The 72,089-nt window shown below is 33.2% G+C and overlaps 1 long non-coding RNA gene across 1 annotated transcript; it reads left to right on the top strand.

Annotated features, from left to right (window-relative positions):
- Positions 1–36,686: 36,686 nt before the first annotated feature.
- On the top strand, positions 36,687–47,394 carry LOC138338278 (uncharacterized). The gene is made up of 2 exons (XR_011211709.1): positions 36,687–36,886; positions 46,851–47,394. It is a non-coding gene; the product is annotated as an uncharacterized lncRNA (long non-coding RNA).
- Positions 47,395–72,089: the final 24,695 nt, after the last annotated feature.

The following is a 72,089-nucleotide window of genomic DNA, read 5'->3' as shown; positions in this document are numbered from 1 at the left end:
GCCTTACCCATAATGCAGTCACAACAATATCTAAATTTGGATTTTTTTGGATTCACAATTGAGGGATTTCTATGAGGACTCCATAAATAGAAATATATGGATGAATAAGATTCACATAAATTTTATTAAGACGTAAGACCAGCTTTATCCAATGGGGAATTTATTCCTAGAAGTTGCCTCCTATTTCTCTTCTTCTTCAATGGTGTTCTTTAGAGAGTTTTAGGAAGGAAATGGTTTTGATTTGGAGTATAGAGTCTAAATGGATATTTATTGCTTAAATATACTTTAAATACCTAAAAATTGTAAAAGTAACCTCCCATGAATTATTTGGAACATGGGGTGAATTTCCTTATTCATCCCTCAACTTGGCAGCGTTACAGGCAAAGTCAAGTCCAATCAACGGTTGCAAGTGACGGACCATTGATGGAATGAAGGAGCCATCTTGCAGGTCTGTTGTTAATGACAGAGGCTACACCATTTTGTCAGATCATCTCCCATGACTATGTGTGGAGCAACGCCCACAATCGACAAGGCGTAGCCTATTTGACGGGGCATGGTGTAGGGTCGTGGTTTGGGACTGCCTTGGGTAGTTTCATGCAAAAGTTTTGGTACACCTCAAGGACCCTTGGGGTGGTCCTTGGGAAGTCTTTCCTGGATATTTAAACCCTAAAAACTTTCATATATATGTTATGAACCTCTCCTATAAATTTTAACCTGAAACAACACATAAAACATGCAAAGGCACGCTAGAACAAACTAGTACGCTTAGAGGCTAACTTTAGAACTTCTTGGTTGTTTTTGGACGTTTTACTTCCAAACACCTCAAACTAACATCCAATGCAGTAATTCACCCATTTTACACCATATTAGATCATGACAACACACATGTTATGCTCTAATTTCAGCTAATTCTATTTGGGGTCCTTACAGCATGAATAGTGTCCCATTCAACCATCAATACTCAAGTATCACCTTAGGGTCAGCAAGGAGATCACAAGCATTGTTTTTTCTTGATCAATATGACAAGTATAGTCAACAACATGCATACTAAGTGAGACCTTCATCATGTAGACACAATGAGACCAACATTATGCATACCATCATAAGAATTATGTCAACACCATAATGTCATGCATAAGATACATATACCTATACATATATATACATATACATATGCATATACATATACATATACATATACATATATGTATACATATACATATGCATATATAACTCCTTTCTAGAATTCCCCTCAAGAGATACTTTTGCAATGTATAGGTAAATCTCATTCCCTCACCTACACTAAGTAACATCCCTTAGGTAGTCCTAGTTATTATTCATCTTCTAACTTCCAATGTTCATTTTACTTTAAGAAACCTTGCCTTAACCGATTTTAGACCATGTGAGCTAAACATGGAATTTGATATCAACTCCTCACATTGAAAGGAGGTCATGCTTCTTGCTAAAGTAGGACATCAGCATCATCATAGCGTCTAGGTGGATCCACTTTCTAGGTTCCCATGGGAAATATAGTTGAGGAACTAGGAGGTTGTTACTAGAAACCATCTTTATGTTATATATCATTATAGTTTACATCTCATGAGAACATAGGGTGAACCTACATTTCTTTTGGGAAAGGACACCACATTGGTTTGAGCCTAACTTCTTTTTGGGAAGGGACACCTCTCATTGTAAAATTCCCTCGGTGCTAAGCTAACTTTCGCTTTTTGAAAAGCCTTTAATTCTTTATTAAACATTAATTCATAAGATAGGCTTTAGGATATTAACTCCTTATATAAAATGTACATAGCTCATAGGTTATATGATGAAATGTCCTTTCATTAAAACGTACATCATGTGAGAATGTCCTTTCACATAATCATAACATCCATAACTTAGTCTAGTATAGAGTACAATTGAGGAAAGCAATCAAGAGACTCTCATTCACTAGATTATCATTAATATCCTTTATTCATACATTCATATGTGTGTATGTGTACATATATGAGACAACCTTTCGCATAAACATATTTAGACGACACACGTTCATACTTCCTTAGTCATATACTTTACATGCATAATAAGTCATAATGGTGCATATGAGAATTATCCTTTAAATTGACACCATTTTCTTATAATACTCATAGTTATGCATGATGTGTGTGTATGTACACATTGGTCATCATGATCACATAAAAGCAACAAATTATTACATCACATATTCACTATCCCTCAAGTCATGAACAATTCACATTTAGAGCATTGAGGAACTATAGACCACACACCGACATTATATCATTAGAGACACGGACACATTCAATCATTTGAAAAGAAGACTCCTAAGATGCATAAGATAACACATTCATATCATAGGCAAGGGTCATTCTATAATAGTATTCATCACAATCAAACATGTAGACCATACCTTACCTTAACATGATCATTCACATCTTATAATAAATACACCTAGTCATGATTCGAGAATCAAAGATTTCACAAAACCTTAATAATCATGATAATTATCATATCAATCAACTTTGAATCTATTCTCTTCAAGGCCATGATCACAACATGTATAGATAGACAAGAAGTAAACACCGCTACCATAAGTTGACCAAACAATACAATGTCAATACCAAATACTATAGACAAGAACTTATGTCAACTTACCAATTCTCCAAGCAATGATCAATCATATATCAATCCTCAACAATTCATAATAAATAACTAAAAATAGTAATAGCATTCAACAATACATGACATTCTAATAATAATTCTATTAACACCAAATCAAGATCATAAGACCCACATTATATGTTAAATTGAGAGATTAAGGAAATCATGGGTTGTTAAAGGAATTACGTTGATAATCATCATAAAAACCTTAATTAAACATTAATTCATGATTACTATGTCTTTGAAAACCTTTTGACAATGAACCCATGGTTAGATTGAAAATTGGGAATTTTAATGAACGAATCACATTGGAAAATCTTTGATAGAACACCTTAGATGAAACGATAACTAGGGATCAAGGGTTAACATACCATAATATAAGAAAATACCATGAGAAGGACACACTTGAAAATTCATCTTCTAGCTTGAGCTTGCGTTTGGCCTCCAATGAAGTTTTGAGAAAATTTTGAAGAGAAGAGGGTTTTGGATTTTTGATTTCTCATTGGGTAATTGGGCATGATATTTCAATGGGGGTAAATATGACATAAAAGTAGTTTATAAAAAAAACACAAAGTATCCAAAATACCCCCCGCATAAATTGAACCTTTTAAATAAGTCAAACTTAACTTTTATTTTCGAAATTATCATCAGGGAACAAGTCCGCATCACTGAGATGTTCCCATGAGATTTCTTGAATTAAATATTGGGAGAGTAGATACCTCTATGTATCCGCGATGCTGACCAAACATTTGGCCCTTGGATAACCTAGTCCGTGACGCGGACATATCTCACTCATGAACAACTTCTTGCTTCCTTGGGAAGCTTGTTGGCCAAAGGTTGGCTCCTCCTCAAGGATCCCTAGGTTGGTCCTTGGGGATTCGTAACAGGATGTTTTGACCCTAAACATGTTTTTTAAGACAATAATATCACCTCACTGTTTTGAGATTCCAAACAACACATAAAACAAGGGAAATATACGAGGACACACTAGCACACAAAAAGACTAGTATCTGGATGTCTTTGTCGTCCTTTGACGTTTGACCTCAAACCTCTTCAAACAAACTATTATAAGTTGTTTCTCTCCTTATAAACAAGTAATTAATTCATACAACTCATTTGAGGGTCTATTTTATCCTATTTCATTTTGAGGGTTGTTACATGAATGATCAATTTACAAATGTTAGTACATGATGCTATGTGACTTTTATTTTGATTGCTTTTTGTTTATTGAGATAGGTTGAAAGTCATCCACCATATCCGTTGTAAACTACGTGATATTTGGTTTTGTTATCTTGTCTATACTTTTCGTAACCTTTTCATGATTAGGTTCATCAAATGACCTTGATTTTTTTAAATCTCAGTCCGCCTCGGAAGCCTTATAATTTAGTTGTTTATTAAATTATGTAGGGTAATACATAATGCCTCAGATATATTTCATACTTATTAAGTTTATATAACAATTTAATGCATTATCTTTTATCCATTTTTTATTTTAAAATTAGTTCATTGAATAACTAATTCCAACTTAATATAACATAGCAGGTAAGTGAATCCATTAAAATATAAAACATTTCATTTGTTTTCTCCTCTATTATACGATAGTGGTATGTATCTACCATTTAAGCATTTTCCTTGTTCTTAGTCTTCTTGAGTTCATAATTGTTGTACTCACCTTAAGCTTGATTTATTTATTTGGTAATCACCATTTGGTACTATTTCATTTGTTTGGGGTTAGATATTGTCCAGTATCACTTACATTGATAAAATAAGCCTCAAATGATTTTGTATTATCTATTTAGGGTTGTGATTGGCAGAAGTATTTGTTCTCTAGTTACTAACGTATCTGCCTCTTTCTTTACTGCTTGTGACCTCTATGATCTTCATTTTTCTTTTAGTTTTGATAGAATAAAATTTTACTTGAAACTTTAAATTTTAATGTGTAAGTTATCTTGAGAAGGCATTGCTTTCAAGATGGATTAGCCTTGCAAGTGATTCAGCCGCCAATAATCCATTTACTTGAGTTTATATGGGTTGAGTGAATTAAAAAAACGAGGTTACACGATAACATAAAACTATAATCATTGCAAGAAGTAGAGTTTCTTTAGTAAATCTTTGAAAAGACTCCTATTTTATTTTTTTTTGTGTTCTTCTAGTTGAGTTGGTGTTCTGGGTAAAGAAATTTTGAGCTTTTTTTTTACTATCTTGAATCTTTGAAAGTTCTATTTGTACTTTGTTTTTGTCACTCATTGTGTCCTTTCAATTTCTATACCTATAAAAGTTATATTTTTAGTTGTATGAATGTTGTATTTTGTTGAAGGAGGACTCTAGTGATTTTGAGTTATAGTTGTGTACTTTTTTCCCTTTTGTTTTACTACTTTGAAATGTTATGTTTGTTGTGAGATATGGTTTTGATTTTTATTGCTTAAACTGATTCTCATTGTTAAAGCTATCCCTTTTGGATTTCTTGAAAGGTTAAAGACCTTTCTGTATTTTTGTGTTGTCACTTGTGCTAGTTAAGCTTTTTCTGGTGTTGCAATAGAGCTATTTAGATTTTTATGCTTGTGATAAGTTTTGTTTGCATCCTTCCAAGATATTTTAGCCCTGCTTGAGTATATACAGGTACAGTTAGTTATGTATTGTAGTCATGAAATGCATAATGGGTTATACGGGTTATATCATAGAGGGGTCGGGGCATTGGGTTATGTAAATTGTAAAGTGTAGCCCACACCTAGAGATATAAAATTTTCATGTATAAATTATGTATGAAATACTTCAACTTAATATTTCATCATATAAATAGTAATTTACAAAAATTAGGAAACCTAGCCAGTTGCCTATTCAATATGATTTGCATATATATATATATATATATATATATATATATATGGATTGGTTGGCTTACAATGAATACTCTCCAATTATTTACTTCCATAACATTATTTTTATGAATTGATTTTACTTACTTGAATTTAAGCATATTAAAAACATGATTTATTTCACTTACTTATAATTTTGTTTTGAATGTGCAGGAAAATGTCGATAATTGAATTTGAATTGCAACCAAAAGTAAATTCGATCTATCGTACTGAACGATAAAGAATTTTTGTACTATTGTCATATCTGTTGGATGCATTTGGTTTTGTGAAATTTAGTGATTGTACTGAACTTTAAAAAATCACTTTCTAAGTATTGGTTGTACAAGACATGTGTCTCAAATTTTGTTTGAATATATGACTTCGATTTAATTATTATTTAATTTTGTGTTTCGGTCACATGTATATTAAATTATGTGATTATTGAATAGATACAAATAAAAATTATTATTCTTAAGAATAAAAGATATTATGGCTGCAAAATTCTAGACAACATTGTCAGACTTCGAAAGTGTTGTTGTAGGATTTCCAATGTCTTCGCGTACATAAGAAAAGTCACATTGTAGTATTTATAGAAGAAATCAATGAATTGTATACCTTATGTTTTGCAGCGAAAAATTGGCAAAATTGTTTTCTTTGAAGAATTTCTAACCCAAACTTGAAACTCAAGGAAACAAGTTCAAAGGTTCAAAAATTAAATATCTTTTGGATAGTGTCTTCTTATTAGAAAAAAAGTTGTGTTCAGAGTGTTCACTTTTTCTAAGTTTTTTCTTTTTCTGTTTTATGAGCATAAGATTTCTTAATTTAAAAATATTGGTTTGTGTACGTTGGAGCAGTTACATAGTAACTGATCCCACCCCTATTCTTAATTAAGACTTTTATCCTTTTTCTACATATAAATTTTGGATCAGGTCGATCTACATGGGCGATCCATGACCCAAAAACTTACATCTCCCACTTTGCACATGGTGGACAAGACCCAAACCAACACAACATTAACTAGACACAAAATACGTATAATAAATAGTTCATGTGACCTATGAGCATCAAGAGTCTACCCTTAAGGTTCTACAAGCCCCACATAGGAATCCAATAACATGTGGAAGGAATTCACTACTTATATAGCAAAAATATTACTCACAATACCCTAGACTTCATTCACTACTTCAATAGTTATTTATTTGATCTCTCATTCTCTGAAGGATATTAACTCGAGTTCATATTTGACATTATACACATAATCACACTCAATACAAATATGGTTATTATTCATTTATTTGTCTTTCCTTTCTACTTGAATCTATCTTCTCTAATTAACTGTTTTCTTAGACATGCACTGCATTGACGAATCATTCATGGCTATTAGTAACATACTAATTTTGCAACATCGATTGAAACTTCAAGAAACAACAAAAGTTCAATGTGTATTTCATTAAAAAGGCAATTTAACTTTTCTAGGTCTCACACAATGAAGAAGCAGAGAATATTCATTGACCCATTGATCACTCGACACACGTGGTATGAAATATATTTTATGATGTTTTCACCTTATAGTGGTGCATGTACCTCATCCTTCCAATTATCCAACATCGTATATACCCCTATCTAAACACAAGATGTTTAACCCTAGTTTCTGTTTTTCAGTAATTCTTAAACTCATCTACTTAGAGAAACATATGTATGGATCATAAAAAAAAGTCATAATATGGTGGTGAAACTCATCTCTTAATGTTTCTCGACGTAAGAGGTGATTGCTTGTGTGAGAGAGTAAATCCTGCGACTTGTTCGACACGCTTTATTTCTCATAAAATATCACATGCATATTACATTTGAAAATAAATTCAATAATTTTATATAAAATAGAATATTATAACAATCAAGTTGTAACAACCCTAAAAATGGATATACTAAGTAATACTTAATGTGTCTAGAATGCCTACGTTTAGACCAGGTTCACACCGATTGATGCGCGTAGAACCAGACCTCAGAACCTCTGCAACAGCCAATCCAACTAACTTGGTGAGTTATTTAATCTAGTAAATGTTGGTTCCATCCAAGTAGGGCACCCGAATATGAAAATTTACCTGGAAGAGTCTTTACCCGACTTAAAAAGGGTAAATCTTAAGTTTGGATGGTCTAAGGGGTAGAATGTTTTTTCCAGGATAGGGGTAGTATTGTAATTACCCTAAATATTTAACTAATTAATTAATTAATTAATATGTTGGAGGGGCAATTTGGGGGGAGATGTCCGAAATTGGCCTTTAAGTGAAATCTTGCTCCATCCAGGTTCGAACCTAGGTGGGAGAAATGATTTCATTTGACTTATTTAATTTGTGAATTAATTCAATAACTTAATATTTAATTGCTGATTTAATAAATCAGATTTTTGTTATTAATTATTATTATTATTTAATATATTTTATTTGACTGTGTCTTGCCTAAAAGTCCTAGTTCTAAGGAAACACTACCTCACATCTCTCTCTCTCTCTCTTTCATGTATGTATCTCTCTCGTCAAAACACTCTCTCAGGACTCCACATACTCTCAGGATAAAAAAAATATAATTATTCACACTTGAATAACTTACACGCCAAAAATACAAAACAACAAGCTAATTCGAAAATGTAAAGCAAAAAAGGAAATTTTTCGACGGGTAAGGTGTGAAGATCCGTTGGTGGACGTTGGTTTAGTGGTGGATTTGGCAGGACTTTGAAGGTGTTGAAAGCTAAAAACAGGTATGGGATTCCTTCCTCTTGGTCCTTTTCCTAGAGACTCTTAAGTCTCAAACGAATCTACTCCAAAAACTAGGGTCGTTCCCCATTACATGTTCCCTGTCACCAGCTCCTATCAATGATCTTAGGTTGGTATGTTTGCTAGTAGAATTTAGGGATATTGTGCTTGTGATGATGATTTCGTTTTGAGTATGTGTTCATGATTATGTGATTATGTTTTTGTGTCTTTCAAAAAAGTATGAATGTAGACATGTGTGTATGTGTGCAAGGTTGTGACCATGATTTTGAATCTCTATTTGAGCATGTTAATAGCATAGAATCACTCGTATTTTATGTGCAATTAGATGTTCCTAAATCGTGATATTCACATGGTTGAAATGTTATCAATTCTAGTTGAAACAAATGATCAAATCATTCCTCTAACTTGGCTTAAGAACCCTAACGAACGACTAAGAAAGAGGTCAAATGACCTATAAAGTGCTGCATAAAAACGTGGAATAAATTTCCAGAACCTGGAAATAGGCTGTAGATAGTTTCTGGAAATTTTGGACGTCAAAGAAAAAAAAATATATATATATATATAAATAGGTGAGGTTTGCAGGGATCGAACCCAAGACCTCACTAAGGCATACCATAATAAATAAACAAAAAGGGGTGTGCAAGGCAGGGCTCGTACTGGGGCTGGGTTCGGCGAAATTCGCAAGAAAAAATGGGAATTAATAAAATGTTGTCGTGGGGTTTCGAACCTACACATGGAAGACCCCAAGCTATTATAAATAATAAGAATAAAAAGAAATAAAAGGGGTTGTGGGGAATCGATCCCACTAACCCTTGGTCAATAGCGAAAATGAGAGCACAGGAGAGGGTAAAAAATTATTAAAAAAATATGTGGTCGAGGGGAATCAATCCCACGCCCCTAAGGAACTGCAGAAAAATAAAATTTGAAGAAAGGCAATGAAAGAAAATAATTTACTTGAGTAATGGGGATCGAACCTGGATCCCCAAGTCGAGTGACACGATGGTTAAAAATTTAGGAATGGCTAAGTGTTGTTCAAGGGATTCAAACCGGGATCCCTTGCCCAAACTTCCGTATTGACACATAAGTCTCACGTGATTAATCATTCAATGAATGTTTCCTATGGGAATCAAATTGATATTTTGGCATACTTACAAGATGCAGAAGTCTTGTATCACATAATCTTGAGCAATATAAATAATTTAAATGAATTATGAATGAAGCTTCATGACTTGTGTGTGTGGACTCATAAGTCCAACATACGTTACAAAGTGAACTTAAGATATTAGGTGAGGAATGATGAGACTCCAAAAGGGTAAAGTAAGAGTGTGAAACACACTAAAAGGCCAATTGCATTGGCATGTGATTATGAAGAGCAATATGCTAAAGCAAATGAATGTGGTGACAACGTGATAAGATGCTATTGTGAAATATAAGAGCAATCTCAAAGGATCCTAAGGAAATGTTACCAAAACGTACTCACCTAGAGAGTGTAAAGTTAATGAAGAGACCAGTTAATATGAACACTCTAATGAAAGTATTGAAGTTAATGCATATTTAATACAAATGATGAGATGAGAAATTATCTAATAAGTTATGATGTCCTCATACTAGAAGCCAACTTCCATGATGTATGAGTTGAATGTAATAGAACTTTGTACTGATCACCGATAGGCTAGCTATGAGTGATGATGCCTTCCTTCGGAAAGAGCGGAGGTTCACGCAAATCTCATGAGATGAGAATGTACGGCATACTGGGTATGGGTCTACTTATATCTCCTAGTCTTTTATTCCCTATATTCGCTAGCATTTTTTTGTTCGCCCCGGCCGGTGATTCCACCTCTTTTCGGTTAAACACAGGATTTCATGATGCTCACATGATCTATGTCGGTTAAGTTTAAAGTTTCCAAAGATATAATGAGGTCATCCTCAAATAATACACATAATGAAATGAATGATACCAAAGGTGTTACGGTAGGTTAATCAAGAGGTGAGCTAGAATAAGTAATGACACTAGGTTATTCTTGGTCATTGCACAGCAAACTCGATGAGAGTCTTAAACTACATCCTAGGTATGACTAGTGTTTGCAATAGTATATGACATAATGAATATGAATTACGTATGAATGAATGAAGCAGACTCTGTGTTTGCTCAAGAAGGCTCCTTGATTGAGGTCCCATATGTAAGCCCTCATTTTGGGAAGTCCTATTGTCAAGTCCATGATTCCAAGGTCTCATGGCATATAAAAAATGATATGAACTATGTGATATGATATGTGCAGTATGTTATGTGATGTTTGCAAAATGATAAGTATGATGATGCATGTTACACTCATGGCATGACTTTCCTAATCCGAATTCGGCAAGTCCACTAACTTGACTTTCCATAATTCATGTCGTTAGGATAGAGATCTTCTAAATCATGCATGTACTTGGTGTGATCTTTCATATACCAATACTTATTACAATTGTTTACTAATACCATACAACTCTATACTTTTAGGTGCAGGCACAGGCGGACGCTAGAGCTTACGATACGACGATGCAGGTATCCATACATAGAGCATCCGTTCGGACTTGGTAGGTCCTCATGCTTTTGAGGACGCTTGCCCATTATATTCTAGCTTAGATATAGATTTGAGTTACTGGAGTATGCTCCACTAGCCTTTCTTTCTCATTTTATTTTAGACATTGTATTGGTGCCATCTTGGCAAGTATACACTTAATGCAGTATTGAACTATTTCTTTCATTTGATGATCTTAATATTAGATGGTTGGTTGTGAACGCTTATGAGTTTAAGTAGAATGTCTTATATGATTGTTAAGTAACAAAAAGTTCAAATTTTTCGCTAAAAATTAACCTATATGAAGTAACGATGATGTATGTAGTCTTGTCTGCAACCTCTGAGAGGTCAACGACGCCGGTCTAGTCGGGATCTAGACTCCAGTCGTGACACAAGTAATTTTATAATACTGAAATATCATCATATTCTTCGTAAATATAGAGACTTGACGTGTTCTTAAAACAAGTCTCTTGAGATGACCTTCGTAAATGGATCAACAATCATTTCACCTTGCAAAGTTATTTCTCCACTTGCCACTACGTCTCTCACTAAGTTATACTTGATGTCAATATATTTTTTATTGTGTGATACTTAGGATTCTTTGTATATGTGATAGCAGCTTAACTATCACAATATAGAATCATAGGACCCTTAGAATTCATTGCAATACTCAAATTCTCAAAGAATCTCTTTAACTAAATAGCTTCTTGTACCGCAGATGCACAAGCCACAAATTCACATTACATAGTTGGAAGAGTTGTGCAAGTTTGTTTCTTACTTTTCCATGTAATAGCATCACCATTTAGTAAGAAATCATAACCGGATGTTAATTTTCTATCATCCAAAACACCATCCCAATAAACATTTGTATAAGCTTTTATGAATAAATCAGATCCACTATAACACATCGTTCCCTTCAGATATCGGAGTATTCTCATTAATTTTTTCCAATAATCTTTTTCAGGATTTGATTGATACCTGCTAACTAGACTTACAACATGATAAATGTCTGGGCGAGTACATATCATAGCATACATCAAACTCCCAATAGCACTTAAATATGGAACTCGAGACATGTCTTCTTTTTCTTTTTCAATCTTTGGACACATTTCAAGGCTTTGAGTTTCACCCTTTTCTACAAGAGTATATATGGATTTGCAACTATTCATTCGAAAATGTTCCTATATATTCTTTATATAAGTTTCTTGAGATAAACTCAAAACTTTCTTGGAACGATCTCTTTAGATCTTAACACCCAATATATAGTCTGTTTCGCCATATCTTTCATATGAAACGGTTTTCAATGTCATGACTGACAATTTTCACGCACTACAAATTATTTCCAGCTAATAAAATATCATCTACATAATGAGAAAGAATTATAAAATTAACATTGGAATTTTTCACATACGTGCAATGGTCTTCATCAATCATGGTGAAATCAAATGACATCACCTCCTTATGAAATCTGAGATACCACTGTCTTGAAGACTGCTTTAGGCCATAAGTGAATCTTCTCAATTTTTATATACTTTCTTTTCTTTACCTTTAATAATGAGACATACTGGTTTTTTCATGTAGAATTTCTTGTTTAATTCTCCATTGAGAAAAGTGGTCCTCACATTCATTTGGTGTAATTCTAGATGTAAACGTGCAACAATATCTAAAAGTAATCATATAGAAGTAAACTGTTCAACTGGTGCAAAGGTTTCCTCGTAGTCTATTCCGACTTCTTGAGTAAACCATTTTGCCACCAATCGTACTTCGCATCTTTCTATTGACCCATATAATTTACGTCTAACTTTAAGAATCCATTTATTTCCAATAGCTTTACATTTCAAAGGAATGTCAACTAGGTCCCAAACTTTGTTTGTTTTCATGTACTCTGATTCTTCTTTCATCGCTTTTAACCATTCTTTCCTTTCAGGTCTTGATAAGGCCTCAATTATAGAGTTAGGTTCATTCTATTCTGTGGGAGATACCAGAAAAAGATTATCGTCAATCTCATAAGATCATTTAGGTAGACCTTTTCTTGTACTCTTACGTATTTAAAGTTCAGATTCCTCTATATGATTTTGAGATTCATAACTCTCACTCGAATAAGGAAGCAGTTCTTGATCTATTGAATTATCAAGAATGTTTGACAACGTTATCTAATCTTCTGAATTCAACATTTCGTACAGAGACTCAATTTAACCAATTTTTCCCTTTTTGGAAAATTATTTTCCAAAAATCTTACATCTTGTGATACAATTTCAGTAATACTTCTATCCTCCAGTTCAACGATGAACACATATTCTCTAGAGCATTCAGAGTACCATATAAAGATATATTTCTTTCCTTCTGGACTTACTTTACCGAACTCGCCAAAATGATCTTTAATATATACCACACAACCCCACGGTCATAGATCATTCAGGTATATTTTATGATCAGTTCAAAGTTCATATAGAGTGAAAGACATTGACTTAGAAGATATTTTTTTCAATATCTAAGCCACAGTCAATAATGCATTTCCCCAAAAAGAGATACACAAATTTTCCTGAACCATAATTGATCTTGTGATGTATTATAATGTTCTACTCCATTATTCAACTACAACATTTTCTTGAGGTGTATAAGGAGTAGTTAAATATCTTATTATACCATTTTCAGCACATAACTCTTCAAATTGTTTTGACATATATTCACATCCTCGATCGGTTCTTAATTGATTTTCAACTTCATTCAAGTATCTTTTAGAGGACTCAAGTGCTTCAGATATATGAAAAATTAAATAGACATAATCAAAACACGTGAAATCATCAATAAATGTAATGAAATATGTAGCACCAAACCTTGCCCTTACATTCATTGGGCCAAAAATATCAGAATGATTTAATTGAAAAGGGAATTCAGATCTCTTAGCGTCTCCAAATATTTTATGCATAGTCTTTCAAGCAAGACAATTTTCACAAGTTGACATTTCAATTTTGGTGAGAATCTAAATTCCCTTCTTTTGCTAATCTATTTATTCAATTTTTTCCCTATCTGACCTAATCTTGCATGCCATGTAATAACATCAATATCATTGTTACTAGAATAACATGCCATTACACAACGGTCAACATAATAGTCATAAATCAAAGCATTACAATCTAAAACAATAACATGATCATAACTTGGTATAAAACCATAAGACATTATCTAGAGTTATTCTAACACCAGTACGATTAAAAAAATAAATCAAAACCAACGTCTAAAAGAACAGACAGAAATGCTAAGTTTTATGGAATATATAGGACGTCAAGGAACGGTCACCACGCAAGTCAACTTAGCAAGTGTCTAAGCCTTTGACTTCAAGCCTATCATTATTTTCTACATAAATACACTGTGATTTAAATGAAATTTGATGAAACTCCACATATGCCTTTCTATCCTGACTCAAATTGTCAGTGAATCCTGAGTCTTCAATCAAAATAAAATAAGATTCAATTAGTAAAAAAGTGCTAGAAACATATGTAGTACTTAGAGATGCGTTTAGAAATGTTACCTTTTTAGACTTGGTACATTCACAAGCAAACTCTTTGTCTTTCTCATTTCTTTTTCAATTTTTCTTGCGCTTGAATTCTAAAAGTTTTGTACCACTTGAATATACCACCAAGGCATTTGAATAAGCTTTAGCAGTACCAAGGTGCACATCTTCAAGTTCAATATGAGTCAAGTTTACTTACAAATATTTCCAATTATTGGGAATAGACCGAATCACTGCTTGAACTTGTTGTTCATCTTAAAGAACATGCCCAGCGCTCTTGAGTTGAGCTATCATGTTCGATATTACCCTAAGATGTTGTTTGATATTCTAATCATGACGCTTTTTGTAAGTTTCAAATTTAATAGTCGACTGTCGAAGGCGGATTACAATTGTACCCCCCATATATTCTTCACAGATGTGCCCACATAGTATTAGCAGTAGGGAATTCCCCATATTTATGTATGAGGTCATCAATTACAGAACAAACAATTATTCCACGTGCAGTGGAGTTAGACTTTTTCAAACCTTTGTAAACTTCAAGATCCCTTATTTGTCGTGAAGTATTACCCTTTTCTTATTGATTCAAGAAAAAATTATATCTTATAAAAAAAATTTCTCTTCCAGTACATAACATATTTTACGACACTAGATGTCGTAATTATCACTATTATATTTTTTTACCTTTGTTTAAGTCAGCAATGATACTTTTTTATGTCAAGTTTGTTATTGACATATAATTAGGAAAGAAGTTTAATCAATTATGCATGTGACATACACATTCAAGCAAATCAACTCTAATAAAGATTTCATATCTAATATAAAGCCGAAAACACACGTAACCATCTAATCATCATCTACAAACTAAATATTTAACAAAAAATCGGAACTAACTTCTTAATGTGTATTCTAATATTTTGAAGACTTTAATAACAATGATTCTTATGTGTAATACATAATTTGATAAAAACAATAAACTACATAATTCTTTTCTTAAAAAACTAATCGGCTACCAAATTTTACAAGTAATTAAAAGATTGAAATCCTCCCACAAGTCTTCAAGACAACTAATGTATACCCTTAAAGGTTGACTGGGCCAAATATTATGATAAACATCAGTCAATATACTACCACAAGGTTCACGGAGAGCGTCTATTAAATAAGATAAGTCTCTCAAATATAAAATTTCCTTATAATATGTCAGTTCCACCCATTTTATTTCAAAAAAGTGAAGAAAACGTGCTGACATATTATGTGACATCTTCAATGACTCAAACTCTTTAACTTTTTTCTCTTTTCTATTAGAATGACCTTATGGTTATTTGACAGATTCTGTGTCTCCATTAGGACACCAATCTGTATGATTTCTCCCCCTTGAAAACATGTCTTACGCAACTTACTCTCCTACCTTATTCCTTTTCTTGACTTTAAGAACTCCATTTGGATAAGTTTGAGCATGTTCCCGCTAACCCATATCTGAAATGGTAACAAAATGAAAATATAGTTAATATTATAAAATGCGATAACATACGTCACAAACTTTCGTAAAAGGCAAGGAATTGTTTAAGGAACATAACGATTAAACTAATTTCTCGAGACTTATTTAAATTGCACATATTAAAATTATGATCTAGTCAAAATAAGTGATCATTATTCTTCATTAAATAAAGAAGATAACTCATGACCTTTAAAAAAAATCAAAGTGAACCACAATGTAATTGGACCATTTGAAAAAATTTATGTTAAATTAATTACTAAAATATATACTTTGTTAACATAAAAAAATACTTTAAAACTGTCTATTTTTCATTAAAAATAGTACTTTATTATTCAAAAGAAAATAGTATAAATATTTTGTTTTTAAAATTGGACCATTTTATTTTTTCTCTTTTTAATAATTAATAAAAAAGGACAAAAGAAATTCTCTTTTCTTTTTCTATTTGTATAGTGGGACCATCTTTTTTTTTCTTCTTAATATTTATAGGAAAAGACAATAAAACAAGAAAGAAAAAAAATAGATGTGCCAATTTTTTTTTAAAAAAAGGTGTGGACCATTCATTTTTCCTTTTAATTCTTAATAAAAAAAATATGGATTACCCTTAAACTCTCTTCTATTTTTATAATTTATTAACATAGAAAAAAAAGTTGACTTTTTCAAACCCCTATACAACTTAAAGTCTTTTTCCTTTTATACCTATAAAATAACTCTTTTTAAATATTACTCATTTTCTCCAGTTACTTCTATGGATCGAAAAACAAATAGAAAACTAACAAACAAAACTTTAATAGAATTTCATTAAAGAGCCTAAGGCAGAAAAAATACCCTGGTCAGTAATGTTTTCTTTTTCCTTAATGGAAAAAATAAACATATTTATTGTCATATTTCAGATTTCTCGATGTATTAAACCAAAGAATTTCAATCATTATTCAATCAAGGAACAATTAAATCATGCTTAGATACCATTTGTATGATTTATATAAAAAATCGACGAATTGTGTACTTTATGTTTTGCACCGAAAACTCAAAGAAATTCTTAGCGTTGAAAAATTGCTCCAAACCAAACTTGAATCTAAAGGAAGCAAGTTAAAAGGTTCACAAACTAAATATCTTTTCAGTAGTGTCTTCTTCTTTGAAAAAAAGTTGTGTTCAGAGTGTGCACTTTCTCACTGTTATTTCTTCTTCTGTTTTCTCAGCGTACGATTTCTTTATTTAAAAATGTAGTTTGTGTATGTTGGAGAAGTTACATAGTTTCTATTTTCACCTCTATTTTTAGATTAAGACTTATCTCCTTTTTACCGATAAATTTTTTATTAGATCAGTTGGGGTCGAACTACCTGGGCGGTCCATGACCCAAAAACTTACATACACTTTCAATGTGTTATTCTACATGAGATATAAAAGGCCATGCTTTTTAAGTGTGATCAATAACAATGCAAAGATAACACTTTTAAGTGTAGTATGATTTACAAATAAAGTATTGCTAATAAATCACTATAAAGTGTGTCATTGTACCTCTTTGGACACGCTTTATAAGTGAAGTTGTGATGGAGACATTTAAAAAGTGTTGTCTAATGTCAAAGGTTACACTTCTTTCGAGCACCCCCTAAATAGTGTTGCTTAAAATTCAAACGTGAAGCCTTTTATCAAAGGTTTTATTTTCTACTAGTTTATGCTACACTTTACTGGTGTGACTAAAAGCCTAAAATGTTATAATGTAATGTTAGTGAATTTACTATTTTTTTGAAAATATAACGTGTTAGGATCAAATCCACACACACATACTTAATGAATGAAGAACACAAGAACTTTCGAGAGAGAGAGACAGAGAGATGAGAGATCTAGAGAGAGAAAAAAAGAAACCAATATTTTGTGGTAACACCCCGTGGGTAAACTTCTACGACACTGGGGTATATATTATTGATTTAGAGTATATTTAGTTACAAAGAATAAATGGAGAATACATATTACAACCTAATATTAATATATGACAGTACATCAAATATTAATCACACTCCACAACCTAACGATTCTCCCACTTGGAGACTGCTTCTTTAATCCAAAAATACATTCTCAAAAAAATCTCTTCATCATCAACTTCTTTAGCGCACCGCAACATCTGTAGCAACAACTACAGAAAACCAACCGAGGTTTTAAATAACCCCTGTTTCCTAACAACAAAACATTTTGACAACATGTGTGCCGGGTTCTTCGCACCCTCTATCTTCTCCAAGCACATATCACCATCCTCCACTACCCTACGAGTGAAATGGTACCGCCTTCTGATGTGCTTTGTCTTCGAATGATAGACTGGATTTTTCACCAACTGTATGGCACTCAAGCTATCTAAGTAAAAGATCTTCTCACTCTGCTTATTGCCCAATTCCTCCAGATAATCGTCCAGCCATATCATCTCTTTCCCAGCTTCAGCTATTGCCACATACTCAGCTTTAGTAGATGAAAGAGAAACACACTTCTGAAGCCTGGACATCCAACTCACTACTGTTCCACCTATGGTGTAAAAGTACCCCGATGTACTCTTGCTCGAGTCCACATTCCCTCCAAGATCAGCATCCACAAAAACCTTTAAAGTCACCTTGCCTTTTCCAAAACAAAGTGAAGTACTGGATGTACCTCTCATATATCTCAGAAGCCACTTCACAGCTTCCCAATTCTCTTTCCCCGGGTTCACCATGTACCTACTAACAACTCCCACTGCATGTGCTATATCAGGTCTAGTGCAGACCATAGCATACATCAAACTCCCAACTACTGAAGCATATGGAACAAGTGCCATATGCTCACGCTCCTCGGCTGTCTTGGGTTACTGCTCCTTTGACAATTTAAAGTGATTTGCCAATGGAGTAGTCCTGGGTTTAGCATCATTAACCCTGAATCTTCTCAACACCTTCTCAATGTACAACTCCTGATATAGATTTAAAGTGTCAGCAGATCTATCCCGAGAAATCCTCATCCCCGAAATCTTCTTCGCTAGATCCAAATCTTTCATCTCAAATGCTGCAGACAACCTTGTCTTCGGATTATTAATCTCCCTCATACTAGATCCTGCAATCAACATATCATCCACATACAAGAGTAGAAAAACATATGAATCAGTGTATTTCTTGAAGTAACAACACGGATCCTTTTTAGCTTTGCAGAATCCACTCTTGGTCATGAACGAGTCAAACTTCTTGTACCACTTCATTGGTGCTTGCTTTAGTCCATACAAGCTCCTGGTGAGCTTGCACACCATTTGTTCCTTACCTGGAACCACAAATCCTTCCGGTTTCTGCATATAGATCTCTTTGTCCAAATCTCCATGTAAAAATGATGTTTTTACATCCATTTAATCTAGATGCAGATTCTCCAATGCAACAATACTCAACAGAATTCTAATAAAGGTTAACTTCAAAATAGAACAAAATATTTCATCATAATCAATATATTTACTTTGTTAATATCCTTTAACCACTAAACGAGCCTTGAACCTTCTTTTGCTATCTGGTTCAGTCTTGATTATGAACACCCACTTGTTCAGCAAAGCTCTCTTCCCTGCAGGTAACTCAGTCAACACCCATGTGTCATTCTTCTTAATTGACCTCATCTCACCATCCATGGCTTGCTCCCACTTGATAGAATCTTCAACCTATAGGGCCTCATCAAAAGACATTGTTTCCCCCTCATCAGTCAGTAATAGATAGTGTAATAAAGGTGAATACCTATCTGGTTCCCTGATGGTTCTAGATTATCTCCTTACCACTTGCTCAAGTGTAACTTGCTCTACTTCAACATCTCGGGGTTACTCTTCTCCAACTCAACCTCAACTCCATTTGCTTTGAAATCACTAGAACTTTTTTCTCTCTGTCCTTGTACAGGATAGAATCATCAAATGTCACGTCACAATGTTTAAGGATCTTTCTGTTCTTGTCATCCCAAAACTTTTAACCAAACAAATCAGTACCATAGCCTATGAAGTAACACTTCACAGCCTTGGAAATCAAGCTTGTCTCTCTTTTCTAGATCAACATGAACATAAGCAGTGCAACCAAAAGTCCTCAAGTGTGAGTACTTCAGTTCTTTTCATGTCCACACCTCCTCTGGAATCTTGAACCCTAAAGGAACTGATGGTCCGTTGTTGATAAAGTAGTCAGTTGTGCTCACAACATCCGCCCAAAATGATTTGGACATCCCACAGTGTATCCTCATACTCCTTGTACGCTCATTCAATATTTTGTTCATCCTCTCAACAATTCCATTTGTCCTTGCCTTACCAGGAACTGTTCTCATCAATCTGATACCCTCAGTTGCACAGAATGCCTTGAACTCTGATTTTGTCATAATCTCCTCCATTATTCAGACCTTAGGCACTTGATTTTCAATCCATTTTGATTCTTAACTTCAGCTTTCCACTTCTTGAAAGTTGCAAACACATTTGACTTATGCTTCAAGAAGTAAACTCATACCTTCGTGTTGGAATCATCAATGAAGGTAACATAGAATCTTGATCCTCTTAGTGATGATACTGGAGATGGTCCCCAAACATCTGTACGGACCATTTCCAACCGCACTTTCTTTGTCTCTTTAGGAGTCTTTGTGAAGCTTACTTTTTTTTGTTTGCCCATAACACAGCTCTCACAAAAATCCATATTAACAGACTTCAGGCCTTCGAATACTCCTTTTGAAACTAGCATCTTCATTCCTTTAGCACCCATGTGTCCAAGTCTGTTGTGCCACAGACATAAATCGAAAGCACCTTCAACAACAGCGGCCATGTTAATACACCCTGAAGTGGTTTACAAGGTTCCGAATTTGGTGCCATGAGCTACTACCATAAAACATTTCACAATCTTCCACGAACCTTTCCCAAACTCTGCTGCATATCCCGTGCTATCCAACTGACCAACAGAGATCAGATTTTTCTTGAGCCCATGAATATATTTGACATACTCTAATGTCCTCTGCTTTCCCGAGGGGGTCTTTATGCAAACATCCCCCTTTCCTTCAATCTCTAAGGACTTATTGTCAGCAACATACACCTTTCCAAAATTTCCAGATTTGAAATTTCAGAACAACTCCTTGCTTGGAGACGAATGGAAAGATGCACCAGAATCCAAAATCCATGATTCAACCGGGTTGTTCACACTAAGGATTAGAGCATCACCAATGTCCTCTACTGAATTTACAGAATCATTATCATCTCCAGATTTCTGATTCTGTTTCTTATTTGGCTTTGTACAGCTCGTCCGAAAGTGCCCTTTATCTCCACAGTTCCAACAAGTCATATTTTATCTGTTCGGACATTTTCCTCATATCTTTGATTTTGATTGACCATGTTGATTTTGGCCTTTCATCTTACTTCTTCCCCTTCGGTCAATGCTGAGAGCAATGCCTGATGAATCTCCCACTTCTCGTTTGCGAATACTTTTGCTAAGGACAACATTACAGATTTCATCAAAATTCAGTTTATCAGGTCCACGGGAACTGCTAATCGCAGCAAGATTAGTATCCCAAGACTTGGGCAGAGATGACATCAAAATCAACACCTTAATTTCATCTTTGAAATTAATATCCACATAGTTGAATTGACTCACAATCATATTGAACTCATTTATATGATCAGAAACAGATCCATTCTCAGACATATGTAAATTGAACAATATACACATCAAATATATCATGCTCATTGCCGATGGTTTTTCATACATGTTTGACAGTGCCTTCAACAGATCGGACGTAGTCTTCTTTTTCACGATGTTGAACACCACGTTTCTTGACAAAGTAAACCGGATCAACCCTAGAGCGTGGCGATCCTTGAGCTTCCACTTCTCCTCCTTCATGGATTCAACCTTCACCCCGGTCAACGGTTCGTGAAGATCTTTATGGTACAGATAATCTTTGATCTGCATCTTCCAAAAATTGAAATCGAATCCATCAAATTTCTCGATTCAAAGCTTCTAACTATCCATCTTCAATGATCATGTTAAATCTCCGTAGCTCTAATACCAGTTGTTAGGATCGAATACCACATATACACCCTTGATGAATGAAGAACACAAGAACTTTCGAGAGAGATAGATGAGAGATCTAGAGAGAAAGGGAGAAACCAATATTTCGTGGTAACACCCCGTGGGTAAACTTTCACGGCGGAGGGGTATATATTATTTATTCAGAGTATATTTAGTTACAAAGAATAAATGGAAAATAAATAGTACAGATATAGATGACTATACATCAAATATTAATTAGGCTCCACAACCTAACATAACGTAGAGAGAAATTTTCTCAAATTTTTCTTTTAGAAAACCTCATTCGATTTTGTTTGTACTATTTGTGGTTTAAATATAGATGACATATCATTGTATAAGTCTAATCACAAAATCTAAATATTAAAAGATATTGAATAATTCTAACGAAGTTATTAATATTCTTCTTCTTTATATCAATCAACTAAATAGGGTCATACCCTATGAATTGTCAAGTTTTATTATTGTTTACTTTGTAATTTCATATTTTTAATCTAAATAGTTAGAGCTTAATAAAAATAAATATTAATTTCTTTATACATAAAAATGTCAATTATAAGTAGGAAGATTTAGGCAAGTACTAATAGCTCTCACCATTCCTGATAGATAAATCTTTTCTACATAATCACTAATAAATCTTAGTGCACTAACTTTGTTTTTCTATCACTCGGTTTACACACAATTAATTCAAATTAAATGCTATAAATATAGTTTGATTTGATTATACCTCATGATGAATTTTTGTTATTTCGTCTCTCTCTTGGTGAATTTCGCTCGCCACTCTTGTTCTCATTGGCAGTGTCCCTTGCCTCTCACACGTTTATACAAACACAAATATATAAAGTGTGTTTATATTTGTATAAAGCAATGAAAAATTATATGTGTATATATATATATATGTATATATATTCATTCCTTTCTCTCCCCACTTCTAGATCTCGCTCATTGATATATCGTGGTTTCACGGTATTATTAATACTTTTTCCTTAAGTTTAGTGTGTCCTAAAGCCTTTTTGTGCTAATTTTTATATAAGTTTCTCTTTGTTTTGCATGAAATCTGTCCAAAGTTGAATGCGGAGATTTCGAGCGAAGAATTCTAGAAAAGACCACCTACGGAGCTTATGATGGTCCGTCGTGGCTATGACGGTCCGTCCTGCAGGTTCGTCGTGAAGTTCAGAGAAGTGATCCCAATACCCAGATTCCAAGAGTTGAAGTGTTTTGGAACGAGACCCTCGACGGACCGTTGTTCCTATGACAGTCCGTCATACTTTCCGTCGAGGGGAATGAAGATAGAAGAAGAAGAAATTGTACAAGTATGGGACGATGGAGTCCATGACGGTCTGTCGTGACCACAACAGTCTGTCGCGTGGTCCGTCGACCCAGCCGCGTTTTTGGCAGATTTCTAGCAATTAGAATCCTTGTTGAATTAGGTTTTTGTTTTTTTTATAAATAGTTCAAAAAACCTCATTTTTGAGGTTAGACTCTGTGAGGTTAGACTCCGTATTGTTAGACTCTATGAGATTAGACACCAGATAGTTAGACTCCGTATTATTAGACTTTGTGTATTATTGTTAAATTTTGAGATTCTTGCAAGTGATCTTTGGAGATTAATCAAGCAAACTTTGGATTTTATTCTTTCTCATTGAAGTAAGTACATGAATTCGTATTTAATATATTTGAATATTGTGTTTATGGCTATGAGTAACTAAACTCCATAACTAGGGTTGTGGGAACCATAGGCAAATAATGAGATAAACCCTAACTAAAATAACAATTCTAGATTAGTGTCTTGCATGTTTTAATAATTCTTTTGCTTAAAATTATTTTTAACAGAAGGCCAACGTTAGAACTCGCCTTAATGCTACTTGACGGACCAAGGAGGTAGATAATAGGAAAAGAATTATTAACATAGATTTAGTGTATACTATCTAATAGGCTAGTATTGATTGGTACGAGGTAATAACTTAGTCAAATATTGAATACGATGCTTAATATGAGGTAAGGATAAGGGTTAGATAGCAACACACGTAGCCGGACAAAGGTGCAGAGTGAGATTTTATAGATGCCGGACCAAGGATTTAGAAATACATAACTTATCACTTTGCATGAAAGATACTAGGAAAGAATTGTTATAGTTAGAATTATCAAGTTATGAACCTGTGTGGAACACGTAAACCCTAGTTACTTTGATTAACTGATTAAAAACCCAACACTCAAAGCTGTTAAGTGTCTCTTTCAAGTTCGTTATTTATTTTCACTCATTTAGAAATAGAAACCCCCCGTTATTGTTTTTACTTTCCTTAGGAAGCCATTAACCAAACAATAGTAATAACAAGTTGAAGTTAAGTATAGACTATTTTCCTCGTGGGAACGATCCCAACCTCACTAGTTGGGTTATTTACTTGACACGACCGCTTTAATTCTTATTTGTGAAGTAAGTTTGAGCGTATCACTCATCACTCTCACTCACCTGTCTCACTTTATACAAACACAAGTGTGTACATTGCGTTTGTGTTTGTATAAAATGAGAGAAAATGTATATACAAATAAAAATGCATATATTTTCATCCTATATTTTTATGATTATACAAATTCAATCTTCCCCTGCCAGTTTTCTTTTGTTTTTCTCTCTTTCTCTCTTTATACAAACAAAGATTATACAATTGTTCTTTGTATATGTATAACAAAACAGAAACAGATTATACTACTGTTTTCTTTTGTATATGTATAGAGAAATAAACATATTTATGTTTGTTATGGAACACAATTATGCAAAATATATTTATAGCATACAAATATAATTTGTATATTTGTTATATGTGAAAGTTGCTCATTTGTTAAATTCACTTCTTTTGAGACTCTCTTTTTGCAACTTAACATTTTTTTACTTATGAATTCAAAATAAATTAATTATAAGGACAAAACGAGAATTAATTAATTAATTATATCTTAATTTTATAAATTGACAATTAAGTTTAAACAACAATTATTATAATGTTGATAACTAACCTAGAATAGAAAAAATAATATCAAAATAATTTAACTCAAAACTCATATAAATTGATCACAAAAAAATTGAAATTCACTACATTTAAAAAAAAGTAATTTTCACACATAGCAAACATAAAAATCATATTTGTATGCAATAGTTATACTTTCACAATTGCTCTCCATAGCAAACATAAATATGTATATTTCGCTACACATATACAAAAAAAATTGTATAATTTGTTATATATATACAAAGAATCCAGTTATATAATTCTCTATATATATACTAAAGAAAGAAGTTGTATACAAAAAATCAATTGTATAATTTGTGCATGTATAAAACAAGAAAGAAAGAAAGACAAAAGAAAATGGTATAGTGTATATTTGTATTGTATAATTATAAGTCTATAGGACGAACATATATGTATTTGCATGGTATATACAATTTTTCTCGCTTTATACAAACGGAAACACAATTTATAAATTTATTTTATGTTTGTATAAAAGCAGGAGGAAGAGTGGCGATCGAGAGTTTGAGGGAGTGAGGCGACTGACAAACAGTTTGCTACAGGACAAAATTAAATCAAAGTGCGGTTATAGTATTTAATTTGAATTATTTGTTTGCCATTAATACAATTTTCTATTAAAAACCCCATAATCTCAGTAGATCAGATAAATAAATTTCCGAAAGATTTGGTTGAGGAATATATTAATTAGAGAGACAAAAACATTGAATAAAATAGAAAAAATAAATATTTTGAAGAAGAGTAAAAAAAAAGAAACTTTCACATATAGCTACTTAAAAATAATTAATTACTCTCCATAGCTATAGTTTGATAATTACAATTTTTAGCTATATGTTATATGGAGGACAGAGGCGAGAGAGACTGGGAGGGAGAGGAGAGAGGAGAGAGAGAGATGGGGAAAATAGTGGGAGAAAGGTGAATTGTATATGTATATTAGTTAGAGAGAGTGGGAGAGGGAGGAGACAGGCAAACGAGTCTGAAAGAGGAAAGAGAGAGTCGAGCAAGATTGAGAGAGGGAGGAGAGAGGCGAGCGAGAGAGTGGTAGAGAGATGAATTATATGTGGTAATAATTGTATATTATATATATACATTTTATATAGGGCAAGAGAGATTGGGAGAGGGAGGAGAGAGGCGAGCGAGATTGGGAGAGGAAGGAGAAACGTGAGAGAGAGGTTAGAGAGTGGGAGAAAGGTTATATGTATATAGGTTAAATAGTTGTATAATATGCATATGTATTTGTATATTCTGGCGAATTATACATATACAAACATGACTTATTATACAAATTCGAAGTCAGGCCACGTAATAATATATAATGTTAGTTGCAAGTGGTAATTATAACAAACTATAACTATGATGAGTAATTAAACGAAAAAGGGCCTAAAATACCCTTTAAGTATTGGAAATGGTACAAAATTACCCTGCATCTACTTATTGGCTCCAAAATACACTTCTCATCCACCATTGGTCTAAAATACCTTTGACATCCACCTTTTGGTTTAAAATTGACCATTTATTTAACGTTTTTATATTTAAACTATTTAAATATTTTTTTAATTACGTGACGCTCAACTATTTGTTATATTTTAACTTATTAGTATAATTTATAAATCAATCCACTACCCACCCATTACTAATTAAACTCCTCCAAATTAATAAACTCATCACATTATTAATGCAACAACAGAAAAGCTACTGCCAGTTGAGTGTTTATAAAAATTTGAGGGGAAAATATCTATAGATTAAAATTATCATACATTCAAGTGTCTAAATAAAAATTATCGATAAACTTAAAAGTCTGACTATGTTCATCTTAATTATTTTTACGTCTCAATTATGTGATGTTACTTCATAGGTAACTTTTTTTTAAAATAATATATTAAAGGTTTTAAAACAAATCATAAATATTTATAAAATTTTATTTCAAAAAAGTGCATGAGTTAATTCGGGATGTATTACTTCTTTATCTTTAATCATAAATTTCTAATTCAATTTTGAAAGAGAACCCTATTGAAAGTATCCTCCTAAATAAGCGACTCAACCTAAATATAATTGAGGCTTTGATTTAGACTCGAATAGTTTTGAATGTCTCTTTCGGGAATCTATAATTTCATCGTGTTTTAGTAGGGTTTATGACGAGTTTGATATTATAATTGGACTATTAATTGGGTGGGGTTTAGTTAGTAGTGAGTGGGTAGTGGGTTGGTTTATAAATTATATTAATAAATTAAATTATAACCAATAATTGAACGTCAAGTATTTTAAAAAATATTTAAATAGTTTAATTTCAAAATAATTAAAGAAGTGGTCAATTTTAAACCAAAGGTGGATGACAAGGATATTTTGAAGCCAATAGGTGGAAGAAAAGGGCATCTTGGAGCCAATAGGTGAATGAAAGATAATTTTATACAATTTTCAATACTTTAAAAATATTTTAGGCCCTTTTTCGATTATTAAATACTATAAATTTGCTTTATTACCTAATTTTCCCAAAAAAAAAATAATGAGGGATTAAGATGTCCCTTTGTGGTTTTTTCAGCTCAACAAATGGGTCTCTTTTGGTTCCATTTATCAATCAAATAATGTTTCACATCAGTGTGATTTGACGTGCCTCACAAGTAATCAAATTTTTCAGTTTAGTTGTTATGTCTTGTTGTGTGCAGGTTGCATATAGTCTTTGATGTGCCTCACAAGTAATAAATTTTTTCAATTTAATTGCCATGTCTTGTTTTGTGCAGGTTGGATAGAGTTTTTTTGTTGTGGTTATATAAGACTATTAGTTAAATTTTTAATAGTCAGAATTCTTTAAATGTAATATAACATTTTTCAAAATATTTTATTTCATATATACTACTTTTCATCGAGTATTAATAATTTTCTAAATATTTTTAAAAAATTTCATTACTTTGTGATACAATTTTATGTATATTACTTTCACTATGAGGATTGCACAAAATTTAAATGATAAGATTTTAAAAAAAATAAAAAATACAACACATAGATTAATAGTTTAATTACAAGACAATACATAACATAATAATTTTAAAGCGCACAATAATAATTTTATAATTCGATAGATCATTCCTAGATTTAACAATAATTGTAAAAGGAATTAATGTATGATTTTGAAAAGTTATGATTGTGATTGTTATTGTTATTACGGTTGCACTTGTTGATTTATTTTCTCAATTATTCGAAGTTGTTCTTTAGAAACATAGAACAAAATATAATTTAATATTAAATAAAAATTTCAAAAAAAATAAATATAATATTACATGAAAATTATATAGGATGGTTATTTAGAAAAAGAAATAAAAATTTATATCATGAAATAACAAAACAAAAATTAAATAAAAATAATAATAAAATATTGAGGATAGAGAAAAAATGTCACGACCCAAAACCGGGCCGCGACTGGCACCCACACTTACCCTCCTATGTGAGCGAACCAACCAATCTAAACCTTAACATTTCAATATAATATCAACAGAAAGTAATGCGGAAGACTTAACTCATTAATAAAAACCAATTCAATAACTTCTAAAAACTCAACAACTATTATTATCCCCAAAATCTGGAAGTCATCACCACAAGAACATCTATGATCAAATTACTAAACTAAGAGTATTCTAAGAAACTAAACATAAATAGAAAGCTAGTCCATGCCGGAACTTCAAGGCATCAAGACATGAAGAAGAAGATCCAGTCCAAGCTAGAAGCATTAGCTCACCCTGATATCCGGAGTAATGAAGACTGGCTAGAGTTACTGTTGAGTCGAAGATGACGGCACGTTTGCTGCACTCCACAAATAAACAAGAAGAAAACATAAAGGTAGGGGTCAGTACAAAACACGGGTACTGAGCAGATATCATCGGCCAACTCAAAATAGGAATCAATATATACCAAGTAATATCATAAAATCAACTATGATACTCCACATGTAGCAACAGCAAGTACTATATCATTAACAATTACCGTCAAGTTCACACATGAGGACTCAAGCCTCAATATCATACTCATTTGGGAATTATGTTCATTAGATTGAGTGTATTAACATCTTTCAAGATTCATTATCTTTATTTCTCTTGTGTCGGTACGTGACACTCCGCTCCCTCATATTCATTAATCCTCTTCTGTCGGTACGTGACACTCCGATCCCCTACTACTATGTGTCGGAACGTGACACTCCGATCCCCTAAATCTACGTGTCGGTTCGTGACACCCGATCCCCTAAATCTACGTGTCGGTTCGTGACACCCGATCCCCTAAATCTACGTGTCAGTTCGTGACACCCGATCCCCTAAATCTACGTGTCAGTTCGTGACACCCGATTCCCTAAATCTACGTGTCGATTCGTGACACCCGATCCCCTAAATCTACGTGTCGGTTCGTGACACTCGATCCCCTAAATCTACGTGTCGGTTCATGACACCCGATCCCCTAATCTCCTTCTATCCATTCATCAAGCCTTCTTTCTTACCAAGGCATCATCAATCTCATTATTTTAGTTCATCACGCCTTCTTTTATACCAAGGCCTCATCATTAACAAAGAGATTAGGGTTTTACAAGATTTGGGATTCAATAACTTCATCATGCTTATATAATCGCAATAATATAATTACATTCATGCAAGCATACAATTAAGCACATAACAGGGTTTACAATATTATCAATACATATTATTCGCTATTAAGAGTTTACTACGAATATCGTAAGAGAAACCATAACCTACCTCCACCGAAGATTCGTGATCAAGCAAGTGATTTCCCAAGCTTTGTGTTTTTTCCTCTCGTTCAATCCTCTTTCTCGTTCGACTTTCTCTCTTTTTCTCTTGTTCTTTCTATTTTCTTTATTCAAACCCTCTTTCTTTTACCCTAATTAGTATATAATTAAGAATAAAAGATGGCAATAATAACCCACTAATTAACTTAAGGTTACCTCTTTTAACCCCCAAGTAATTAGACTTATTAACATTAACCCACTAACTTTATAGTTAAAGCAGGAATAGTCAAAAACGTCCCTTAAAACGTATCAAGAAATCCGACCCAGACTGGGATTACGCAGCCTGCGACGGCCCATCGTGCCTGCGACGGTCCATCCTGTAGGTCGTCGCAAGGTTCAGAGACTGGATTTCCACTGAAGACTCTGTGACGGTCCGTCACGCCTGTGACGGTCCGTCCTGCCATTCCGTCACGAAGTTCAGAGAGTCGACTTTCAGTACCCAATTTCAGATTTTCTATGTGTTTTGAAACGAGACCCTGCGACGGTTCGTCGTGCCCATGACGGTCCGTCGTGGGGTCCGTCGCCTCAGCCTGTTTTTCCAGAAATAAAATCTGCTGCTCAAAACGACTAAACAGGTCGTTACAAAAAAATTCTTTTTTAGAAAGTAATATAGAGAATTTGGTTAAAGTTGATTCTCTGAAAAAATAAAAAATTGAATCTTTGGAGATTAAAAATAGAGCGTAAAATTTGAGATGCCGTAAGTTGTTTGGAAAGTTAAATGCCTTTATTGGTCTCACCTTTGAAGTTGTCTCTGTTTGCTGAAAAATTATATATATACTCCTATTAGATACAATGTTCTATTGCAAAAGATTATGATATTTCAACGTATGAATTAGGAGTACTTCCAATTTTTATTCATCTACTTTGCTAAGTTGTTAATAATTTAATGGTGAAATAGTAGATAACAATATACAATAATGAATGATAACATCTGGTTTTGCATGTGCACCTGAATTATATATTTTGGCACATTTGAACATGCATAGTGTCTATACTCTATACCATGGGTTGAACTCTTTGAAAAAGTTAATAAGTTTTATATATTAAACATCGGTTTGATCATGAGATATGAAATTATAATTTAAAATTATGATATGAAATTGAAATTTTATTTGAACATGAAATTTGGACTTTTTATTTTATATGTTTTCTCATCATTTATATTGAGATAATTTTAATAGTTCCACGTCTTATGAGATTTCAGTGTTTAGAAGAAAATATACAATATAAAAAGTTCAAACTACATATCTAAACAAAACATCAACCTCACCTCATGATTTAATATTATAATTTTATATCATAATTTCATATTGCATGATCAAACAGGACTAAATGAAATCTATGTATATACATTTCTTCAACCTTTTAGCCCAGATCAAATCATGCATATACCAAATAAAGAAGAAAGAAGTTATCAGTCCAGGATATATATATATATATATATATATATATATATATATAGAAAGAGAGAAATGTTGCTCAATTGAACTAAAAAGTAAAATATATATATATATATATATATATATAGAAAGAGAGAAATGTTGCTCAATTGAACTAAAAAGTAAAATATACCCTTTCTACAAAAGACAAACCTATTTTTATATAATATATTGCTGAAGAATCTAACTTTTTATTGAGGCAAAGGACACTTTTTTGTATTATCTTTTTCCCATTTGTAGACAATACAAGAAATTCGATTGTAGCCCTAGCTGTCGGTCATCAAACTATACTCTACATATCTGTGCAAATGTTTCCCATAATAAAATTTATTCTAGTGATATAAATCCTAGTTACATCTATACAATATTTTCAATTTGATTCAAATTTATGAGTCTTTTCATAGATTAAATATATTATCGTTATTATTTACTATCAATATAACGTATCATTGTAAAACTGTAAAATATTTAGAGTCTGTTTGAAAAGTCATCATGTAAATTAAATTAGTGCAATTACTACAGTAGCAATTATCAATCTAGTAATTATGTTGACATGTTTATTTGTCACAATGTAATTTCAAATGTATTGTTAAGTAAATAAGTGTAATTACTACAGTAGCAGTTATCAATCTTGAAATTACGTTGACATGTTTGTTTGTCACTATGTAATTACAAATGTATTGTTTGGTTGAACAATTCCAATCATAAGGTTATAGTCAATTTAAAAATAAAAGTTTATTATCTAAAATTTAAAATTTACACTAGACATATAATAAATTTTATAAATGATATTCAATTAAATATTTTGGATGTATATTATCTTTTGAAAATATATTGATCAGCTAACACATGTTACTAACTAATATTGTTAAAAATAATCACTTTATGTTTTTCAAATTATTAATTATTAATTAAATTAATAACAAAAACTTAAAGTACTAAAATTCTATGAACATCATATAATACATGTTTACAAAAAGATTAATATTATAACTATAATGTCATAAATTATGAAAATAGTCGACAAAAAGATAATCTATCAAATCTAACTAAAAATAAAGAACTTTTAGTGTGAATGTAACACCCCGTGTAGTCGGTTTGGGCACTAGAAATTTTTATGTTAGAAAATACTTTATGATAGATTTAAGTGAGTGTTTTGGACTATTCATAATTATAATTATGAAATTAGTGGGGTAGTTTTACTAATTTATTTAGTTAATGGTTAAGAAATAATATTATAATTAATAGGGGGTCACTTTCACCACTCTTATAATTAGTTATATAATATTCAGGAGGAAATATTCGGTAGAAGAAAAATAAGGGTTTAGCCAAGAGAAACCATATCTGCAGCAGTCATGAAGCGGTTGTTCCATCAGGTAATCAAATTTAGCATTGGATTTGGAATGTATTAGCATGATTGTGTTAATTATTTTTAGTATAATATTTGAATTGGAAAAGAGGGATATTCAATAAATGCTAGAAAAATTAGTGAAGTCGTATTGGATTGTACAGAAACTGCTTGGGAGTAGTATTATTATTACTATTGTTATGTTCTTGATTGGAAGGAAAAGGTGTGTGTGTGTGTGTGTGTGTGTGTATATATATATATATATATATATATATATATATATATATATATATATATAAATTAGTACTATGTTGTTGTGAAGAGGGATCGGGTGTACATTTTAATATATGTCTTAGTGTAATGTTTGGTAGAATTGGCTTAAAGTTGGCGGATGAGTGGCAAGTGAAAGTTATATATAGAAAATTTAATTAGTTCATGGAGGATTAAATTGTTACCGTCATATGTTTACTATATTAAAATAAATTTCGTATGTTATGTATTATCACGTTCTTTGCCATTCAAGTTGTTATATTGAATTGCAAATGCCTTTGTTTTGAATTGCATGTAATGATGGCCTAATGGTCTATTGAAGAATAACAAACAATTAACCGTAGGAAGGTTTTAAATTCTTATGTAATTATTGATTATAAAAATGAGGCCAAATCTATAACCAATAAGAGAGTAAGGTGGGGTAATAAACTTTGATATTTCTATGATAAAATTGGGAATTTTTGCATATGGGTGTTATAAATTATGTAATATGTTGTTTTGATTTTCCCTGGTAGAGGTTACTGGACATAGACGTAACCTTAAATTCCAATTCTTTCCATAGTTATCTTGTTATGAGCCAAGTTTTAAAATATTGAGTTAGTTAATTAAATATTAGGTATATCGAGTTATTTAAATTCCACTAAAGTTATGTTAATGGGAGGAATTAAGACTTACCATTAGTCTTAAACTTTAAGAGATTGATTATAGAATTAGGTGAATTGATGGGTATAGGCTAGACACAGATAATCGGAGTGTTTATGGCCTTGTGAACTTACACCTTATTTATGTGTGTGTATATATATATATATATATATATATATATATATATATATTTGATAGATTGGAAGGGTTCAGAGGCAATAAGGAAAGGAAAGGCATTGGAGAAGTAGTTGCTTGACTTCGATTCTTCGGTGGAGGTAGGTTATGGTTTATGCTATTTGATAGTAAACTCTTAATAGTGATTGATATGCCTTGAATGATATTGTGAAGTTCTCTATGTACTTGACTGTGTGATTGTGTGATTTGGTTGTGTGGTTTGTGATTGGTCTGAAATCCTGAAACCGTAGAATTTATATTCTCTAATCCTATCTACCAAAGTGATGCCTTGAATAAAGAAGGCTTGATGAAAATAATATAACAATGAATTGAAAGCGGTGATAATAAAGGATAAATTAATAGTATAATTGGATCGGAGTGTCACGTTCCGACACATTATTCTTGGATCGGAGTGTCACGTTCCGACACGGTATTCTTGGATCGGAGTGTCACGTTCCGACACGTTATTCTTGGATCGGAGTGTCACGTTCTGACACGATATTTTTTTATCGGAGTGTCACGTTCCGACACGGTATTCTTGGATCGGAGTGTCACGTTCCGACACGGTATTCTTGAATCAGAGTGTCACGTTCCGACACGGTATTTTTTGATCGGAGTGTCACGTTCCGACACGATAATATTAAAGAAAAAATATGTTGAATTAATGGAAGATATTCAATCTCAAAGAACTCAACTCCCAAAATGGTTTGGTTTGGAGGCATGAGTCCTCATGTGTGATCTTGACACCGTTGACTTAATACGTGCTTACTTTATTGTTATTGACACTTGTTCATGTTGTTTGTTGCTTATCACATGTTAAGTGCTATAGTTGAGTTCATACTATTATTCTTTGTATATTAGTTACTATTTTGGGTTGACCGAGGATACTTACTCAGTACATGTTGCCTCGTACTGAGTCCTACTTGTTTTCTTCTTTGTTTTCCTTTTATGAAATGCAGCGAGTGTATCTATGACTTCTGGTTTCCCTCAGCTCTAGCCAGCCTCCCGCATATCAAGTAACAGGGTGAGCTATCCATTCAAGCTCGTCTTGAATTCTCTCGGTCACGACATGGTCTCCTATACTTTCGGACACATACCATTTTATTCTTTATTTTAGTGTATTCGATATTCTTAGACTTAGTATTGGAGATTAGATGTCCTTGATGTGATGAATATCAGATTTTGGGATGATAATTATTAAACTTTAGAAACTTATTTAAATTGGTTGCTTAGTATCTTTTGGAGCTTCCGCATTATTTATATTATTTATAGTTTAACTATTGGTATATGTTGGGGTTTAGATGTGTTGGTTCGCCCACCTAAGGAGGTAAGTGTGGGTGCCATTCACGACTTGTTTTGGGTCGTGACAGTGAAATATCAAGTTTATACTACTAAAATAAAAGAAATTGAAAATCTAACATACGTTTTAAAATCGAAGATAAATTTAATGTAATACTCTTATATCAAATTTCAACATATGATACATATATGTAATTTAAAAGAAATGAAAGACACATACTTATAACCTTATTTAATAATAAATTTTCCTTCGATATAAAAATTAGAATACTTATAAAATTATGTTAATGAAAAAAATGTAAATAAATAAACAAAATAGATAATACGAAAAATCGCATGGAATGAAGTAGATGTTGAGAGTGAGAAGGCGATGAAGCATATATAAAATATATTTTTAGAAATAATAAAGATAATAATAAAAAGAAATTAAAAAGTAATAAACTTATAATTACATCATGCAATTACCAGCAATTTAGAGTCTTCTTTGAGAGTTTGAGACAGTACGTAATTACCAGTGGCATAGCCACATACTGTCAATTAGCATATACACAAGTAAAATGATAAAGAAATGATTTGATAACATATGTTGGACACTCTTAATATACCAAGTTGCTATTTCTGAACACTCTTTAGAAAATTTCTGGCTTCACCACTGGTTATTACCCTTGTCAATTACAATCAAGTACCTACTGATTAAGTAATTACATGAAAAAATAAATATGTCAAACAATATAATTACACTTTATTACACAAAATCCAATTATCAATATGATTTTCCAAACGAACCTTTAGGAGATGATAAAATAAAAATTATTTTCAATTTCGTGATAACAATCCAACCTCCAGGTAACTTTTACAAGGGTGAAACGTCATTTGAAGCTTAACAAATTTTTAATCTAACTATATCAAATAAAAAAAAACTCAAAATCATTCTAAAAAATGGAGATAATGCTAACTATATTTTGATATGATTACTTTTTTGGTGGTAGTATCTTTTTGCTTTTTGTTATTTTTTGCACCACTTCCTTTAGTTTTTGTCGTTTATAAAAAAGTAGTCTTTGAAGGTAAATTGAATAGTGGTAATTGTTACGTATACTAATGTGTTTATATATAATATATATTTATTATAAAATGATTGTTTATTCAATTTAATAAATTAAAAGTGTTAAAAGATTTGTGTCTATTCACTTGTATAGTATATGATGTAGTGTATAGAGATTTAATTTATGCACAAAGATTAATTCACCAGTTCTTATAAGTATACAAATTTATGTTCACAATCTAAGATGAAATTTGGACAAGCCATCAATTTTATTATTGTAATGACCCTCTTGATTATCTTTTTGCTTTGTATGATATTATTGTTTTATCCCTTTCTTTAGCTTTTGTACTGTATTTTTGATGTTTTGGGATGGGTGACACACTTCTTTAGGTGGTCACGAGAGTTTTGGGTGTATTTTCTCCTTTTTGGAGCTTTTATGTTAATAAAATTGATCTTGGTTAACATTCTTTATAAACGAACTCAAATGAAATTTATATCAGCGTTGTTAGTTCAAAATATTGAATTGAACCCTGATTTGGATCCCAAGGTGATCGAAATGATTTTGAAATTTTTACTGAAATACCTGCTCTAATTATTTGTGTGCAAGTTGACTTGATTAAAGATTTAATCGAGATGCCCTTCTTTAGTCATTTTTGTCAATTTTATTGAGCTTACAATGTTGTTTTCAGTATGGTAGCATATTTCATTTGCACTCGTGGGGTTCTGAACAAATCCCAACGACCTGTTTGGAGAGGAATCTTATTTTAACTTTTGGTTGATGCAAAAGATGGTGGCGCGACCACTTTGGCGGCCTCCGAACCATTTTTGGACTAGTTTACCAATTATGATCTAGCCTCTTTTGCGTTTGCGTTCATTACTAGTGTTATATCTCTCTCATCTTCTTCATTTCATAAGTGAGAATAAGTGGGTTACAGCTCGGTCTTGAGGGAATTTTCTCATTGCTTGGCCATTTCAAGGTAGATTTATATTCCCCCTCACTTTGTATTACACATTTTAGGTTTTTCTTTAATAATTGAATTCTATTTTAAGTCAAAATTCCTTGATTTCTTATTCCTTAAAGTTTTGTTTTGGACCATTTGAGGTACGAATTAATTTTCTTCTTAGCCCAGCTATGGAGGATGTGATTCTTACGTCTAAGGAAACATAATGACAGAGTTAGTTTCTGTTTCATCGTTTGAGCTCCGAGAGTCAATTTTAACCCAATTTTCCGTGTAATTTTCACAACATCAATATGGATATTGTTAATCTCAGATTGTCATGTATATTCTATTTTTTATTGCGTGGTAGCATTCTGAGGCTATTTAGAAAGAAAAAAATTCTTGAGGAAACACTTGATTGTGGTTTGGACTTTGAAGTAAGTAACAAGTTATTCCCTTTTAGACTTAGCTTAGTTAGTTTTTATATAAAATGAACCACATGATCGTTAGAAGGTAGCAAGATGTATTATTAGGCTTGTATGGTCCTTAATCTCCTTTTGGCCATTTTTTTAAAAAAAACTACATATCTCAAGATCAGTTTATATCTTACTTAAACGGTAGGAAAATGATCTCAATGAGTTGCATTTATCATCTTGTTCGAGTTATGGCATATTTCAAATCCTCTTCTCTTGTGTCACTTTCGATTATAAATGAGTTTCTTAAAGTGTTTCTTGATGATCTTCCTGGTATTCCTCCTTGGGAAATATACTTTAGTATTGACCTACTCCTAGATGGGATGGTTCCGACTGAACTTAAGGATTTAAAGGATGAACTGAAAGATTTGTTGGTTAAGGGTTTTATTAAATCGGGTATATCTCCATGGGTGCTCCGATGTTGTTTGTTCGAAAGAAGGATAATTCCCTTATAATGTTCATTGACTATCGACAATTGAATAAGGTTATCATTAGGATAAGTGTCCTATTTCAAGATTTATAATTTGTTTGATCAACTCCAAGGAGTGAGTTACTTCTATAAGATTGACCTTTGGCCAGATTATCACCAATTTAAGGGTGAAGGAGAGACTTTCCGAAGATGGCTTTTTGAAATTGATATGGTCATTATGATTTTTTGGTGATATCTTTTGGTTTGACTAATGCCCCAGCGGTGTTCATGAATTTGATGAATAAGGTATTCAAATAATATCTTAACATGTTTGTGATTTTTTTTATTGATGATATTTCTATTTAAAATAAAATCTCTATAAATTAATATAGTTGGGACCATGAAATTTTATTATTTTATAGAGACATTATTTGATCAATAAATCAATATTCAATAATTTAAAGAATAATTTAAGATTTAATGAAGGTTAATTTTGAATATATCAAAATCATTGTATTTTACTAATTTATGTATCACATTTATTGATTTCACAAAAAAAATTATACATAAAGTACCAAGAATACATCAAAATCATTATATCTTACTTATTTCAATCTTGTGATGTCGTAATAATAATAGTTTTAAGGATATATTATCCAACAAATTTTATCATAGGATATTACAAGACATTAGTGGGAAAAATTGATCCAGTAAAAATTAATGTTTGGATACCGTCAATTTTTCAATCCATGTTTGGACAAAAATTATTCCACAAGAGTTAATAGAAAATTATTTTCGACACTTTAAAATTCGTTCGGGAGATACAATCCAGAGAGTTTGAATGAATCTACTTGTGAAAAAATCATTAATCAATTTGAGATCATTGATTAATGATCTCGGTTATCACAATAAAATGAATGTCAATAACCTATTTGATTATCAGGGTGAAAGTGAAACATGTTAAGAGATCCAGAATATAGAAGAAATTGTGGGTACCGACGAAAAAGAAATGTTGATGATGAAGTTGAAGATGATACTACACCTTTGGAACCAGTTACGCGTAAGGAAACACTTATCACATCTAGAACACTTCACAGTTTTATGGTACAATTTGAAATGACAACACCGAACTCTTAGATGCAATAAGAAAAGTTAGAGATTAGCTTCAACTAGATTTAAATTTTAGAAAAACAGAACACGGTAGAATCATATTTTACTAAATTATATATTTGTATTTTAAAGAATCATTAATTTATGATATTGATGTGACCATATATTTATATATGGGTCTTGTGGAAATATATTATAGCATTATCTTATCGAAATTGATGATTCTTTCATTGGCTAAAGTCGGGACCGGAGAGAAAATATTATTTTAGAGAGATCATCAATTTACCAAGTATTAAATTATAGAGGATTTACTGTACTCTTGAATTGAGGTTGAGCATGTTGAACATTTGAGTATAGTGTTAAGAATAATCAAGGATTGTCAATTGTATGATATGTTTTGCAAATATGAGTTTTTTTCGAGGTCTTTTGTCGTAGGCCATATTTTTTTCCTGTAAATGCATTCAAGTTGATCCAAAGAGAAATAAGGTTGTTAAGAATTGGCGTAGACATTTTTCCACTTCATATTAGTCAAAAGCTTGTGAGAAGAGTTTTCACGAGTTGAAAGATAAAGATCACTTAGGACCCTATTGACATTGCTGGAAGGATCACATTTTCTTTTGTCTATTGTAACTCTTCAGAAATTGGTCTTGACCGTTTTTGATGTCACATGAGAAAGTTACTTCTTATATTTCAAGGCAATTAAAGGTTCATGAAAAGAATTAGTCGACTCATGATTTGGAGTTAGTGGTGGTAGTTTTTTATTCAAATATTTGAAGGCATTACTTATATGGTGTCCATGTGGATGTGTGTACTGACCACAAAAGTTTGAAATAGTTGTTCACTCAAAATGATCTGATTCTTCTTCGAATGAAATGACTTGAGTTGTTTAAGAATTACATCATGAGTGTCCTATATCATCCAGTAAGACAAATGTGGTGGTGAATGCTCTTAATCAACTATCAATGAAAAGTATCAGCCATGTTGTCAATGATAACAAAGAGTTAGCTCGTGAGATTCGTAGATTGGCCAGATTGGATGCTCATTTGGTTGATTCTAATGAAGGTGGTGTGATTGTTCATAATGATTTGAAATAGTATTGTTTGTCGAATGTGTAAGCTAAACAGGATCTTGATCCAGTGTTTGATGAATTGAAGAAGTTGGTTTACGAAAACATTATTAAGGCCTTTTTTCCAAAGAGGAGATTGAGTCCTTCGATATCAAGGTTTTTTTATGTGTTCCTAACATTAATGAGTGGAGAAATTAGATTCTGACGGAAGCTCATAGTTCTTCGTATTTTATTTACCTGGGATCCACCAAGAGGTACCATGATTTGTGGAAAGTCTATTTGTAGAATGGGATGAGAAAGATATTGTAACACCTCAGAAAATAGACTCAAACTAAACATCATAAAAAAGGGTAGAACTAGAAAATATTTGGAGGAATGCGAGCCCCTCCAAGGGTTGTGGATCCCCACAGAAGTCGTGGGGCTCAAAAAAGTGAGGCATAGCCGACAAGGCTCAGAGATTGGACCACAAAGCTCACCACGGGTCGTGGTCTCGGTAATAGGTCGTGGATGGGTCCGTCAACCTGAGCCAACTGAACCCCAACCTTAGTAAAGAACCATGACGCCCTTCATGGTATGTGGTCCTTCACACAGTCCATGAATTCGACCGAAGATGGAAGGGCCATAGCCAGTAGACACAGGACATCAACCACAACTGACCTTGCGGGTTGTGGTCCCTGTGATGGACCGTTAGTGTCTCCGTGGTTGACCTCTGTCAGCTTTTAAGTCAGGATCATTTTGGTCCTTTCCCCTATGCAGTAGGCATTTAAACTACGTCATTTAATAATCAAACTACGTCGTTTACTCAGTTGAAGCCTAATAATCTAGTCAAAGCCTACCCAAAATTTTTATTCTCCAAATGCATTGAAAGTAGAGCGAAAAGAAGAGAAAAGCGACTAGCCCTATCAAGAACACTCACAAGGTTTTATTCAAGTTCTAGGCCTAAAATCAAAGGATTTCCCTATAGTTTTTGTCACCATGTATGTAAAATTTCACTAGTGGATTCCTTTAGTCCACTAGGTCCCTACAATTCAGTCATATCTTTTATTCTGTGTATCTTGTTTAGACATAGGGTTTCTTAAATCTTGGGTTTTTGTTGTGACTTAGTTGTTGAAATATCCTTAATAGAGTTAACATGTTTTCTTGGGAGGTGTGCTTAATTCGTTGTATGAAAATCAGAAATCTAGTTTGTGTAGATTCTCTTAGTTCATGAGTTACACTTTTTAGGTTAGCTAAACAAAAATCATGTTTTAGATTTTGAATGTCACATTACCCGTATATAAATGTTGCATTCTCAGTTAGCATGTCAGTATTTTGAGCTATTCACTATTTTAGTCACATTTCAGCCATATAAATATTAATTTGGAAGTAGACTTAGCACCGAGCTGGACTAGGGTTCATCGAATCCTCATACTCCAAAAACAAAGTGTCCCTATAGGATTATAAGTCCGTTCTGTTGGGCATCATATTAAGTGATCATGTCAGTCATGCCTTTATACCCCTCTCAAAGTATATTGGGTCCTCTCGATGGGGCGTATACATCGAACTCCACATTTAGCTCAAGTTGTTTTATGTCGGTATTCAGGCATAGTAGTAGATTCAGCTTGAGTTTTCAAGTAATTGTTTCAGTTATCGTTAAACTGTTAGTATGTTTTATTTGTTCATACTAGTTTGGTTTTCTCAAATTACTAGTTATCTATTGTTTTAGCTTCCACATAGTACATGTATTATTTATTTATTAGGGTTAGATTGGGGTCATTCGTGATCCTATATTTTAACATTATTGCTCAGTACATGCCAAGTATTGACGCACACTCCGCGCTAAATTCCAAGTATTAACGCACACTCTGCGCTACATCCTTTCATGATGTAGGTTCAAATATTCAGTATCTAGATCACGCTTTGATCAGTTCTCAATCCGCATTAAACATCTTCAATGATGAGTTCTCATATTCCGTAAATAACAGACATGCTTTAATTTGAGTCTTTACTTTGAGTTTTTAGTTTTGTTAGATTTAGTTGGGGCATGTCCCAACAACTCAACTCAGTTGGAGAATTTTCAGACATAGTAGTAGATTCAACTTTAGTTTGCAAGTGATTGTTTCAGTTATCGTTAAACTTTTAGTATGTTTTATATATTCATACTAGTTGGATTTTCCCAAATTACTAGTTATCCATGGTTTTAGCTTCCACATAGTACATGTCGTATTTAGTTATTAGGGTTAAATTAGGGTCATTCGTGATCCTAGATCTCGTATTAAATCAAGGGGCTATCCTTGGGACGTGACACACTTGATATTAGAACATTAGGTTCAAAAGTCCTTGGATGTCTGAAAACCGCACCAAGTAGAGCCTTTTTCATGGGTGTGAAGTGCACCACATTTATGAGATGAGGCTACAAAGTGTCTTGAAAAATTTCACTTTCTTTGTTGTTCTTATCTTGCATGGGTATGACCCAACTTCTCCTTTCTAATCCGCGTTCAGTGTTTCACACCATGCCTCCTAGTAGAGATAATACACGCAAAGTTAACACAATTCCTTCGATATCAAACCATGAGGTTATGAATTTTGGAATGCTAACCAGCTCTTGGCTCAAAGTTTGGCCCATGAAAACAATCAACAGGTCCAATTCCTATTAACAAAAATAGTGAATCAAATGCAGCTAGGGTTCGAAACTTTGTTAAGATGAATTCGCCCAGGTTTATAGGGTCGAAGGTCTATGAGGACCCACAGAACTTCATTGACGAGGTTAAGAAAATTTTTCGGTGATGCAAGTGACTAGAATTGAGAGTATTTAGTTGGCATCATATCAACTTAAATAAGGATTTGGCTCATGTATGGTTCACTCAGTTACAAGAAAACAAGGGTGCAGATACAACTCATGTTACTTGGGATTGTTTTACTAGAGATTTCCAGGATAGGTTCTTCCCAAGGGAATTAAAAGAATCTAAGGCGCAGGAGTTTATAAACTTGAAACAAGGTTCAATATCGATCCAATAATACGTGCAAATGTTTATCCAACACTCCAGGTATGCTCCACACATGGTTGCTGATCCAAGGGCACAAATGAGTAAGTTCTTGTTTGGGGTATTTTGGGGAAGACTGAGTGCAGGAATGCTATACTTCTAGGGGATATCGATATCTCTAGACTAATGACTTATGCTCAGCAGAAAGAGGGAGATAAGCTTAGGGAATTGGCTAAGGATAAAAAAAAGGCTAGAATAGGAAATTATGAATACTTACAGCAAAAGTCGGGTAGAGGGAATCACTCACAGTTTCAGCAAAGGATTACCGCCCCAGTATAATCATCGACTAATGCTCCATCCCTGATTTTTGATAGAATCAGAAGAGTAGGGCACTATTCGCTAAGTCAGAGGGGACTGCTGCATGTAATTAGACTTTTCCAACATGCCAAAAGTGTAGTGAAAACCATTTGGGAGAGTGTCTGGCAGACAACGAAGGGTGCTTTGGGTGTGGTCATACTGGCCATAGGTTGAAGGATTTACCTTCTTCCAAGCAGGGGAAAGGAGGGAACAACCATAGCGCTTAGTCTACAACTCCAGCCGCACCAGTATGTCACCCAACTCAGCAGGGTGCTTCATCTAGTACATTTGGCGGTTAGCGCCAAAACAGGTTATATGATCTTCAAACTTGCCAGGACAAAGAAGTTGATATTGTCACTAGTACTTTATGAGTATTTCATTTATATGTTTATTCATTGTTATATACAGGGGCTACATTGTCATTTGTAACTCCCTATATAGCATTAAACTTTGGTTTCTGTACAAAAACACTCCTAGAACCCTTCTGAGTCTCTACACCAGTTGTTGTCCCTATTATAGCTACACGAGTATACAAATATATCCCTACCACAGTTTCTCCAAAATTCACCTTGGTAGACCTTATAGAGTTTTAAATGGTATATTTTGGTATCAAACTATTCATGCATTGGTTACATTCCTGTTATGCCTCATTCGATTGTAGAACTAGAATCGTTCAATTTTAGTTTCCAGATGAGCCAGTCACAGCATGGAAGAGTAGTAGCTCACGGCCTATAGGTCAATTTATCGCTTACCGTAAGGCAGGAAAATGATTTCCAAAGGGTATATCTATCATCTTATTTGGATTAAATATTAAAAGTCAAAAACCCCAACTTTTTAGTCAGTACATTTAGTAAACGAGTTTCACAAAGTGTTCCTAGAAAATCTTCCCGAAGTTTATCCTAAAAGGGAAATCGACTTTAGAATAGATCTTCTCCCAAAAACCTAATGAGTCCACAGATTGGACTCATTTAGGGATATATTTTAGTAAAAATAGTGTCCTCTTATTGTTATTTTATCTCAGTATCTGATGAAAGTTTTAAGTACTTGAAGTTTGAAGGAGAGCATGGACACTATGTCGCAAAAAGAGATAAAAGGCTTAAAAGAACGAAGAAATGGAAGCCTGAAGATTGTCGAGTCCACTTGGTGTATCACCAAACATGCCTACTTCATCTCTTGTTCCAGATTGCTGAGCCTTGAAGGAAGGGGATCAAATCAACAACGAAAGGAGTAGTCGGCGCGTCGCCAGTAAGTTCAGCAAAGCAGTAGTAAATAGCCCAATGGTATAGGACACGAAGATGTTATGGGAAAGAACATAAGGTGATAAACCAAACAAAGGGCAAATCACCGATTTGGTCGGTGATTCCCACTAAAGTCGCCGATTTATCCGCTACAGCATTAATTACGAAAACTATAAATACTAGTTTTATTATCAGTTTTAGTGAAATTTGAAAAAGAGTCGAACATTATCATAATTTCTTAGTAGTGAACAATACTTTCTCATATATTTACTTTCAATTTTGTAAGGATTTTGAAAACTTGAAGAAGAAGAGTATTTAATCTCTATAAATTTGGAAGTGGGTCTCCTCTATTATTCTTTCTTTACTTAAATCAAGACTAAAATCTTACCACCCATTTGATTTCATCATCATTAAAGGTTTAATTTATATTTCTTGATGTGGCTAAAATTCCCCATTCTTGGGGTGTGATTTAGCGAGTACGGTTTAATATTATTGTTGGGTCTTTCTTGCTTGTAGCTTAAATGTAGTTTAATGGTGATTTTGTATAGTATTTGTTGATTAATCTAATGGATTATTAGTTGCAAATACAAGTTCACCCATGTGTTTTTGGCTTTCTCGAGAGAATTCATGAAACCAATACAACTAGATTGATGGTCTAAGGAGTAGGTCAAGAGGCTCAGCCCGAAAGGGTGAGCCCTAGTCCCATATCCTAACACTCAGCTTGACAGAGTGAGTGGGGGTAAGACGTAGGCTGGTCTTAGTATGACAAATGGGTGTCTGAGAGGAACCCATTTGAAATGGGGTAAGTTGCTCGAGAGAGAACTTATTTTCATATATATCTTAGCCTAGTCACTATAATCGATAGATTTTCTATCGAAATCATGTATCCAATAATCTAAATTAATCTGTATTGAGGTCCATCCTAAGAATCCCCCCTCTCATTTCATAGATTTCTTCTAAAATTTGCTATTTTTACTACTTGTGCCAAAACCCCTTAGATTTTTCACACTTTTGTGCCACCCCTTAATTTATAAGCAAGATAGAGCGTTGGAAGTAATGAAGCGTATTATTTGGTCTCACTCTGAAGTTGTCCAGCTGCTACAAATTCTTGTGGATCAAGCATTACCTCATATCCACGCACAGGAAGCTATGTTGTGGGTAACCCATAAAACAAAGCTTAAACTTGGATTTTCATTGTTTTGAAGGCAACCCAAAACCCCTTATTATCTTATATTTGCGTATTGGTGAAATAATGGTGTTGTTTGTATATGTTGAAGTAAGGGAAATGCTTGAAAAGATGTATGAAGGCAAACAACTAGTCTAATTGGCATGCCACTGGAAAGTTTGGCGAACCCAATTTATTCCGACATCAGCCTTAAGATATCTTTGGATTGGATCTTGTAAAACTCAGCGGTGTGTATAAATGATTGGCGCATCTCCGATCATCTTGGCAATCTAGATGAAGACCACCATTAGGATTCTCCCATGAACTGAAGATCATGTTAAATTTGGCAAAAGAACTAAAAATTGATGTTTCGTCGAGTGATTAGGTGAACTTGAAAAATATCGCCGAATAGTTAGTAACTGAACGGTCTTTTGTGAGAAAAAGGGTTAAAAGTTCTATTTTCATTTTATCCCTCACTTTTTCCTCTTCAAAAATTCACACCAGCACTCTACCTTTATATTTCATTTATTTCCAAAATTTTAGTTGTCGAATTGTGCTCAAAATTAGATGGCATTTGATGCCTAGAATCTCAATAGCATTTTGATCGGCATCAAAGGTTGCTAGTTTGAAACTTATATTTATTTCTTTGAAATCGTACTCATTTCCATAATGCGAACCTTGTTGAATCTTTATTGGATCTCTCTGGTTATTTTGATCGCATGTATTATTGATTACTATTTGATAGTTCTTTCTTAATTTGGGGAATCCCACTCAAGTGTGCTTTGAGTTGAATAATTTTTCTATGGGAACGTGCAATCTCTATGGGTATTCGTTGAATTGGTGCAATAGAAGCTTAAATTGCGCTATCATGGGTTGTGAGATTAAACATAGGCATGTTAAATTATTTGGTAAGTTGGGTCAAGATCGCCAAACCACTTGGTGGTTGTCCTAAGCTCGCCTTTCACTTATAATTTAATGCTAAATGTGTTTAATATTCTTTAACATTCAGCAGGATGTTTGATATCGCCAAACGCTCTCAGCGACTCGCTGAAAGACTTCTTCTTTTGCCCCTTTCTTTTACCCTAATACTCTCTTTGAACTATGTTTGGCGAATAGCCTAAGTGGATGATCACTTCACCAACTAGTTTGGTGAACTGATTCTACACCCGAAATCTCCCTTCTCCTATTCAAACATTTTATAACTTGCTCGAAGTCTTTGCAGAAAAGGCTAGACCGAAAGTTGCAGGGAGAGATATGCCACCTAGAGAGATAAGAGCACGAGAGTATAAAAGAGACGAAAAGATAGCATAAGTAGCCAAAGAAAGAAGACAGAAGAAAAAATCAACTTCTCGTTGGAGGGTTCCCATTGAACCCACTATTCTGTCGTGGAAATGAGGATTCTTTAATGTAATCCAGGACCTTAAAGTAGATCATGATGTGGATAAGATGGTGGAAGAAAATATAGCAATTGAATCAGTCACAGAAGTAGCAAAATCCGCTGAGACCCAAAAGTAGGAGGGCGCAACTCGAAGCACTAGTACCCAGATCCAAATTTATTCACCGGGCTCTAATGCCTCGACAAATGGAGCGAGCATTTCGACAGGATCCCCTTTTTACCTCCCACTATGTTTTTCTTTATTTTCACTACAAGATACTTATCAGTTGCATTTGAAGACAAATACTTTTATTTGTGGATATTTGAGGTCCACCTTTATGTGTTGTTTTGACGAATGTTCTGATTATATATTTGTGTTGTTTGTTTAAAATTGTTTTCTACTACTTGTGCGACTAGTTAAGCTTATGTGTTCTTGTTGATTTTAATTGCGAAACAATTTTTGACCCTTGTACAAATTTTCATTTTTCAAAAATGTGCCACCTCTTATGTTGAAAGTGGTTTTTTTCTTGAAAATTTGAGTTTTAGTTTTGATCACCATCAATGAAATGAATAGTGCTCTCAAAAGAACAAACATGAATGTGCAGTTATGACGAGACCAAATGAAGTTGCATAAAAAATAAATGAACTCTTTGCATCTCATTGTGATTAGCCAATTGTCAAATTGATTCTCTTTTAATGCCACACCAGCGAAAGTGTAAAGTTTTATTTAACATAAGTATCGATGCTTTGTAACATCTCACAAATTTGAATTATCTTTGAATAAGCTAAGAAACTAAAAATATCCATTATTAAGTTAAGAAAGTGAGTTTTGGTCATTTTCAAACAGTCATAAGTTCTAGCTAAAAATGAGTTAAAGTTAATTCTTGATATGGTTGAAAAGATCCAATATCTTTCCATCACCACCGAACTTGCGCATTTTTGATATCGTATAACAGTGATATGCCTACCGGGAGTTGGGCTGTTGAAGTAAGGAAAATCTCAATCCAGATTTAAGAAAGTGAAAACTAGTCTTTTAACCAATAAATTTCCTATTTAGCTTTAGTGGTTTAATTAAGGTAAAAACAATTATAGTTCATATTAGAAAATCAAAATGACATTTAGGGATTGGGGAAGAAAAAAAAGACGAAGAAAGGGGAGAAAAGGTCAAGAGTTCGCCAAGAACGCCAAGATTCGCGAGTGGAGTTCGTCAATGGTGATCCCTATCAAAGTATGTGAGATCTTTTGATGTTGGGTTAGTTCACGCACACATCAATATTGCTTCAATCCGTTAATTTTCAAATTGGGTGAATGAGAATAGTGCAGTTCTTGAAATACATGGTTGAATTCTTGTTGATTGATTTGTTGAATGCCTATTGTTTCTTTGCTTCGTAATTTAGGGTTGTTTTTCAACTTATATCTATTGGTTATTGAATGTACTAATAATCCTAAGGGTTTGGGGAAAGAACTATGTAGGTTTAGATGATTTAGGATTAAAAAATGAGTGAACAAAATCGATCAGAAGCATCTGGGTAACACCAGGTGCAGCGCACCCTATCTGCGCCAGAGGGCCTAGGATGGCGCACCTATATTGTACCAGAATGGTACCTCAGACCAAACGGCCAAGCGCGGCGCACCCCCAACGTGCAAAAATTTTCATTTTTTGCCTAGTTTTTGTAGTTCAGTCTGATTAAGCCCTTCTAAGGTGTTGTAACACTTTTTAATTATTCTAACTACTCTATATGACTTCAAATCACACAGAAATCATCCAGAAACACGAAATTACAACCTTGAATCCATAACTTTAAATTAAAGGAATAATTAGAGACAAGTATAGAAAACTCCTAAAGTCATTTCATGAAGTATTGACTTAAATATTTGTTTGATGAAGGAAAAAACATAAGAAATTGAAGTTCATTTCAAGTTCCATAAGTCTTCCAAAAATGTATAAGCGTCGTTTTAAGACTTAAGCTTGAGTTTAGTTCAAGGTAAAATGAAGTATTCTTTCAAAGAAGTATATGAGAACTAGTTATTCCCAAAGAGATTTAAAATGTTTCACATTTGAATAAGAACAAAAACTAAGATTTCCAAACAGCCTTCAGGCTAGTTTTTGTAAAAGATTAATAGCTTTATAAAATGAAGCAACCAAGGAAACTAAATTTTCCAAGATAGTCGTTGATTTAAGTTTTTGAGCACTAATCTATAATCACATAAGAAGTATGTTTTAAAAACATAAGAGATTATATTTTGGAAGTAGTATTAAGCACCGAATTGGGGACGAGCATCAGTTCAGATAACTTACATCTCCACAAAACTATGTGGACACGATGGGTAGAAAAGTGTCATACTTTCTATATGAACCCTTTTCGCATAGACAAGTCGATCTATTAGGCAGTCCAGGTCTTATGGATTTGGTTAGGTATAGGATGCACTGGCAGCGTGAGGTAGATCGTTGTTTCATCACTGTAGATCTTAAGTGATGGTGACCAATTAGAAGCTCTCCCATAGAAGTTAAATGTATTTTTTTTATATACATAAGTTTATTGGTTACATACATCTCAGAGTTAATTGTATCGTTGTATACATTAAGAGTTTACAACATGTTTTCAAACAATATTTGTTATATTGTATTTTTAAAAATGCTTTATATTGAAATGAGTTAGTTATTTGTTATTTGAGAAGATCCGAGGTAAGTGTTTCTTGAGACACTTTTTTCTAGCCTATGTTGTTAACATTCCAACTCGCATACTCGTACATTCAATATGCTGATGCTAGTTGGTCTGCATGTTGTCATAATTCAGACACGGCTAACCAAGATCAACATCATCCAGCGCCTCGTTGATCCAGGTGAGCACTCATAGTCAATTGGGAGCCTCCTTGCGTTCTAGAGGATAGATTTATTGCTTTTAGTCATTCTTTTTATAGGATGTTGTGGCATCTGTCCCAACATCCATCTCAGTTTTAGAAGGCTTCATAGATAGACATCTATTAGTTCAGTAGTCTTTATCTTATCATTCTTATGTTAAAGACTTGGGTTACCATTTTGGACAAGTTGAATGTTTAAATCTATAAGACATTCCAGTTATCTTATTCAGTTTAGTTCAGTTCTTTGATCATCATTGCATTGATTGTTGTCTTCCGCTGAGTTAAGTAAGCCTAGACAAGATTCCTCTAAAGGCCAATAATGGTCCTTGAGTGTCGGCCACGTCTAAGGTGTACCCTCGGGCCATGACAAATTTTGTATCAAATTTATTGGGGCGTTTCTTTTCTTGAGAATAGAAAGAGGCTAATGTAACAACCTAAAAATAAATTAGGTTTATATAGAGCTTTAGTTCCGTACTAAAGGCTTATGAATATCTTAAATAATGTGTATGCGAGTTTTGAAGTCATTTCGATTGAGTTTGAAGTCATACTCAAGAGACAACTTAGACATTCTACGACTAGCCCTTATGTGCTTGCATGTGTTTATGTGTATGTGTACTGAGTCATAAGGTCTTTAGTTTATTTTTTATGGTTTTTAGAGTAAGTAAATGAAGTTTGTAAGGGTTTGGAGGTCCAACGTCCGATGACATTTGAAAGTTAGCCTTTGGACGTCCTTGTGTGTTTGTGTCTGCATTAGAATATTTTACGTGTTTGTTTGTGTTGATTTTATTAGAGATGTTCCAAGACCTATACGTGCATATTTAGGGGCTTGAAATTTGAGTACGAATCCACCTTAGACCCAAAAGGGGCCCTAGAGGAGGACCCCAACTCAAGGGTGTACACTGCATGGCAGTGGTAAACCACGACCCCCAAACGACGGCCTGTCGATCAGAGGACGGATCGTCAATGGGGCCATGTAGCCTGAAGGTTTGGGATTTGAAGACCGAACAAATGGACACCAATCAATGGGTCATAGCCTAATCGATGGTCCGTGGTTGGGCAACCGTCGATGGCACTTGCAATCTACCTACTTCACTATTTTTGGCTTGGGGTGTCTTGGGAAATTCATCCCAAGTCTTATAAATTATGAGGACGTTTTATTTAGGTGTATATGGGTATTTTAAGAGTATTTAAGTGATTAAAATCTCATTTAGACCCTAGCACCTAAGTCAAAACCCTTTCCCTCCCAAACTTTCTCCAAAAACCTCCATAAGAGTTCAAGATGAAGATGGAGCTTGATGATGGATTTTCTATGGAGATTCTTCTTCAATTATCTTTTGATACTTCTAATAAGATATGTTAGTTCTTAATCAAAGTATTTAAGTCACCTCAGAGTCAATTTCAAAGATGATTTTCAAAGATTTCAAAAAGATGAAAAGTTCAATTTCTACTCTAAATCATGGGTTTTTGCATGAAACGTTCTCAAACATTTAGATATGATATTATGTATGTATAATTGTTGCTTTTTTAATAAAAATATCTATGAACCCTTGACCTTCTCCAATTCTCTATATTGGCTATGCTGTGGGTGAATTGATCATGACTTGATAGTAGTGAATTCATTTGTAGATAGTTATGCACTATTGATTTATGAAAAGATCATGAATGTATTATTAATAGGCTTCCTTGTATTGATTATATTCATTTAGAAAATTATTGGATTGTTTGTTTACAATTATGTTAATGGTTGTTTGTAAGAGACTTTGTGAGTAGATTTGATTGAAATGGCTAAGGGAGGTTGATTATGATCATGGAAAGGTGGTAAATTGACTTGATCTCTCTATATTGTGTAGAATTGTATAAAATTTATATTGATTGGTATGTTCCACTTATGGTGTCGGTGCTTATGTGATATAATTGTGAAGAATATGGCCTAGTCGACATTACTTTATGAATTGTGAAAGATGTGGCCTTGTCGGCATTACTTTATGAATTGTGAATCTATGTGGCCTCATCGGTATTACTTTATGAATTATTATATTATCATGTTATTACTTGAATATGTGAGTATTGTGAAGGTCTTGATGACTTATGTGTATATGTGAAGTCAAAATATATGTTCTTGGACGTGATTATATGTGATCATGATAGGCTATAGTGATGCCTTACATGTGTATACTTGACGTTGAAGTGTGAAACTTCCTAGTTAACTATATGATCATTATGATGATTTATGTTGATGATTATATAGAAATGTGTAGGGTGTCTTGCAAGTGTATTTAGTTTATTATATGTTCTACATGAATGATATTGAACATGTGATAAGATGATAATGAAGTGTGTGTAGTTTTGGTAGACCTATGTCCCTTACTTGATACATGAACGCTATGAATGTAAATCCTTGAGTTAGTAGGTTAGATCACCCTTTGTCATGTATTTATATGTATGGATGGAACATAATCTTGAATATAGCAAAATAAGGTCATTTATGTGAAACCTTTTAGAATAAAGGTCATGATATCCTTGAAGTTGAAAGTGGTAATGGTATCCTTCTCGTGTGAATGGTGGACTTAAGATTGGTTGGATGGAAAGGTATGAAATCATCCTTAGGAAAGTAATTGAGGTATCTTATTAACCATTGTAAGTCAACCTTAGGATACCATTTTGGTAAGGTGTGTTATGATTTGGTTATGAACAAGATATGAAACTTCTTCATATGCTCCTTTATTGAATTACTCTATGATAACAAAGGCTAGCACCGAGTCAGTATATTTAACGAGTAGCTCTAGTTGTATGAGGAAGCTAGAGTATAAAGAAACCCTTCATATTCCTTAACCATGTGCCTACATGGGTTGTGTCCTAGTTCTACCACTGCAAATAGAACACCTTCCATTGAAGTAGGTTTTGACTTCGGATTCCATTCTTATCTACCATGGACTCTGTCGGTTATTGTCTATTCTCATCATGTGGGATACATTCTAGTGTTGGATAAGTTCTATGAAGTTTAGGTAGTGGAATGGGACTCTATCTAGACATTGCACGATTACGCTTTGAAGATATTAGTATGTGAGTCCCTAGGTCTTTTCCAAAACCATTATGTGAATGTACTTAAATGTTGAATGTATCTTAAATGGTCTAATGAGCATAATGACTTAAGTGACGGTATGTTAATGAAAAGACAAGTATCTAGAGTAGCTTTGAGGATTTCTTAAGTAGGACTGGAGAGGGTGTATGGGCGTTCTCTTCATGTCTTACATAGGTGAGTCTTAGAGTAATTCTAGGTAGGGAGTTGAATGTATGAAATGGGAATAATCTTATCTTAGGTAGTTTAAAGGATCAGTTTGGTGTGTGTGAAATGATTGTATAGGTGGTCGTTTCATATCTCACTCAAGTGAGCCTTAGAATCACCTTTGGTAGGAGATCTCATGTTTATGTCAATTGAAGTGATATTGATTTTATATCAAGGAATCTGACTATATGTGCTTATGTTAGCTTGTGAGTGATTTTTTATGCTTGTTTTATAAAGTCTTTATAAAAAACATCATGAAGAATGTTCAATGCTAAATGTTCATTTTTCGTGATTTTTGCATGACTTTCATACTTAGTGTATTCAATGTACTAACCCCTTATTTTCCGTTTTTGATTTAAGTGTAGGCAATTGGAAGTCTTGGTGTACTATGAAGGATGGATAGGTTTCTAAGGGTTAAAGATGAAACATGGGGGTGTCCTCATCGATTCAAGGACAAGACCCACATGTCCCTTTTATGTCTTATTCTTTATTTTATGTTTTTTGTGGGCTTAGTCCCTATGTTGTACATTCAAGTTAGTCAATGGTTTATATGAGACATTGTAAAGTTAGAAGTGTTAAATAAAGTCTTCTGCTTGCGTATTTAATGAAATTACTCTTCGTGTGTGAAGAAAGTTTTAAATTCTTATTTATTTTAGAGTGTTTATTATGTGATAATTGATACGAGATACTTGTATGAGACTTTCTTAAGTCTCATTCGTCGTGTTACGACTTGAGGGATACCTTATCTTCTAGGGTATACTTTCGGGGTGTGACAGCTAAAGTACGAGAGTTCCTTACCCTAAAGCAGGACTTTTTGAGTGTAAATAAGTATGGGTTGAAATTCACCCAGTTGGCCCGCTATTCTCCTGGAATGGTTAAGGAGATGAGGAGCATGATGTGTCTGTTTGTCGCTGGCTTGGGTCGTGCATCAAACAAAGAGGGAAGAGCTGCAATGCTGATAGGTGACATCAACATATACAGGTTGATGGTTTATGTGCAGCAGGTTGAACAGGAGAAGTTGAGGGATAGAGAAGAGTATAGAAGTAAGAGAGCTAAGACATGGAATGAGTCCGGGCAGCAGAAGGGTAATGTCAAACGGTCATCCTTCCAACAAAAATAGAAGGTTCGTTATCCATCATCTATTAGTACACCTGCACCTAATAACAAGGGTGAGTTCTATGTCATAATTCCATAGCTAAACATGCACAAGATAGTGTCGCGCAAGGGGGTAGTAAGCCTTCATCTTGCGCCAAGTGTGGTAGACACCACTCCGGTATTTGTCATAAGGGCTCCAGTGGTTGCTTAAAGTGCAGTTAGATTGGGTATTTTATGAGAGAGTGTCAAAAGAACAAGCAAGGAAGTTGTAATGGGGGAAATAGAGCCCACTCTTCATCAATTGGTCAGGGGACCTACTATTGGTACTAGCGGAGGAACAAACCGCTTATATGCTCTCAACAACCGCTTATATGCTCTCAACAATTTCCAAGAGCATGAGAACTCGTCAGATGTTGTCACTGGTATGATTGAATTTACTATTTATGCATTGCTAGACCTAGGAGCGACTTTATCTTTTTAACTCCATATGTTTCTACGAACTTTGATATTATTCCTAAACAACTTAGTGAAACATTCAGTGCTTCAATACCTGCTGGTGAATCCATTCTAGCAGAAACAGTCTATCGTGATTGTCTCATTTCCATCAATCACAAGAATACCATGCCGGATTTAGTTGAGTTATACATGGTAGACTTCGATGTCATTCTTGGTATGAATTGGTTTCATGTCTATTATGTCTAAGTTGATTGTAGAACTCAAGTGGTCAAAGTTTTAGTTTCCAAATGAGCTAGTCTTAAGGTGGAAAATAGTTCTGCAGTGCCTAAGGGTCAATTTATTTTGTACTTAAGGTAATAAAATTAGTTTCTAAGTGGTGTGTTTATCACTTAGTCTGAGTTAATGACTTAAGAGTTGAGGTACCCCCTATTCAGTCAGTTCCAGTAGTAAGAGAGTTTTCAAAAGTCTTTCTTGATGATCTACCCGGAGTCCCTCTTGAGAGAGAAATAGACTTTGGCATAGACATCATTACGGATACTCGTTGATCTCTATTCATCCGTATAGAATGGGACCATCATAGTTAAAAGAATTCAAGAATAGTTGAAAGATTTGTTACATAAGGGCTTCATTTGACCAAGTGTCTCACCTTGGGGCGCTCTGGTCTTTTTAGTGAGAAAGAAAAATAGTTCCCTTAGGATGTGTATAAATACGGTCAAATAAGTTACCATCAAGAATAAGTATCCTCTTCCGAGAATTGATGATCTTTTCAACCAGCTTCAGGGTGTTTCCTGCTTCTCAAAAATTGATCTCAGATAAGGCTACCATGACATGAAAGTTAGAGAATGTGATATTCCAAAGAAAACTTTTAGAACCAGATATGGTCATTATGAATTTTTGGTCAAGTCCTTTAGGTTTAGCAATGCACCTCCAGTAATTATGGATCTTATGAATAGAGTCTTCAAACCTTGTTTAGATATGTTTGTTATTGTCTTTATTGATGGCATACTAATCAATTCAAAGAATGAAGAAAATCATGCTAGTTACCTCAAAATATTCTTGTAGACTTTGAAAAACAAGGAGTTATATGTCAAGTTCTCAAAATATGAGTTTTGGCTTAAGTCGTTGACATTCTTAGGCCACAAAGTTTTTGGTGATGGGATTAGAGTTGATACTCAAAAGATAGAAGCATTTCAGAGTTGTCTTATACCCACATCTACAACTAATATAAGAAGTTTCTTGAATTTGGCTGGATACTATTAATGGTTTGTTGAGGAATTTTCCTCTATCTCATCTCCTTTAACCAAGTTGAATCAGAAAAAGTTATGTTTCAATGGTCTGTAGCTTGTGAAAAGAGCTTTGAGGAGTTGAAGAAGACATTGACTACTGACCTTACCAGAAAGTACTAAAGGTTTTGTGGTGTACTATGATGCATCTAAAGTTGGTTTGGGTTGTGTGTTAAAGCAAAATGGCAAGGTTATGGCTTATGCCTCAAGACAACTGCATGTTCATGAGAAAAATTATCTAACCCATGATTTAGAGTTGGCTAGTGTAGTATTCGCCTCGAAGATATGGTTTCACTATTTTTATGGTGTTCATGTGGATGTCTACATTGATCACAAGAGCCTACAATATGTGTTTACTCAGACAGAGCTTAATCTCATATAAAGAGGTGGTTAGAACTGCTTAAAGATTATTACATGAGCATTCTTTACTACCCAAGTACAACTAATGTTGTTGCTGATGCCTTAAGCAGGTTATCTATGGGTAGTCTCGCCCATATTGAGAAAGGGTAGAAGGAACTAGCAAAAGAAGTGCATAGACTTGCAGACCTATGATTCTGACTCATAGATTCCACATAAGGATAAATAGTGGTGATAAATGGGTTGAATCATCACTAGTGTCAGAGGTGAAAGAAAAACAAGACCAAGACCCCATTTTGCTTGATTTGAAGGAAAATGTTCAAAAGCAAAGATTATTAGCTTTTGAACTAGGGGGAGATGGTGTTTTAAAGCATTAGGGTAGGTTGTGTGTTCTAATGGTGGATGGGTTACAAGAGAGGACCATGGAGGAAGCACATAGCCTTAGATATTCCATCTATATAGGTTCCACAAAGATGTACTGCGATTTTGGAGAGGTATATTGGTGGAATTTTATGAAGAAAGGCATTTCAGAATTTGTTTCCAAGTGATCAAATTTCAAACAAGTTAAAGTAGAGTACCAAAGGCCTCGAGGGTTGGCTCAGAATAAGAACTTTCGGAATGGAAGTGGGAGATGATTAATATGAACTACATCACAGGGTCGGCAGAGGATTAGGAAAAGTTATACATTAAGGAGGTGGTGAGACTTCATGGAGTTCCAGTTACAATTATTTAAGATAAAGGTACACAATTTACTATATAGTTATGGATGGGCAAGCAGAGTGTACTACCCAGACCTTAGAAAATATGTGTAGGGCTTGTGTGATTTATTTCAAGGGGAAATGAGATGATCTCCTACCTCTCATTCAGTTCTCTTACGACAACAGTTATCATTCAAGCATCCAAATGGATCCATATGAAGTCCTTTATAGGAGAAGATGCAGATCCTATATTGGGTAGTTCAAAGTAGATGAAGCAGGGTTCATAGGACCAGATCTAGTTCACCAAGCTTTGGAGAAGGTAAAGGTAATTCAAGAAAGATTGAAAATGGCACATAGTCATCAAAAATCCTACACTAATGTTAGGAGAAGGTCATTGGAGTTCGAAGTGGATGATTGGGTATACTTGAAGGTTTCACCCACGAAGGGTGTTATACGGTTCGGTAAGAAGGGAAAACTTTGTCCCTGGTATATTCAGTCGTATCACATAGCCAAAAGTATTGGCAATGTATCTTATGAGATTGAGTTGTCACAAGAGTTAGCAGCTATTCATCTAGTATGTCATATCTTTATGTTGAAAAAGTGCATGGGCAATCCTTTGTGGATTGTACCAACTGAAAATGTTGCGATTAAGGATATCCTATCCTATGAAGAGATTCTGGTTCAGATTTTTGGACCTCCAAGTTTGCAAGTTGAGAACCAAAGAGGTTGCATTAGTCAAGGTTTTTTAGTGGAACCAATCTGTTGAAGAAGCGACTTAGGAAGATGAAGAGGATATGACGAAAATATATCCACATCTCTTTGAATCCGGAGAGAATGCAGATCAAGGTACTAATTCTATTTTTGGTACTTTATAAACTATGAGTAAACATGCAGTTAGTTACTTGCTTTTGTTTGTTGAATGTTTAACTGATGTTACTATCCTTAGCTAAGTGAAAGAAATCTCATTTGGGGAAGAATGTTTCCAAAGGGAGATATTTTAACATCTCACAAATTTAAATTATTTAGGAATAATCTAAGAAACTAAAAAGACCTATCTTTAGAAAGAAAAGAAAAAAATCTGGAAAATTGTCTTAGTTAAGAAAGTGAGTTTTGGTCATTTTCAAACGGCCATAACTTCTAGCGCAGAATGATCTAGAAGTAGTTCTTGATATGGTTAGAAATCCCTTGTAGAGGTATTTCCTACACCACCAAGTTTTCACGTTTTTGATATCGTATGAGGGAGATATTCCTATTGGAAGTTAGGTTATTGAAGTAAGGAAAATCCCAATCTGGATTTAATAAAAAGAGCAAACTAATCTTTTCACCAATTAATTTCCTGTTTAGTTTTAGGTGTTTAATTGGGGTACAAACAAGTTTTAGTTCAAATTAGAAAATCAAAATCACGCTTAGGGCATGGAGAAGAGAGAAAGAAGAAGAGCACGAAGGTCAAGGATTCTCTAAAAACGCAAAGGTTCGTGAGTGGAATTCATCGGAGGTTCCCTATCAAGGTATGTGAGATCTTTTAGTGTTGAGTCATTTCACCCACACACTAATATTGCTTCAATACGTTGATTTTTGAATTAGTTGAACAAGAATAGTGAAGTTTAAGACATGGTTAAATTCTTGTTGATTGAGTTGTGTAATGCCTAAAGTTGCTTTGATCCATAATTTTGGGTTGTTTTTTGAGTTATATATATTGCGCATTGATGGTACTAATAATCCTAAGGGTTTTGGTGAAGAAGTATGGAGGTTTAGGCGATTTAGGATCAGAAATGAAAGAAAAAAATTGTTCAGATGCATCAGGGTAGCACCAGCATAGCGCTGCCCCATCTGTGTTAGAAGACCTGGGGTAGCGCATTTGTAGTGCGCCATGTGTATTCATTGGATATGCCACAAACAGTCAGGCATGTCAATTTTTTGTTCATAAGTCCGAATCCGGATATTTATGACAATATGGTAATAGAATCAGATAGTGCTAAATTTTTTGAACATATTTATCTTTATAAACTAGACTTGAGTAATCTAATGGGGGTTCTAAACAAACCAAAAGAGAATGAAACGAATGAAGTGAGTCCAAGGCGCAATAAACGTCAAAGGACAACTACTTCATTTGGATCTGATTTTTTAACAATCCTTCTTGAAAGTGAGCCTCAAACATTCAAGAAACAATGTTGTCTAGTGACTCAACTTATCGGAAGGAGGTTGCCAATAGTGAAACTGAATCAATCCTAAGTAATAATACTTGGGAGTTGGTTGATCTTTCTCCAGGAAACAAACCCTTGGGTTCAAAATGGATCTTTCAAAGGAAAATAAAATATGATGGAACTATTGACATATATAAAGCAAAACTTGTTGTCACAGGCTTTAGACAAAAAGAAGGTCTTGATTATTTTGACACATACTCTCCAATGAGTAGGATTACATCAATTTGGATGTTAATTGCCTTAGCTGCAGTATACAGTCTTGAAATCCATCAAACGGATATGAAAATCGCTTCTTAAATGGAGAACTGGAAGAAGAAATTTACATGGAATATCCTGAGGGTTTTGTAGTTCCTGGTAAGCAAAAGAAAACGTGCACACTTATTAAGTCTCTTTATGGACTAAAACAAGCACTGAAGCAATGGCATGCAAAGTTTGATCAAACCATGTTGTCAAATGGATTTAAGATCAATGAATGCGATAAATGTGTTACATTAAAGATACTCCAAATAAGGAAGTCATTGTATGTATATATGTGGATGACATGCTGATAATGAGCAAGGACATTGCCAATATAAAAGCTACTAAGTGTATACTTGTTAGTAAGTTTGATATGAAAGATTCAGGAGTGTGATATTGGCAATTAAGATTCTCAAAACTCCGAACGGTTTAGCATTGTATCAAACTCATTATATGCAAAAGGTACTTGAGAAATTTAAATATTTGAATTTCAATAGGGAAAGACTCCAATTGATGTGAACCTTCATCTTGCAAAGAATAAAGGTGAAAGTCAGTCTCAATTGGAGTATGCCTACATGTTGGGAAGTTTGATGTATGTCATGAATTATACGCGACCATACATAGCTTACGCTATCAGTAAACTGAGTCGATACACAAGTTATCCTAATAAAAATAATTGATTGGCAATTAAGAGAGTTTTGGGATACTTAGATGACACTCAAAACTATGCTTTGTATTACAACAACTATCCAGCTGTTCTTGAAGGATATAGTGATGAAAATTGAATTAATAGGTCAACTGAAACAAAATCCACAAGTAAATACATTTTTTATATTGGTGGAGGAGAAATATCTTGAAAATCATCCAAACAAACATGCATAGATCCCTTTACAATGGAGTCTGAATTCATCGCCTTAGACAAGGAAGGTGAAAAAGCTGAATGGCTCCGAAGTTTCTTAGAAGATTATTGCATTTTTGCTCAAACCAATGACCCCTATATGCATACACTGTGATAGTCAAGCGGCAATAGGAAGGGTTGGAAGCGTTATGTATAACGGCAAGTCTCGTCACATAAGATGAAGACATAACTATCTGAGACAACTACTCTCTAGTGGAATTATCACAATTGACCATGTGAAGTCAAAGGATAATGTGTCGGATCCACTTATAAAAGGCATAACTATATAGGGAGTTGAGAAATCATCGAAAGGAATGAGACTATGGCAGAGAACAAGTCATCGGGCGGTAACTCCACCTAGAAGAATGAAGATTCATAGATCTAGGTTCAAGGAGATAAAACAAAGTCATCGATGACGGTTTAACATTGTCAAAAAATATTTTATGGTCCATTCTCATGATGAAACAATGTTCAGTAACCAGGATAAAGATATAAAGACTTTTTAATGGTTTATAATTTTGATACAGGGTATATGAAATAGCGTATTTACAGGATAACACATTTAGAAACCACTTATGTGAGTGTGAAGTGTAAGTCGCTTCAAAGATAATTCGGTAAGGGCAGTTCTCTAAGCACTTACTAATCAATATGTGTTCATGGCTGAAACAAACAAAACAATGAGAACTAAGAACAGTTGAAGGGTTGATTGTGTGACTCATGTTGTCTAGGTATACACTAAAGCTCGACGGTTCAAAGATATCAAATCTACCGATTGACCAAGTATATCCGATATATGTTCACTACAAAAAATTTAAAGGAAAACTTACCTATCCAGATGCGATTAACGTTTATTTACAAGGCATAAAGTTTTTCATGCATATGTTTTTAACAATAGCGATTCCCATTCATGTGGGGGATTATTGGATTTAACAAAGTGTGAATGGGAAAAAGAGAAGAGAATAATTGAAAAAATGAGAGAACCAAAGGAAACACTTTCTTTACTTCTTAAAGAGCTATGAAGAAGGTTCCCCCTCGCGCCGTCGTCGTCGCTCGCTCGGCCTCGGCTCGGCTTTGGATTCGGATTCGGATTTGGCAAATGATGTGATTGATTGATAGATTTTTTGGACAATTTATTTAATCAGTTTTTTAATCAAACAAATCTTGTTAATCTTACCTCTTATAAATTAATTTAGGACGTTAGTTAATTAACAAAATTAATTCACATGTAATGGTAACGTTCCAAAAAAACCTTTTTTAAAAAAAAGTCGTTACTTTTCCAACAGACACAGTTTCTAAAAAGTTGTTATTTTTTTCAAAAGATGCAACTTTCTGGATTAAACGGGTTTGAACAGATTTCTCTGAACACACACGTTTCTTGCTGAAAATGACTATAAAAGGAAGTCATTTTTCTTTTTTTTTTAAAAAAAACGCTGAAATTTTTTCCTTCTATGCATATATTTTCTCTTAAAACCAAAGTGTCGATCGACTGACTGTGTGTGATTTATTGTTGTTCTTAAGTTCGCTAAAGTTGATAAAGTTTGAGGTACTGCTATTTTTTAACAGGATTAATCCATTTTATCTTGGGAGAAGTTAATCTGTAATCTCGGCTATAGTGAAGGGATTTAATTTTCAAGGAGATACAGTGATTTCTATGAACTCTGAATTATTTTGTTTTGTGTCTACTTCATCTTATTCGAAATTTGATGTCTCCTCTGCTAAGTACCTTTAAAGTGTTGCTTCAACCAGTGTCAAAAAATGTGTCAAGGTTTCTTATTCGATGTTGCCGTCAGGTTATTTTGTGCAAATTACATTCATTCAAACTTTTTAATTCAAAGTTCTTCTATATAAGGTACATTTCTCAATCTATGTATTGTTTTTATATCCTTACAGTTCATTGAATTAACTATCTTAAGTGCAAATTACATTCATTCAAACTTTTTAATTCAAAGTTCTTCTATATAAGGTACATTTCTCAATCTATGTATTGTTTTTATATCCTTACAGTTCATTGAATTAACTATCTTAAGTGTGTTGAATAAGTGTTTATTTGCTCATGAAAAAATGAAATTGGTTTGAAAAAAATATTTAAGATTCACTACATATCAATTAAATTTTATAGATATTGTTGTCTTCGTTTTTATAGATTCTTATCGGATATGAAGGTGGACAATAAGATAAATTATTTAATCACTAGAACCTAGCTAGTAAATAGAATTTGGGTCGAGATATTTTTTTAAGGTCCCATTAATGTGTAAATGAATGAAGAGGGACAAATTGATTGTCTCAAAACAGTAAAGTAAATGTTCAACCGTTAAGACCTGATGAGGACAATAAATAAAATATTGTTTACAACTTGACGGAATAGTAAGTATTAATGTATGACTTTAGACGTGTACAATAAGTTGAAAGGTTTGCATGAAGAATTAATTTAATATGAAAGTATTTATCTATTGAAATAATGAAATACTTAAAAAGCAAATCACTTTATTCTTACCATAAATTTTAAGATTCCTTCATTTGTGATATATTTTCCTCTTACTTTATAATTTATAATTCCTTAAATAACCTATAGAATTCCACTTTTTTTTTTTCATTTTTCCTTGCAATTTATAATGCATTATTAGTTTAGCTTATACCACTTGCCATATATTATGTGATTCAAACTCCTTGTATTAGTAAGTCATTATTTATCCTGCAATAAACTTTTATCTTGAAGTTTATTACTCACTATGCCACTGTCTTTTTTCCTCGGACTCTTTCCTATTAATTACTTAATCTTCACAACTTACATTCATCTTCATCATCATAAATAATATTGTTATTGTTATCTGGTTCTTCATCATAAAGAATCACGTCGTCATCATCTCCTGATTGCATTATCACATTGTATGCGTCTAAAGTTTCGTCCCTGAAAAATAGCAAACAGAAAAGGAAAAATAGCAAGCAAACGATGATATTTGTATTTGAATTAATGCGAATGTTACAATCTTTGTGAAATCTTTAATAAAAGTAGTAATACTATGATTTTTCTTTTCATAGATGTTCTTGATTTGACGGAATACTTGCGGCTCAACACTTGAAGAGAAGACTTCTTTGTATGCGGAAGACTTGCAGATCACCACTGAAGAGTAACTATGTATTTCTGTATGTATGTATTTGTGTTTTTTGGTCAGAAGAAGACCTCTTTATAGAGGCTTGAGTTAGGAATTTAGGGGTATTTTGGTCCGAGCAATTTGACCCCTGGGCGTGAAGAACATGAGTTGGACTCATCTTGTCAACTTAATGGACTGATCCAACTGATTTGGACTTGATTTAAGTCATACAATTTTGACTTAGATATTAATCTGGCTTTATCAACCAGAAATTTGACTTGGTCAACGTATGGTGATTTAAGATTTAATCCAAATTTAGTATGGATTTATCAATAAAACTTCACTGTCTACAAATGCCCCCTGCTTCGAGGCTTGTTGGGGTGCTCGATTTGTCAAACTTGTAAAGAAAAACCTTGAAGTATTTGTGAAGCAAATATTTTCTTGTCGTAGTTGATCTTTCACGAGACATTTGAAGCTTCATGAGAAATGACCATGTCGATATGTTGAGGTCAACATTTACCAGAGTATTCACGACAATATTCTCTAATTTGTAAGAGGTCATTTGAATTTCGCTTGTTTATCAACTCATTTTGTACCTAAATTGTTTCAAGCCATGAAGACTTATCACATGACAATTCTTCATAGTGTGGTAATTTTATTTGGATCATCAACTACGAAATGATCACCAATTAAATGAGCAAGGATTGCGTCCACAAGCTTGACTTAGTGATAGAGACTTTGTGGTTTCGACACAAATTTTAGTCTTTTACTTGAATAGAACGTAAGACATTCAAATTCTCATGACACAAGTTTATTCTCATTCGTGCATATTTTTTCATGTATCTCCCGATAAAACTTTACCATAATTTGGTTTCTATGGAATTTCCATAATTTGATTCCCATGGAAAATTTCCATAATTTATTTTAATGAAGACTTATCATAATTTGGTTTCTATGAAATCTCCATAATTTGATCTCATGGAAAATTTCCATAATTTAATTCTTATGAAAATTTACCATATAATTTTCATAATTTGTAGGAAATAAGATTTCGGTCTTCATAATTTTCCATAATTTGTAGGAACACAATTTATGTACTTTGAATTCTATAAATACACATGCTCTAATAAGGAGTGATTGTCAATTTGGGGCACGCATAACTCAATTTTCGTCACTTTTTTCAGCATAGCACGCCTGTGGTAAAAAGACCATAACTTGTTGTAGAAACATTGAAATTATAATCCTTTTAGAGTTCCAGAAAGTAGACTTAGAGGGCTACGACATGTCAGAAATTCAAAATAAAATTTTTTCTGAATTGACAGAAATTGATTTTTGAAGTTTGCTATCAAATCTGTCTTTCTTTTTTAATAGCTCTATGCAGTCCCACCAAAACGTCTCTATCTCGGTGTAGAAGATTTCAAACGACAAGCGACTTGTTTATATAGATGTCACACTCCTTATTTTTTTCTCAATTTTTTTGATTTTTATTTGTTTTGAAAGAAAAAGAGTTTTTTCAATTAAATTGACATTTTGAAAAGGGATAATTATTATTCAGAGTCGCCACTTGGAATTGAGTTTTGGTGTTCCAAGTCACCTTATTCAAATCCCTACTCAAAAGGAAATTTGACTCTATTTTATTGATCTGCAAACTAGAAATTCGGGTAAGGAATTTTGTTGACCGAGGGGAAGGTGTTAGGCACCCCTCGAGTCCCGTGGTTCTGGCACGGTCGCTTTATTGACTTTAATATGACTTAACTTAATTTTTGAATATTATATTATTTAATTAATAATAAAATTGTTATTTACCCTTAGATTTATTTTAAACTTATTTGAAATTGACTTATTTATTTTAAATGGTTTAAATTTTTTTTCCACTGCATCCATTAATTTTAAACTTAAAACATCCGTATATATACATATACATACATATATATATATATGTATGTTTTAATTTTTTTTTAATGTTATTATAGAAATTCTACAAATTAGAATTCGTGCGGAAAAGACATTTTTTGAGTTCAAGATAATTTAGGAATATATATTTATTTATTTATTAGATAAAAATAATTTTTTTATAAGATTTGAAGTTAGTTTTTATCAAGAAATCCTAAATAGATTGGGAATGTTATTTTTTTAATGAAACAAAATTTTCCTTTTTTTTAAAAATCTTTTTTTCTTCTTTTTTTTTTGCACATTTTTATTTTATTTTAAATTTTATATATTTGTTTTTTTTTTGTTTTCTGTAAATCTGTTTCTCTCTCTCTTTTTTTTTTTAATTTTATTTTATCATTATTTTTATTTTATTATTATTTTATAGATTTTGTCTTTTTTTTTTCAAATTCTTTTGTAATAATTTTTTTACTCTTTTATTTATTTTTTTAATTGTCTTTTTTTTTTTTAATTTTATATTTGTTTTTTTTCATTTTTTAATTTTCCTTTTTTTTTACGCTTTTATATCTTTTTTTTCTTCTTTTGTTTTATATTTTTTTACTTTCTGCTTCTCTCTCTTTTTTTATTTTTTCATTTTTCACGTTTTTTTCTATTTTTTTAATTTTCTGCTTTTTTTTTTTTAACAAAAAATTCTTTTATTTTCCTTTTTTTTTCTTTCGCTGTTTTCTTTTTTGTTGTTGTTTTATGCTTTCTTGTTGTTGTTTTTTATTATTTTTTTTAATTTTGTTGTTCTCTTTATACGATTTCTTAAATTTTACTTTTTTTAATTATGATTATTAATAGTAATTATCACTATTTTTTCATGAATCTCTAGATGAAATTTACAATTCTACTTAGATAAAAAAATTACTAATTATTTATATATCCTAATCTCACAAGTTTATAAATTTATTTATTTATTTTTTAGTGAAAAATTAGGCTCCAGAAAAACATAACTATTCAATTACAAAATCAATTAAATTGCATCTAAAAGTTTAGACAATAATACTAATAATACAAAAATGTATGATACATATTTTATTTCATATTATTTTTTAGCAAGAAACATTTTTGATTCCGTTTTCCTGAACATTCATAAATTCTAAAAAGATAAAAAAAAATATAAAAAAATCACAACATGCATCACATATTGATACTATTCAAAAAAACTTCATATTATTATTATAAGCATCAAATTTTCATACAACATTCCATTTAATAAATTCGAGAATTTAGAGTTACCTCGATGCAAAAATGGATACCACAAAAACAACTGTTACGATCTACTGATTTCCAAAGTTAATAATTGTTAATTAACTTTGAAGAGCCGCAAGACCGAAACCGCGAACAAAACCTCAGATTATAAGATAAAACTTACTTTTTCACTCTTTTTGTTTGCTCTCTATCTCTCTGTATATTTTTTTTCAACTGAACATGGGTTGTTTAATATTTTTTGGGTGAGAATCTGGTGCTAATTAAAAGGAACGTAATAGAGTGAGATTAGGATTTAATTTGAAATTTAGTTGAGAAAATTGGGGTTGAGATAAGGATATAAAATAAATAAATAATAATAATAGAAAATTAACAAAATAAAAATAAATAAATAAATGTGTAAAGTTTTTAAAAGAAACGTCAAAAAGAGAGAGAGAGAAAAATAAAATAAAAAAAATTAAATAAATGAGATGAGATTTTTTAGTAAAATAAGTTAGGAAGTTGGGAATAATTAGGATAAGGTATAACAAATTTAAAATCTTTAGGATTCCTCTTTTCTTTTTTTTTTCCTATACTTTTTCATAATATTTTCTATATTATTATTAATTTTAGAATAGATAATTAACAAATAACTTAAATTCTCAACTTCTATTTATCAATTTTTTTTTTATTAAACTATAATTGATCTTATAGTTTTTATTAATTTACAATTTATTATTATTATTTTATTTTATTTTAAATATAACCCTTTTTGAATTGGTGTAAAATATATTATGTTTTGGTAAAAAAATTAGGTGTTCACAATAGAAACTAGACATCAAAGCCTACAACATGTCCATAAATCAAGATAAAACTTGTCATGGATTGATGAGAATTAATTTTCGACGTTGTTATTGTTTTGCGGATTTGTGTAGTCTCACCAAAACTTTTATATCTTTGCGTAGGAGAGATCGAATAGAGAGATACTTGATTTTATAGAAAATAGACTCTTAAGTCTTCATGCATTTACTTCTGTGCATCTTTATTGAAGATCCACATATTGATTGAGAATTTTTTTATATTTTGCATGGAGAGACAACATAAAGCTCTTAAGTCAATAGGACCATATTCATCATGAAAAGCGCGAGAGAATATGCCATAATTTTCATCATGTCAATTTTAATTTTCGTGTAATTGGCACCGTGAGACACATCATTCATCATGATGAGCGTGTGAGCATATACCATAATTTTCACCATGCCGATTTGAAGCTTCGTGCAATTGGCACCGTGAGACAAATCATTCATCATGATGAGTGCGAGAACATATGTCATAATTTTTACCACGCCGATTCAAAACATCATGCAATTGGCACTGTGAGACACATCATTCATCATGACGAGCGCGAGAGCATATGCCATAATTTTCACCATGCCGATTTGAAGCTTCGTGCAATTGGCACCGTGAGATACATCACTTTTCCCCTTTTAAGGTTTACAATGGATTGCAAAAAAGTCTCAACATCATATCCAAAAAAATGAAGAGTAGTCCATAATTGGCGAGGAACCCCTTGATGCATCTTCGTTTGTAATTTCAACTTTGATGACGAACCACACTTTATGCGTCTTCTTTTAAAATTGCGGCTTTAACGATGAACCACTCTTAGTACATCTTATTCTACAATTGTAGCTTTGATGACGAATCGTATGTGGATCATCTTCTTTTAGAGTTATGTATTTGATGATGAACCACACATGACGGCTTTGATGAAGAACCATTTGATATTGCTTCTTTTGTAGCTTCAACTTTGATGATAAGCCACATATGATTCCTTTTCTTTTTCAATTGCGACTTTAGCGATGAGCGGATTTGTTACGAACCACCTTGATATCTCCTTCTACAATTGCGGCGACTTCGTTTAGATTTGTGGCTTTGATGAAGAACCACATATGAAGTATTTCTTTTTTAGTTGCAACTTCGATGACGAACCACACTTGACACTTCTTTTGTAGTTTCAGCATTCGATGTCGAACCACCCTTGGTGCCTCTTCTTTGAAAGATCATGTAGGGAATTTTTTCAAGTCGTACGCGGTGTATGATACTTTAAAATCATAAAAAATAAAAAAAGAATCACATGAAAATTCCCTCTCTGATGCGCAACGCCATCTCGATGGTGCAAAGTTGACACATGGAAAGTCAGATGGATCCATGAATAAACTTCAAGCAACTCGAGCAGATGTGGAGGCAAATAATGTGATGTCTAATGATGAAGTTGAGAGATTATCCAAACTAGAAGAGGCGATCGAGAAAAGCCTCAAAATTTTTTTCGTAGTTGGATTTTTTTTATTTGCTTACAATTTTCTGATTCACTCATTATGGTGTTGTGGTTCTTCTTCTTTCTTTGTTTTTTTTTCTTCAGTTTTTTGAAGCAATAAAATCGTAAACTGTATTTCAATTAGAAACTCCTCGTCTAGAACATTGAATTTTGATTGTTTCTTTCCACGAGTCCCCTTTAGTTATTGAAAAAAAGACTTCATAAGCTAGCGTTCATATGAGGATTGCAACAAAGCGTTACTTTTTTCAGCTTTGAGTACATGTGGAAGAAAATTCATAGCGTGGAGTAGGAGCATCGGAATGATGAACTTATTTTTTTATTGAAAATATAACTTAGAGATCTTCGATCTATGTAAAAATCAAGTCCATGGGATTTACGGTTTGTTACAGATTGTTCTCAAAGTTGGGTCAAAATCTGCTTGCTTGAATCTTCAGATTTCTTCAGCTTTACGCACATGTGAAAGAAAATTCATAACATGGAGTACAAGTTCTGGAATAATGAGATTCCTTCTTTATGTGAAAGATAACTTCAAGATCTTCAGTCTGTACAAAAATCACATCAATAGGATTTACGGATTAATGCAGATTTATCTTCAAAGTTGGCTCAAAATATGTGCGCTTGAATCTTCAGCTTTGCGCACATGTAGAAGAAAATTTAAACGTGGAGTAGGAGCGCCGGAAAATGAGATTCCTTTTTTGTTAGAAATATAACTTCAAGATCTTTAGTCTGTACAAAAATTACATCCATAAGATTTACGGATTAATGCAGATTTATCTTCAAAGTTGGCTCAAAATATGTGCGCTTGAATCTTTATTTGAACGAATCGACATGATGTTTACATGGAGACATTATATTTTGTTTCTTCTTATGACTGAACGTAGATTAAAAATACTCTAAGATACCTACGTACTTCAATGAAGAGGATCAAGTCATAACGTAGTTCGGAAAGCGACCTTTTTTTTGGTCCTAACTTTTTCCTAGGCCGCCTCTATCCAAAGTTTCAACCTAGCGGACATTTTTTTAGAGCCGTACACAGTTATACTCTTACGGGCAAGGAGTATGATGCAGCTTCAAGGATAGTAATTCTTCAAGAATTTTGCATTGATGGTACCAATTCGCAAGCCGTCTGCACCCACAAGGTTGTAAGCTTTGCTTGAATAGACTTCTTAGATGACGTATGGTCCATCCCCTTTTGAGGTGAACTTGCTTTTAGATTTATGATATGTGAAAATTGGCCTTCTAACTACAAGAACTTGATCACCAACTTGAAAGGACCTTAGGTGAAACTTTTTATTGAAAGCACGAGAAAGACGATCTTGATAGCATTCAAGACTTTGTTGAGCTTCCAAACTTTTTTCATCAAGAGCTTCCAACTCTTCAAGACGTAGGCGAGCATCATCTTCTTTAGTAAGTCCCTCTTGGATGGAAAGCCTCAATGAAGGTACTTGTTGTTCAAGTGTAAGGACTGCTTTAGTTCAAAAAACAAGAGAATAAGGATTTGCTTGAGTCGGCGTGCGATGAGTCGTCTGGTATGCCCAAAGAGCTTCTTCCATTCTATCATGCCAATCTCTTTTAGATTTGGATACGACCTTCTTTAAAAATTTGCAATGGGTCTTGTTAAATGCTTCAGCTAGACCATTTGCAGTAGCATAATACATTGAAAAATTACGGTTCATGAAGCCAAAAAGGTCGCAAATCTTATCCATCAATTTATTTGCCAATGACTTTCAATTATCTGATAGTATATAACTAGGAATGCCAAAACGATATATGATATTCACCTTCATGAAGTTTGAAACATTTTCATTCTTTACTTATTTGAGGGCTACCGCCTCAGCCCATTCTGAGAAGTAATCTTTCGCAACAAGGATGTACAATTGGCCTCCAGAAGATTACGGTAGTGGTCCAACTACGTCTATCCTCCAAGCGTCAAATGTCCAAGATGCCACAGTCAGATGTAATACATCAGGAGGTTGGAGCATAAATTTTGCATGAATATGGCATGCTTCACATCTTCGAGCATAATCCAAGCAATCTTTTAATATTGTTGGCCAATAATACCCCATTCTTTTTATATGAAAATGGAACTTTGGCCCAAATTGATGCGATCCACAAACTCCAGAATGTGCTTCTTGCATAGTTTGATTTGCTTCTTCTTCTCCCAAACAACGCAAAAGAATTCCCTTGAATGATCGTCGATATAGAGTATATTTATAGTAAAGAAACCTAGGAGCACGACGATAGATTTCAGTCTTTCTCTTTGGATCTTCTGGAAGTATATTGTAGCATAAATAATCAGTCAAGGCATGTCTCCAATCGACTATATTCACTTGTGAAACATCTATAAACTGTTCAAGCTTGCTTTCTTCATTCGCATCTGGCGGTACTATCCATTTTTGGCATATAATAAGTTGAGTTTGGTCGGGCAGAGCCAATATTGAAGCCTAAGCAGCTAAGGCATCAACTTTCTTATTCTAATTTCTTAGAACAGGTTGATGAGTTACATCTCCTAGCCATCTAATAAATTTTTGTGCAAAGTCATGATAGTGGCGTAATTCTGGCTTTTTGACTTCATAGCTACCCAACAATTGATTGATCTCTAATTCAGAGTCTCCAAAAACTTGTAAATGCAATTGCTTCATATCGACCGTCATTTCAAGCCCAAGTATTAAGACTTGATATTCTGAAAGATTATTGGAGCAACATTGTGTTAAGGTAAAGGAATATGGCAAGATCTCATCTTGAGAAGTGACGAATATCACTCCAGCGCCGGCTCCTTCACGTTTGTAAAGTAAGACTTGATGCTCTCAAAGGCATTACTACAAGCTTATATGTAAAGTGTCAATGGTTTTCTAGGAATATGAGCTGCTAAAACTGGTGGTTTGGTCAAGTAAGACTTGATGCTCTCAAAGACATTACTACAAGCTTGGTACCATTCAAAAAATGTCCCTTTTTTCATTAGACGACTGAATGGTTGACACTTTCCACCTAGATTCAAGATGAATCTCCTGATATATGCTAGCTTCTCTTGCAAACTCTTTAATTCAAGGATGTTTCTTGACTCGACCATCTTCAGAATGGCATCTATTTTTCCTTGATCAATTTTGATTCCTCGACGACGTACAATGAAGCCAAAGAATTTTCCAGAGGTAACTCCAAATGA

The sequence above is a fragment of the Solanum lycopersicum genome, chromosome 9 (genome assembly GCF_036512215.1).
Source record: "Solanum lycopersicum chromosome 9, SLM_r2.1".
In the NCBI taxonomy this organism is placed as follows: Eukaryota; Viridiplantae; Streptophyta; class Magnoliopsida; order Solanales; family Solanaceae; genus Solanum; species Solanum lycopersicum.
Note: the sequence above shows the minus strand (reverse complement) of the source record. Positions and strands in the feature narration are given on the sequence as shown.